This window comes from Momordica charantia (assembly GCF_013281855.1).
Source record: "Momordica charantia cultivar OHB3-1 chromosome 10 unlocalized genomic scaffold, Mcharantia_2.0 BLBB01000010.1, whole genome shotgun sequence".
NCBI lineage: Eukaryota > Viridiplantae > Streptophyta > Magnoliopsida > Cucurbitales > Cucurbitaceae > Momordica > Momordica charantia.
Window position 1 is genome coordinate 17437760 of NW_028275158.1, and position 72089 is coordinate 17509848.

At 34.7% G+C, this 72089-nt stretch overlaps 2 protein-coding genes and 2 pseudogenes across 4 annotated transcripts in view; 3 read left to right on the forward strand and 1 right to left on the reverse strand.

Annotated features, from left to right (window-relative positions):
- Positions 1 to 19479: 19479 nt before the first annotated feature.
- LOC148208707 (uncharacterized) lies at positions 19480 to 19853 on the reverse strand. The gene is given in 3 exon segments (XM_088117036.1): positions 19480 to 19522; positions 19524 to 19546; positions 19548 to 19853. Coding segments are annotated over 3 exon segments (327 nt in total). The 5' UTR covers positions 19809 to 19853.
- Positions 19854 to 27391: 7538 nt separating this feature from the next.
- Positions 27392 to 30500, forward strand: LOC148208708 (cathecol O-methyltransferase 1-like; annotated as a pseudogene). The gene is made up of 4 exons (XR_015788519.1): positions 27392 to 27579; positions 28347 to 28660; positions 29393 to 29457; positions 30153 to 30500. The product of XR_015788519.1 is annotated as a cathecol O-methyltransferase 1-like (transcript).
- A 15375-nt stretch (positions 30501 to 45875) lies between these two features.
- On the forward strand, positions 45876 to 51204 carry LOC148208709 (cathecol O-methyltransferase 1-like; annotated as a pseudogene). The gene is made up of 5 exons (XR_015788520.1): positions 45876 to 45883; positions 47247 to 47647; positions 48493 to 48812; positions 49437 to 49501; positions 50735 to 51204. The product of XR_015788520.1 is annotated as a cathecol O-methyltransferase 1-like (transcript).
- Positions 51205 to 61890: 10686 nt separating this feature from the next.
- LOC111013374 (cathecol O-methyltransferase 1) overlaps positions 61891 to 72089 on the forward strand; it is a 15490-nt gene continuing 5291 nt past the window's right edge. The window contains exons 1-3 of the mRNA XM_088119160.1: positions 61891 to 62306; positions 64003 to 64316; positions 65083 to 65147. Coding sequence (XP_087975286.1) covers positions 61891 to 62306; positions 64003 to 64316; positions 65083 to 65147 — 795 coding nt within the window. The remainder of the gene's footprint in view (positions 62307 to 64002; positions 64317 to 65082; positions 65148 to 72089) is intronic.

A 72089-nucleotide genomic window follows, 5' to 3' on the forward strand; every position in this document is an offset into this window, starting at 1 on the left:
CACTGGATGAACCAGTATAAATCAGAGTTTAATTTTTTCTCCCTAATCTTTATTTATCGTTCTTGTTACTTATAAGTTTTAGATTATTTTATCTAATCCTTTAAATGTTGGCTGCATTTTTTCACAAGAATTCGTATCAGAGCCCAAGGTTGAAGAACGATGACTGGAGAAGATAAATTGGTTATTTTTATAGAACTGATTTTTTGTACTAGAAGGATCAGATAGTAGATTATCTACATTTCAAGGAATTGGAATTGCCATTAGACAAGAAGCCGGATGACATGGAATAAGCCAAATGGAAAAAGTTGGACAAGAAGGTGTGGGTACAATTCGCCTAACATTAACAAAAAATGTGCAGAGCAGTGTAGCTAAGGAAACTACCACAATGGGGCTGATGAATGCACTGTCCACATATATGAGAAGCCCTCGGTAAATAACAAGGTGTATCTCGCAACTAAATTTTTAATTTGAAGATGGATGAAGGTACATTTGTGGCTGCCTAAATGAATTTGATACGTTGGTTAACAAACTAGTTGTTGTCGATTTAACATTTAGGGATGAATAAAATGCTATCTTTTGTTGAGATCCTTACTTGATAGTTGAGAGCCCATGAAGGCAGCTATTTCAAATTCTCCTGGAAATGAGAAATTGAAATTTGCACATGTTAGAGATGCAGCTCTTGGAGAGGAGATTCGCAGAATGAATTCTAGTGTTGCGTCTTTTCTGGTTCAACATTGAATGTGGACAGAGGAAGAAATAATAATAGAAACTACAAAAAACGTGGAAAGTCAAAAAACAACAGAATCAAGTCTAGAAACAGCAGTACTAGAATGTTGAATTGTGGTAAGACAGGACATCTGAGAAGAAACTACAAAGCCCCAAAGAAGTTGAAGGAAAGAAGCTGGTGCAAATCTTGTTGCTAAAAGAAATACATGATGCTCTAGTTCTTGCAGTTGAAGGCTCTCATAACACATGGGTGGTGGATTCAGGTGCGTATTTGCCCACACTACAGGACAACATGATATTCTAGAGAACTATGTTGCATGAAATCATGGAAAGTGATCTTGCTGATGGAGAGCCTTGGACATCATTGGGATTGGTGACGTTAATTAAAAATGGTAAACGGTTTAGTTTAGAAGATTTGCAAGGTACGTCACGTTCAGAATATGATGAAGAACCTGATTTCCGTGGGACAGCTGGATAATGAAGGATGTGAAATATCCTTCGGTCAAGGAAACTGGAAAATCACAAAGGGTTCCATGGTGATCGCTTGAGGAAGAAACTTCTGAACTTTTTATGTCAAGGACAACGACAAAGATATGATAGTTGTTGTAGATCATTCGAGTCAGACCCAATTATGGCACAGTAGGATGAGTGAAAAAGGTATGAAAATTCTTCACTCTACAGGGAAACTAGAAGGATTTAAGGTAGTGGAACACAAGTTATGTGAAGGATGCATATTTGGGAAACAGAGTTGTGTCAGTTTCCCAAAGACAGTTCAACGCCAAAAGACTACAAATTGGAGCTGGTTCACACCGGTGTGTAGGGGCCTTCTGAAGTTTCTTCCATTGGAGGTTCCAGATATTATGTAACTTTCATAGACGACTCAAGCAGGAAGGTATTGACTTATTTTATTAAACATAGGTCTGATGGTTTTCTATTTCAAAACATGGAAGCTTATGGTAGAGAATGAGACAGGTCTGAAAATCAAAAGCTTGAGTCAGATAATGGTGGTGAGTATGTTAGTAGAGAATTCAAATATTGTGTGAAGATAGTGGAATTGTGATGATAAAGACTCTTCTAGGAACACACAACAGAACGGTATGGCGGAGAGAATGAACAGGACGCTGAATGAGCATGCTAGGAGCATGAGAATACATGCATAATTGCCTAAGATGTTCTGGGCAGAGGCAATCAATTGTGCGAGCTATTTGATCAATAGGAGCCCGACCACATCATTAGACTTCAAATTACCTGAAGAAGTCTGGACTGGTAAACAGGTAAAGCTTTCCCATCTAAAGGTTTTTTATTGTGTGTATCTTACCTTCACATTGATGCTGTAGACAAGAGTAAATAAGATGCCAAATCCAATAAATGTTTCTTTATTGGGTATGATGGAGCTGAGATAGGTTACAAATTTGGGATGACCAAAACAAGAAGATTATTAGAAGCAAGAATGTGATCTTCAATGAGAAAGTCTTATACAAAGACAGAAATAAAGTTGATTCAGGAAAAACAGAGTTAGATGGAAGCAGAGAGAAAACTCAGTATATAAGTCCTCTTGAGGTTGAGACTAAAACAACAGAGATTGAAGATCAGAATACATTAGTCCTGAAGAAATAGTTGTAGAATCTGATGAACAGGTTGTGAAATCTGATGAACCAGTTGTGGAAACTGATCAGGTTTAGAGAACACCACCAACAACAGTTAGAAGATCTAGCAAAACAATCAGACCACCACAGAGGTATACCCTACATTGAATTACATTTTACTGACTGATAGAGGTGAACCTGAATGTTATGAAGAGGCGGTTCAGCTGGAAGACTCTTTAGTGGGAGTTAGCCATGAAAGATGAAATTGATTCTCTAATGATTAATCAGACATGACAACTTGCTGAGTTACCAAGAGGTAAGAAACCTTTGCATAATAAATGGGTATATAGAATCAAACAGGAGCCCGACGGTAGCAAAAGGTACAAGGTTACGCTTGTAGTCAAAGGCTTTCAACAAAAGGAAGGTTTTGACTTTAATGAGATTTTCTCTCCCGTAGTTAAACTAACTACCATTACGACTGTTCTATCGATAGTGGCAGAAGAAGATTTGTTCCTGAAACAAATGGATGTAAAAACAACTTTTCTTCATGGTGATTTAGAGGAAGAAATTTACATGGTGCAACCACAGGGATGTACAGGGGCAAGAGAAAATGGTATGCAAACTTCAGAGAAGTCTGTATGGTCTCAAACAGGCACCCAGACAATGGTATAAGAAGTTTGACAGTTTATGTGAAGCAGTGGATTTCAGAGGGTGTCAGGCGGAATTTTTGTTATATAAGAACTCAGGGTAACTCATTCATAATTTTTTGCTATATGTTGATGACATGTTGATAGCAGGACCAAACAAAGAAAAAATTCTGAAGATAAAGGCTGAATTATCTAAAGAATTTGACATGAAAGATTTGGAGCTGTCAAACAATCCTAGGGATGAGGATAGAGAGAAAAGATGGTATTTTGACACTGTCACACAAAGAATATGTTAATAAAGTATTGAACAAGTTAACATGGGAAATGCAAAACCTGTGAGTACTCCTTTAGCTAGTCATTTTAAATTATATAAAGAGCAATCATCGACTACTGAGCAGGAAAAAGATTATATGTAGGGTGTCATATGCTTCAGCAATAGGAAGCTTGATGTATGCCATGGTTTGAACAAGTTTATATATACAAGGCTCGATAGGTAGCAAAAGGTTTTCATCAAGTGGCTGATTTTGATTATTCTAAGATGTTTGAAGCAAATGCGATATCAACATCAATGGTGGTGAGTGGCTCTATATTATCAGCTAGAGGCAGTGAATTGTTTTCTGATCCATCATTGTACAGAAGTATAGTTGGATCTCTGCAATATGCTACGGTTACACGCCCGGAAATTACTTATTTAGTCAACAAAATTTGCCAATTTATGAATACTCCCACACTTCTTCATTGTCAGGCTACTAAACATATTTTAAGATACCTAAAAAGGGACTCTTCTTCATGGTTTATGACTTTCAAAACCATCTGTTCTCACTGTTCATGGATTTGCTGATGCCGATTGGGCATCCAACCCTAATGACAGAAAATAAACCTCAGGTTTCTGCATCTATTTTGGTGGCAATCTGGTTTCGTAGGGATCGAGAAAAACAAAATATTATCTCTTGATCTAGTACAGAGGCCAAGTTTAGATGTTTGGCCAATGCTGCTATAGAGCTTGTTTGGTTGAAATCGCTCCTTATTGAACTTTCTATACCTCTGTCTCAGCCCCCAATCTTGTGGTGTAATAATCTCGGTGCAGTTCATTTGAGCGCCAATCCTATATTACATTCTCGTACAAAACATATGGAACTCGATATATATTGTTCGAGATTTGGTATTACAGAAGAAACTTGTTGTTTTATCATGTTCCTACACATGAGCAGGTGGTTGATATTATTACTAAACCATTGTCTGCAAAGTCCTTCTAGCGTTAAGGTTCAAGCTCAAGTTTTCTCTCCTATTGACATTGGCTTGAGGGGGGATATTAAGATAGCACACTAAAACACTTGAAGTCAAATTTTTAATTTCTGTTATTAGTTACAAATCAGCTTCTATGCTGTTATCAATTGTTGTAATCTCTTCTTTTCAAAGCTCCTCCATATTAAGGGCTCATTGTCACTTTTATCAAGCAATGAAGATTACATTGAATCTTGACCTGTTATGTTTTCTTCATTCTACTAAAATTCATAATGATGTTGAGTGGATTTTGCATCCTTCCTGCGGAAGAGGTGTGTGAAAGCCAGCGGTCGAGGGCTAAGTGGCTTGGTTATGAGGTGGTATTCCTTTGCAAGAGGGTGGTTTGGGTGTGCGTCACTTGGCTTCTTGGAATTTTACCGCTATGATGAAGTTGCTCTGGCTTTTCATTACGCAAGCTGGCTCTCTTTGGGTAGCTTGGGTAGAGGCTTATGTTCTTCGGGGGGATTGTATTTGGACCGTTCGTGCTTCGCCTCGGTTCGAATGAGGTGTGTATTCCTTTGCAAGAGGATGATTTAGGTGTGCGTCACTTGGCTTCTTGGAATTCTACCACTATAATGAAGTTGCTCTAGCTTTTCATTACGCGGGCTGACTCTCTTTGGGTGGCTTAAGTAGAGGCTTCTATTCTTCGGGGGGATGGTATTTGGACCGTTCGTGCTTTGCCTCGGTTCTCTTGGTGTTGGAAGGATATTCTTCTGTTCGAGATGCTTTTTGGCCTCTGGTTCAGGTTGGTATTGGAGATGGTCAGTGTACTTTGTGTGGCATGACACTTGGCTTTCGGGGGGTCTGATTTATCCGAGGTTTGGTGATCAGATTATCAATGATGATGCAAGCTTGTCCGGGCGAAGGTTGCTTATTTTCTATTTCCCGATGGTTGTGGGCGCCTACCTGGGGGTTGGCTGATCTTCGGTAACTAGTCTTTGAGATTTCATCTGTGTAGGTTTTTCTTGGGAGAGTTAATGTGCCCATTTGGATTCCACTATAGTCGGGTCTCTTCTCGGTGTCGAGTGCGTGGGTGTGTTGCAGCTGGCTTGGCCTCCTGTCCTTTTTTCTTTGCTTTGATTGGTGGGAACATTCTGAAGCATTCTTTCATTGCTTGGTTGGCGGTGCGTGATCGGCTTGCTACAAGGGATCGCCTATGTCATTGGGACTCTTTCGTTCCTACTTCTTGTGTGTTTTGTGCTAGCTTGGAGTCCCATAATCATCTATTCTTTAGTGTTCCTTTAGTTGGGAGGTCTGGTCTGGAATGATTGCTTGGTCTGGTTTTTCACTGGGTTTCATATTAGTCTACCGAGCTTGCTTGGGTTTGTCACATTATTGCCGAGAAGTCTGTCGTCGTCGTGTGTGGTGCTTGGCGTAGATTTCGACTGTTTCTTTTATCTAGAGGGAGCATAATGCTAAAGTTCATGCGGGTGGGTGGGTCGGTCGCCTTTGTCTCTTGAGCCGCTTTGAAAGCTGAGATCTTATCGTTGAACTACTTGGCCTAAGAGCTGTTGTTTGAGTTGTGATCCTATGATTATCTCGGCTTGAGATTTGTTTTCTTGATTTAATTTCATTCTTCTTGTCTTGTGTTTGCCCTTTGGTGTTGTGCTTTGATCTCGGGCTGTGACATCCTCCTTGTTTTTTGTTTAATATATTAAACTTTGCAAAAAAATGTCTCCTATATTTTCTTCCTCTCTGGCGTATTACGTCACATCTCCCTTATTTTTTCTGTCTTTTTCAATCTTCACCTTCTTATTTTTTTCTCTTACTAATTTTTTAAATCCAATTTATCTTTTTTTTTTCAAATCTATTGTATATTTTGCTAATCTCTTTCGTATATCATTTCAACATCAAAAAAAACTTGGTATTTTTTTAATGTCTTTTCGTTTATCTTTTTTCTTGTATTTTAAATAAAAAAATATATTAAATTAAAAATAAAAAAGACAAATTAATAAGAGAGGTACTTGTGTATTAAAAGAAAAAGGTACTTGTGATTTTGTAAAATGGAAATAAAAAACTAAAAAAAAACAGAGATAAAAAATGATGAAGTAATGTGAGAGAAAATGGGAGAAATAAGATGTTGTGGGTGAAAGAGAAAAAAAAAGGGAAAGTAACAAGGAAAAAAACTTCACTCCTGAAGATTCTTGAGGGAGCTCCTCCTCGTGGTTTTTTTTTTTTTTTTTGCATAATTCTTACATGGTGCACTTGTCTATATGTTACTGGGTCATGCAGGAATTCAGAAGAAGCTTTCTCGTGAATCTTGAGGAGAAAGTTTTAAAGAATTTATAGTAGGTGTCCATATTTGTCACCTCATTTGAAAAATGACCAAATAGGTTTTTGTTATTAAAAATGTCTATTGTGTATTTTTTCAACTATTTCACAGGTTTGATTTGGGCCGTTTTACCCTTGCTATTTCCTTATTATATTTAAAATAAACTATTACTCTTTCTCCTAAATTAATTTTTTTTTGGCTAGATTCTCTCCCTATTTGTTGCTACAATTTCTCCTAGATTCTAATACCATTCACTTTTAAATATATATTTGGAAATAGATGTACACATATAAACAGAACTCACAGACAAAGGAGATACGATCAAAGTTGATGGAGATGTCATGAAGGAACTATCGAGGGACAAACAAGTGAAATTGGCGAAGGGAAATCGGCATTCTGAAGACAAATGTAGGAGGAGACGAAGACATAGGAGAAGGAGAGAGATTGATGCAAGTAAAACTGGTTCAATTTGCGTACTTTCTTTTAATATATTATTAATCTGGTTCAATTTACCTACTTTCTTTTAATGTATTATTAATTTGGTTTAAAAAAGTCAGTCTTCTATCTTCTATGTTTCCTCTCTCAAAAAAAAATTCATCTTTTAAAATACAGATTTGCTTTCTATTTTTTCAAAATAAATTTCAAACACAAATACAGAGAATAATAATGCCAGAGAAATTTCTGTTGTGGGTGTTACGCTGAAGAGGTATATGCTTTGAATTTCTTCCCTCTAATTGACAATTCAGAGGTACATGCAAAACACATTGTATTTGTTTATTTTGTATCAACACAAAAATACATCGTATTTGTTCATCGTATTTGTTCATAGTATTTCTATTTATAATTATATTTTGTATTATCTATTCTTTCAAATTTTTGCTAGATTTTAATAGATATTTATTGGTTAAATTTTATTTTAGATTTTAAATTAGGGAGAAAATATGGTTGGGATTCTCCTATAGAAAAGGAAATGAAGAAAAATAAAAACAATACGTAATTAGTGGGGGTAATTGGTACTTAAAAAATGAGAAGATATCTTTGTATTTTTTAGTTGGCAAACTTCCTAGTTGTTTGGCCATTTTTTTGAAAATTGCCTATTTAAAATAGTCATATTTGTTGTTACCCAAAGTTTTATCCAAATAGGAATATGAGATATGGAGGTCTATTGAGCCATGTGGGTGTTTTGGAGGACCTCCTCGTGAATCTTCAAGGGCAAAGTTTTTTTCCATAATATTTTATTAGTACATAGATGTCTATTTAGAAATGAATCTTCGACCGCATATCCGCATAGAAATAGACCATCTATGTACTATTCAGCATAGCCACATATCCACATATATGTGATTTGATTAGGATATATCTTATAACTCAACTTGTATATATGCGGATATGCGGCTATGCTGATATATACTATAGTGATTTTGAATGTATATATACGGATATATAAGTGGATATATCTTAAACTCAACTGTAACATGCGGATATACGGATATACATTATAGTGATTTTGAATGTATAGATGCAGATATATAAGTGGATATATACTGTAATTTGAATATGCGGATATATGTTTATTGAGACTTTGTTTATGTGATTTTGAATTGTCCTTGAAGATTGAGCACAAGTACGGGAGTGAATTAAACGAAATCAAACTTTTTGAAGGAGTAAATTAAGGTTTTGAAGGAGTGAATTAAGGGATTTGTGTTGAAAATTAGTATGGGGCTCACAATAATTAAAGGATTACGGTAATAATTTATGGAATTAAATATTTTATATTTAAAAAAAACAAATAACTATAATAAATGTAAATGCAAGGGTAAATTTGGAATTAAAATAAAATCCTACCTGCAACATCTACAAGTGTAAAATTAGAAATTTTAGTGTGTCAATAAGTTTCTAAACATTCCTCTAAATACTATCTCATAATATTTTATGCAAATTTGAGATGTACACAGCCCAAAGTTTAAATGTGGAGGCTCAACTTTATCGAAAAACATGAAAAATTATAAAATCAATATATTCAAAAAAATTATTTTAATTGATAACTAAGCAACTCCGTATTATAGTTAAAATATTGATAAAATATTATAATAATGAGTAAAAAATAATCATCTATTGAAAAAAAATATTTTTTTATATTTTGTTAAGTTTTTAACAATATAAAGAAATGTAGATTCATGAAATTTAAAAATGAAAATAATGCTATCAACATGAAATCCAATATACTTTTGGCCTTAATGTTGATATCTATTTAGTCCACAAACATTGTTGTCGTATGATATAGGGAACAAAAGCACGGGCCAAATGAGCGCTGGAAAATGTTGACCCGAGCCAACCCAGGTTGACCTCAGCCGACTAAGCGCCTCAGCGCCGAGAACTCCTTGGCACCGAGGAGTTTTCGGCACCCGACCAAGAACCGTAACGCCTCACCTGACCGTTTCACGATAACTCCCGTTTCGCAATTACACCCGTAATGGGTTTTAAATCAACGTGGATTCACATGGAACTGCTAAAGATGGACAGGACCCTAGAGGTAAGAGATCCGACTCTTGAGACTGAAATTCTATATCCTTCTACTCTTCTTGCTAACTTAGACGTCGAAGCCCGTGTGACTGGAGTCACACCGGTTTAGGTTTGATGTTTTTTTGCAGGTTCTTTGTCCGCTGCTTATCAGGTCTAGTGCGAACCTTGAAGGGAATTGGAAGAGCATAATTCACGCATCAACAATTGGCATCTGTGTGTGGAACGACACAATCCAAGCAAATTTAACCCAGATCTGCCGAGGCGAAACCCAGATCTACTAAGGTGAAACCCTGATTTGTCGAGCCGAACACCAGATCACCGCCGAGAAGAAAATCAGATCTATCGAGGTGAAACCCAGATCTGCCGAGCCGAGACCTAGATCTGCCGAGACAAACCCCATATCAAAAAAGGGCAGAATGGAGCAGGTCATCGCGAGCCTAGATGAAGGCTGGCAACATTCTGAAAAGAAGATCCAGACCGGAGCTATTGACCACTCGAGAAAAACAAGTTTGAGCCCAAGTCATCGACTTAATCCGACCGACCACTTGGGTGAGGCAAGTCCGAGCCCTAGTCATCGACTCAATCCGACCACCCCAAACAGGGGAGAACTGGCTGAGAAGGTAGAATCTGTTCCTCTGACAGCCGATAATCGACGAGTCAACATTGGAACCAGATTGGGGGATGAGGAAAGGGAAAGTCTTAAGTTCCTTAGAAGCAACACCGACGTGTTCGCATGGTCACATGAGGACATGCCAAGAATTGATCGATGAGTCATGGTTTTTATACCGACTCAATGTCGACGAGAGTTGTAAGCCAGTGAAACAGAAGCAACGTGCGTTCAACCAAGAAAGGAATGAGATTGTAGCTGAACAGGTAGAAGAGCTACTGAAATCAGGTTATTCGTGAAGTACATTATGCCTAGTGGATATCCAACGTAGTGCTAGTAAAAAAGTCAAACGGTAAATGGAGAATGTGCATCGACTTCACAGACCTAAATAAGGCATGTCCAAAAGATTCCTTCCCCTTACTGCGAATAGACCAATTGGTCGATGCCACTGCGAGGATGAAAGATTGAGTTTCATGGACGCCTACTTCGGGGTATAATCAAATCAAGATGCATTTACCGGATCAGGAGAAAACCTCCATTGTCACAAGCTGAGGTTTGTATTGCTACACATGCCGTTTGGATTGAAGAATGTAGGTGCGACCTATCAACGCATGGTAAATCGAATGTTTGCAGCATTAATCGACAAAAATATGGAAGTCGACATGGACGATATACTGGTAAAGAGTTGTAAAAACAAGCGACATGAGGAGGATTGGCAGAAGCAGATTTGACATTTTGAGAAAGTACAAGATGAAGCTGAATCCTACTAAGTGCACATTCGGGTAACCTCTGGCAAGTTCTTAGGATTTTTAGTGCACCAAATGGGAATCGAAGGCAACCCGAATAAGATTAAGGCGTTTTGCAGATGGATCCATCCAGGAATCTAAAGCACTACAGGAACTCAATGGAAGGATAGCGGCACTCAACAGATTTGTTAGCCGCTCAACTGACAAGTGCTTGTCGTTCTTCAAAATCCTAAGGAAGAAAGAGCAATTTGAATGGACAGAAGAGTATGGAGCTGCCTTTAAAGAGCTAAAGCAATATCTGGGGCAGCCCACTTCTCGCAAAGCCGGTCACGGGTGATGAACTCTACCTGTACTTAGCTGTATCCGACATTTCAGTGAGTTCCGCGTTGATAAAAGAAGAAGATTGACGACAATCTCCAATTTACTATACAAGTAAAGCAATGGTAGATGTGGAGCTTAGATACCCACAAATTGAGAAGTTGGAACTAGCCATAGTTACTTCAGCTCGGAGACTACGTCCATATTTCCAAGCCCACAAGATAATTATCCTCACCAATTTTCCCTTACGACAAATTTTGCAAAGGCCAGACACTTCAGGGCGATTGATTAAATGGGCTGTGGAGCTCAGTGAGTACGACATTCACTATAAGCCAAGGACTGCCATTAAAGGATAAGTCGTGGCAGACTTCATAGTAGAATTGACACCAGTGGAACATCAGGTATGCAATATCAACCACAGCTAGTTGAGGAAGAGCAACCTTGGACGCTCTACGTATATGGATCATCAAATTTTCGGGGATGCAGAGCAGGACTTCTATCAGTCTCCCCAGATAAGGAGAGATTCGAATACGTACTGAGATTTAGTTTCCATGCATCCAATAACGAAGCCGAATATGAAGCTCTGCTAGCAGGATTAAAGGTGGCCAAGCCATTGGGGTCAAGAACATACTGATATTCAGTGATTCACAGCTAATTGTGAGTTAGGTAAAAGAGGAATTCTAGGCTAGAGAACCACGGATGACAAAATACCTTTGTTGGGTAAAAGACTAGCTTGGCCATTTCTCAAAATATGAGATTCGACAAATTCCTCGTACCCAGAACGTCAAAGCGGATGTATTAGCTCAACTAGCTGCAGCTTATGAAACCAACCTAGGAAGAACTGTGCCGGTCGAAATTTTGCCCGAGCCGAGCATAGAAGCTCAGGAAGTAATGGATATCGACGAACAAAGGCAACCAGAAGAAAACTTGATGAGACCTTTGATCAAGTATTTGAAAGACGGTAATCCTACCTACTGAGAAGATAGAGGCCCAACGACGAGCGGCCAGATATGTGCTTTAAGACGAAAGTCTGTATAAGAGAGGCTACTTACTACCACTCTTAAAATGTTTAACACCCAACGAAGCTGACTATGTCATGAAAGAAATACATGAGGGCATTTGAGGGAACCATTCCGAAGCACGATCCTTAAGTCACAAAATAGTACGACAAGGGTGCTATTGCCCGACCATGCTAAACGACACGATGCAATTCACCAAAAAATACGGCAAATACCAACGGTTCGCAACGATACCTAGACAACCGCCAGAGCCCTTAACAAACATAATGAGTCCTTGGCCCTTTGCTCAATGGGAATAGACCTTATAGGTCCTCTCCCATTAGGAAAGGGCCAGACCAAATTTGCAGTAGTAGAGCACGTCGACTATTTCACCAAATGGTTGAAGCAAAAGCTCTAGCTACTATTACAGAGAAAAAGGTCACCGACTTTATCTGGAAAAATATCATTTGCTGTTTTGGAATACCCTACACCATTATCAGTGATAACGGGAAGCAGTTCAACAATATTACCTTTCGAGAGTTTTGCAGGAGTTGGGCATTAAACATATATGTTCTTCACCAGAGCACCCACAAGCTAATGGGCAGGTTGAAGCAGTCAACAAAATCATCAAAAGGACTCTAAAAACTAGATTAGAGAAACTCAAAGGATTATGGGCAGAAGAACTTCCCAACGCGTTATGGGCCTACAGAACCACACCTGTACATCGACGGAGAAACGCGTTCTCACTATCATTTGGTCTGAGGCCAGTTTTTCTTCCAGTAGTGCCAGTAGAGATTGGGCTTCCTTCCCAGGGGTTTAGAACAGTTCAGTCTACTAAGCAACAATGAGTCCATACAACTCAACTTCGACCTATTAGAAGAACATCAAGAAATAGCGAGATTACGAACGACTGAATACAAGAATCGAATAGCCTAATATTTACAACTCGAAGGTTAAGAAGCGTGACTTTAAAGAAGGTGATCTAGTATTGAGAAAGATCAGGCCTAATACCAAAGAATGAACTAGCAGAGCATTGGGCCAACGTGGGAGGAGGACCCATAAAAAGTCACTAAGGTAGTTCGAACAGGCACTTATGCCTTGGAAGACCAACAAGGAAAGGCCTTACTGCACCTATGGCATGCCCAGCACCTCAAAAAATACTACCACTAGTTCAACGCATGTATTTTAGGCATTAACCGTCTTCAACATTTGACATAATACTTGAGTTTTTATAATTCCTTCTGAAATAAATTTCTCAAGCAGGGGCATTGACTATTTGTGAGTATCTACGACCAATCAAGAAATTCAAAATTGAGACATACCTAGAAGCAAACCAAAAAAGGCTCAGCATGGTCAAAACTAAAGCAGGCGAATACATGATATTAGAATTCCGAAAATATCAGTGCTAGTTTGCTAAAGATAGATCCTAGAGCTAAAGAGGAACGGTTAAAACCGGGTGAATGTAAAACCAGGCTCAGGAGACTTGATTATGGTCAACTAAAATTGGAAAAAACTTCCAGTTCATGAGATAATATCGACAAGCTCAAGGTACAAAACTAGTAGCAAAAGCCAAGCATCAAAAAATCCAAAACTGGATACAAAGAAGCTTTGTGGAGAAGTCCTATGGGTTAGAAACCTGGTGTAGTAACCACTAGTACGCATGTAAATTATGCTATGAATGATCTTGTGATAACAGCAAGGGACAAATACTCTCAAAACAAAAGTCTTGACACAATCATTCACCTTCTGTTTTGAGAGTGGGGACCATTGTTATAGGGAACAAAAGCAAGATTAGACTGGGGAAGAAGTGCACGGGCCAAGCGGCGCTGGAAAACGTCGACCCGAGCCAACCCAGGTCGACCTCAGCCGACCAAGTACCTCAGCGTCGAGAAGGTTTCGACACCGAGCACTTCTTGACCCCCGGTTGAGAACCGTAACGACTCACCCGACCGTTTCGCGATACCTCTCGTTTCACGAGGATTCACATAGGACTGCTATAAGATGGATGGAACCTTAGAGGTAACAAATTCGACTCTTGAGACTGAAATTCTATATCCTTTTACTCTCGTTGCTAACTTAGGCATCGGAGCCTATGTACTGGAGTCACACTGTTTAGGTTTTATTGGTTTTGCAGGTTCTTTGTCCCCTGCTTATCAGGTCTGGTGCAAACCTCGAAGAGAATCGGAGTAGCAGTAGCATAATCATGCATCAACATCGTGGTCATCTTTATCGTCTTGTTGTAAAATATAAACCTTCGATGCTAAATTGTTGAGCTCTGTTGTTTAATAATAGATTTTGACTCATTTAGACAACAACCTTTGATCTTAGAGAATGATGGGACGCTAAGAAAAGTGAGAACCCTAACTTTCGAGTGACAAAATTGTATAGAGGATTTTGAAGTTTACCATAGGATTTGAAAGAATTTCGTGGGTGGAAAAAAGAAAGCAAGCCACCTAATTTTAAAGTAATATAAAATTTGATACTATTGACTTTGGTTCTTAATCTATGTTAATTAATTAATATTTATACACTTTGTTTTAATTATTTCTGATGTGTTTGTATTATATTATAGATGGACTAAATATTATATCAATATTTTAAAATTTTTTATTATTTCTTCTCCAATTGTGCGCCTACGGTAAGAAGAGAGAGAAAAAAAATGAAAAAAAGAAAAAAAAAATTGGCATTTATTTTTGGGTAAATTGCACCAACCACTCTTGGAATATTTTAATTGTTACAATTACACCCTTAAATTTTCAATGGTAAAAATAAATCCTCAAAATTTCATAAATGAAAAAAATAGACCTCCTAAACTTTTAATATTAAAAGTTAAACCCTTAAACTTTCTCTAAATTTTCAATGGTAAAAATTAACCCTAAACTTTAAAAAAATTAGATCCTATTTGACAATTCTTTCGTTGCCTTGGAAATTCAGTGTACAATTCACCCCCTCACCAGCCTGCAAACCCAAATTCTCCACATTCTTCTTGAACTCCCCCCAACTTCTTTTATCCTGCACCCCAAGCTTAGATAAGGGTTTAATTTTCAATTTTGAAAGTTTAGGCATCTAATTTTTCATTTATGAAAGTTTGTAGGTTTAACTTTTACAATTGAAAGTTTAGGGATGTAATTGTAACGACTAACATACTTTAGAGGTGGTTTGTGCAATTATCATTTACTTTTCACCACGTTTAGTGACTTTTGAGCTTGAAATTTTTATCTATCATAACCAGTAAAATAATTCTTCCAAGCTTGATGAATTTATACTTTTTTTTATTTACATTTAGGAGAATTTTTTATTGTTCTTAGATTTTAAAATCTTGTCGACTTGAACCCGTAAAAATAGTATTGTAACAGTTTGATCTTAAATCGTAGAAAGAAAGGAAATTTGTTCTTATTTTTGAAAAGAATGTTGCAATGGTACTCTAAATCATAGAAAAAGTCAGAATTTCTTAGAACATGAAGAGTGGAGTAGGTCGAGTTTTATCGAACCACTATAAATTACTCAGTATCATTTTCTCAAATTCTATCTTATTTAATTTTTGCAATTAATTTTCGGTATCAATAATACTTAAAATTAGTTGCTATTGTGAGTATTAGATATTACTTTTTAGATTTGTTACTTGAAAACTATTTTAGTTGGTAAAGTTAAATTTCCATGTTTGTTACCGATTATGTATTAACTCGAACCAAACCATTTTCCAAATCTGATCCCAACTTCAATTTCAATTATTTACTATTTTTTCAAGAAACATTTCAAAATTGTATTCAACTTTTTATTTTAAAATACATAGTAAAAATTTAAATAAAAAAGGAATCTTTATTCTATATTCTTGTAAATGAGAAATAATGTGGACTCTAAAAAGGGATAAATTGACCCCAACTCCAATTCCAAATCTAGGGACAAAAATGTTTTTTTTTTTGTCCTTTCATTTTTTTATTTGTAAATATATTTTTCCTTAAAAATATAAATTTCAAAAACATTAAGTTTAAAAAGAAAGAATTAACAAGATTATAAATAATTGATTAATTTAAGTAATACTAATCAATATGCTTTTTATAATTAATTTACATATTATTAATGAAGTTAAATACTATTTTGGTGGCTTTACTTGAGCTTTGGTTTTTATTTGGTTTCCGTAGTTTCAAAATGTTAATTTTGGTCCATATAGTTTCAACTTTATTCATTTTAGCCAAAGTAAGCATAGCTTAGGTAATTGACATAAATCTCCAACCAGTAAGTTATGAGTTCGACCCCATCCCTATATGTTGTACTAAAAAAACCTTTATTATTTAGTCTGTATTTTCAAAATGTTCTTTTGATCCATGTACTTTAAAAAAAATGATCGATACTCCAAAAAAATATAGTGTCCCAAGAGTCCCTAATCCAAACATTGAATTATGGTATAAATTGACAACATTAAATAAAAATTTTAGCACATTATTTACAAAAATCACTTACTTTCAAAATATTTTCCATACACATTTTATTCTTACTTTTCTAACTTCCTTTACTTATGGTAACTGTTTCCTATTACTCTTTTTTTTTTTTTCTTTTTACTCCAGAAACATAATTGTATTCAAATTTTTATTTATAAAATACATAGTAAAAACTAAAAGTTTAAATGAAATTAGTTGCTATTGTGAGTATTGGTTAACTTTTTAGATTTATTGCTTGAAAACTATTTTAGTTGGTAAAGTTAAATTTCCATATTTATTACCAATTATTCTATTAACTCGAACCACGCCATTTTCCAAATCTCATAAACCAAAAACGTTGCTTTTGAAATATTAGGAACCAAATTGATCACAACTCTAATTTCAATTACCTTTTTTTATTTATTCAAGGAACATTTCAAATTGTGTTCAAAATTTTATTTATGAAATACATAGTAAAAATTTAATTTAAAAGGGAATCTTTATGGGTTTTTTTTTAATATTGTTTTAATTAAACTTATTTTTAAAATAATGCAGATTTATTAGAAAAAAATGGATAAAAAAAAAATGCAACTTTGGAAACTTATTCCAAAAATAGTGTTGTTGTTAAAAAAACGGGGGTTGGTCGTCTTGACCATGTTTTCCGACCTAGATGGTCGTCTCTTTCGTCTCTTCAAGAGACGACCCGGAAGTGTGGTGTCTCTCTACTCGGCCATCGGTTGATTGGAAAAAAAAAAATTGGTCAGTTTATATATATATTATTTAGTAGTTTTAATGTCCAAAACCTCTTTTAGTGTAGTTGGAGTACTGCTACTGATATTCCTACTATCCCAAGTTTGAATCTTAGGACACACATTTTTATAAATCATTTTTCTTGTCCAAATCGGGTAGGTATGAAATATAAGTAAAAAGGGAAAAGTGAAGATTAAGTTATGAAATGGAAAAATCGCTACCAATTTGAAAGTACAAGGACTAAATCGTTACAAATTAAAGTTTATGGACTAAATTGTTACTTTAGCGAAAGCAAAGGGACTAAAAGTTTTTAACCTAATAGTAATCAATATTCTTTCTATAATTAATTTACATATTATTAATTAGGTGAAGTACTATTTTGGTCACTTCAATTTTAGCTTTAGTTCATTTTTGGTTTCCATACTTCAAAATATTATCAACTTTTATTCGTTTTAGTCGGTGTATTTTCAAATTTTTTTTGGTCCATGTACTTTTAGAAAGTGATCATTTTAATCTTTGTACTCTAAAAAAATATAGAGTCCCAAAGTCTCCGATCCAAACATTGAATTATGCTAAATTGAGACATTAAAATAAAGGAAATATTGACTCCTCACTAGGAGGAATATTGTCCACGCTACTATTAAATATTTGACAACTCATCATTTTTTAAAAACACTTTTGTTTTGTATTTTTATATTTCTCTCGTCAAATATTTAATGGTGGGTGGACAACACCCCTCCTGTTAGTGAGGAGCCAAATATTTTCCTAAAATAAAAATTTTAGCACATTATTTATAAAATCTTTGTACTCCAAAAAATGTAGAGCCCTAATCCAAACATTGAATTATGCTAAATTGACAACATTAGAATAAAAAATTTAGTAGATTATCTACAAAAATTACTTTCAAAATATTTTTCATTACACATTTTATTCTCTTACTTTTCTACTTCTTTCACTTATGGTAACTGTTTCCTATTACTCTTTTTTTTTTCCTTTTCTTTTATTCAAGAAACATAATTGACAATTATTAATTGTATTCAAATTTTTATTTATAAAATACATAGTAAAAACTACAAATTTAAATAAAAATGGAATCTTTATTCTATATTGGAAATGAGAAATAATGTGCACTTAAAAAGGGATTTATAATAAATGGAAGATCCCATCTCTCATAATCACACAATCAATCGAGGAATTTTTCTTCTTAAATTTTTGCATTCAGAAGAGAGATATTAGGAGCAATTGAAGTTACAACACTGTAACAGCTCAAAAAATTTTCAAATACAGGAAGATGACAGTGCTGAACCCTCTTCTTTTTCCCTTAATTACTCTCTCTTCTTCATCAAATGGCATTAAAACCTTGAATCCTTCTTCCTTTCTCCTTCTCCTTCAAAACCCAACAAAACCCTTTTTTTTTTATTTCCACAAAAAAAAAGCTCAAAAAACCTCCATCGATGAGCTTCCATGGATACTCTGTTGCAGAAATGGTTCTGCTCCAAAATCAGAGATCTTCTCTTTTCTTTCCTCCCCTTCTTCTTATTTTGAAGCTGAACCCTCTTTTCACTTTGTTTACAGAGCTGTGTTCTCAATTCAAGTGTGCAATGTGAAGCTTGCAAGGCTAAAGTCTATGAAATTCTCCAGAATATCTATGGTTTCATCCTCTCTTTCTCTCTTCTTTCTTCGCTCTCTGTTTTTCTTGTCTTTTGTGTGGTTTGTAGGTGTTTATACAATTTCAATGGATGCAGAGGAAGGGACAGTCAAAATCAGTGGAAGAGTGAATCCAGAACTTTCCTAAGAGTGCTTGAAAACTCAGGGAAACATGCAGAGTAAAAAGTATGAGATTTGAGGTGAAGTTGTGGAGAAAAGATATTACCCTTATGGAGAAGCTCCCACTTCTTATGACCATCCATACCCACATCTCTCTTTTGGACTGCCCTGAACATCCTCCCTATTCTGACAGAACTTACAATGTCTTGCCATTTCCGCCACCGCCGCCGCCACTGCCGCCGCCATCGTACCCTTGCAGTTCATGCCGCCACCGCCGCCGCCAGCCCCCCTGGGCAATGCCAATGTGGGCGACCTCCACTGCCGCTGCTGCCGCCGCCTTATGAAGCTTCAAATGAAGATAGCAATCATAAATGTGTAGGGTTATGTGAGAGATATTGCAATAAGATTATGTAGAGAGACTATGGTTAATATTTCACTGCTTTCTTCCTCTGTTTCTTGAAGAACAACAAACAGCAAACACCAAATTCTCCTGGTTCTACCAAAATTTTTGTACAGCGAGAAAGAACGCAGTAAAGATAGAAAGATGAGGAAGGCAAATAAAAGGGTGTTTTAATAAGCCATTATGTAACAAATATTGTACAAGACTCTCTAAATTCCCACCAAAGATCAGCAGATACAGAGCCAGCCAAAAAAAAGCTTGAAAAAGCAAAAGAAAAAAAAAGGACTAAGCTAATATATCCGCATCTTAAACTAGCATCCACATCCATATCACGTAACTATACAAACACCAAGCTTCAAATTTATACGCTCAAAAAGTAGAGCTATATGTTCCTTTTTTCTCTTTGGGGAATTTCATCAAACACTTGGTGGGCGGATTCAGAGTTGGTCTGGCCACAGGAACGTCCCAATAGCAACTGCCTTTCTCCTCAAGAGTTCCATCAAAAACAGAGCCCATATTGTTTCAGAAGCAAATCCAAACAGGGCTCCTCCATTTTCTCATAGTCCCCCTTCGTGTACCTGGGGTAATGGAGGGGCATTCGGAACCCACCTGAGAAATTCAAACCTCCATCATAATAAGAATCCTCCTCCTCCTTCTCCTTCTTCACATTCTTGATTCCTTCTCGCGCCTCCTCCTGATTCTGTTGCTTCTCCGTGAGCCCCAGAACTTGCATAAACGCAGAATTCAGAATCCACTTCAAGCCCATTCCAGGGAAAGCTTGATTCAAGAAGAGGCCGAAGAATCGAGGGGAAAGCTGCCTTTTTTCTGACTGGGGATACAGAAGAGGGGCGGTTCCATTACTATATATATAGAGCCGAATTGGGGCGTTGGGTTTTCATGCGAATTCAGGGATTTTCTTGAGGAGAAGGAAAAAAAAAAGGGAACATTTCTTCACGATCGAGTGGAATTAAATGATTTGTGTTGTGCAACTTCTTTGAGGGGCTGTGGGAGAGGGCCACGTTAGCCATTGTTTTGTTCGAGTTGTTTCGGCCCATTGAATATTCATAGATATTTTCTCATTTTCAACCTTCAATTATGGCTTCCAATGCTTCAGGAATCTTCTGAAAAGTATCAACATTAAATTATAACATCGGTTAGTTCTCCGATTGAGTTCTTGTACTTTTTAAAATACAATGATAAGATCTTTTTCCGCTGAGTATAAAATTTGATTTAGATATAAAGTTTCAATGGTTTGAGTTAGTTTGGTCCTTGTAATTTTAGAATTTTCAATTTAGTTCATATGATTATGTTAAAACTTCACAAATGGTCTCTAAATCATTTTCTATTCACTGAAAATCTTCACAAATAGTCTTTTTGATACAATTAACTAATATACTAACTTAGAAAACATATTACGTGTTTAACATGATAAGATCTTGTTATGATAGGAACATTATGACATTCAAATAAATTATAAAGATCAAATTGAGAACCTAAAAACCATAATGATAAAATTGAAAATAAATGACCAAAGAGATCAAATTAAACCGTATCAAAATCCTAGGAAGCAAATTTGTAATTTAACATTGTTTTTCACATATTCAAAGAGTAAGAGTGAGTGATTATACGTGTAGCTTTTTGTTAAGGCTCATTAAGACTAAGCTTATGTTATTATCAATATAGGTCTTTTGTTCCGGTGCCAATTAAAATTATTCATCAAAAGTGTAAATCGAATGGATAAGATATCTATTACTATTTATAAGATCGATGCTTTGATCCCCATCTTACAATTTTTGAACTAAACAAATATATTCTATAAAAAGAATGCAAAAATCTCACAATAGCATTTAAAAGCTCGGAAGAAAAATAAAACATTGGCCACTCAATTGCCCTACGGGACGGGCAGTCACACTTCCATAGCTCTAGTTTTAACGTCTTAATCAACCATTATATTTTTTGACCCAAGTCAGTATAGAGTAATCCAATCCAAACGTATCTTAGTGGATAAAGTATCTTCCATTCTAAAGTTGATAATTCGATCTCCACTATATGAAGAAAAAAAAATTCGTGTAGGAGTATAAATTTTGGCCAATTAAAAACTGCCACATCATTGTGGCAAAAATATATGCTATTGAATTTGGTGCAATGACAGATTAACACGTCCCTGAGTTTAAAATAGAAAAACAAATAATGACAAATTCCAATCATACACGCGTCTTTTAAGGGCCATTTGATTAGATTAACTTGGTCAAATTCGGTCCTACGACAATATTCTTTGATCAAAATAAATTCTAATATATTTTTGACAAATATACATCTATAACAAAGATTTTTTTCCCTACCACACTGACAAAATAGAGAGCTTATTATAGGAAACATGTCAAAATAATGAAGAATCAAATCAAAACAACTAAATTGAAGTAAAGGTAGATTTTGAAACTAAAGATTAATAGTAAGATAGTTTGTTCTTCGTTTAAAATTCTAAATTTTAATTTAAAATTTAAAACTTCTAATTAAGAACGAGAACAAGGGTGAATGAATTTTTAGTTCACAGTTGCAGGGTATTGTGCCATTCCATTCACAGCTGAATCCAATCCTGGTCCATCGTGTTGCAGTTGCATTTGTTGTTTGCCGGTTCGGCCGTAACCGTTCTGCATCTCCGAGCAATAACCACCGCCGCCCAACCCATTCCTTCCGATTCCGTCCGACCTTCATTCTTAAACCGAGTCGTTCTTCCCGCAGACAAGGATTTCCAACCTGACCTTCATTCTCCCGCGGACAAAGATTTCCAACATTATTTAGATGGTGTGCTGATGGTGGAATGTCTGTAGGTTTATCTACAAACTGAGATTTGTAATCTAGATTTAAATGGGACTACATTTAAAAAAAAAAAAAATTATATTTTTTAATATTCACTCACTCTTTCCTTTTCATTTCTAAAGATGTGTATTTATATTTTATGCATACCACGTGAAATGTAAATGTTTTTATTATTTAACTTTTATATAAAATAGTTTCCAACTGCGTATATTATGTAAATCTATACCAGAATCATTTTTAAGAATTAAAACTGAAGTGATTCACGAATAAAGGTCACTGCTATAACCTCCTCTAAAAAGCCTTCGAAAGAAACACGCTTCGTTACTTCTATTAGAAAATGCCGAATAACTTATGCTTCTTTAAAATTGAATAAACTAGTTTTTAGAACTTGCATTATTATTTTGCTTCGTGGATTTATGCATATTTACCTCTGTTTTTTAGATTTATGAAATTATTCTTGTTAATAGATATTTACGGTTCTGGATGGAGGAAGAAGATTAAGTAAATAGTTTTTGAACCATTCTTCATGGATTTACTTATGATTATTAGCTCTCAGTATTTGATTTGCTTGGTTTTATGCATATTTAGCTAAGTGCAAATATCGTTGAGGTAGTTTACCTCTCGTTTATGGATTTATAAATCCATTTCTATTTACATTTGTTACTTGTAATTATGACAAGATCTGACCTGTTTACTCTGATTGTAAACGTATATTTAACTCCACGAATCAAATTTCTCCAAAAATCTCGTGTGAACAACTTAGTACGTCCGTTAAGACAATCCCTATTTCTCATCTCTTTCTCAAAACCCAAACTTTTCCAGAAAACCAATGACATTTAAAAAAGGCTTCATCAACGACTTTTTCATGAGCAACCTTAAACGAGTTCAATTACCCATGGTTTCTCTAATGAACTTTGTTATGCAATAGAAATCGACAATAGCCAAGCTACAGATCAACGAGTAAGCGTTCAAAGGAGAACCAACTGGGCCGAGAAGGGCTGTCCCGACCCTTGCTAGGCCTCGAGCTGGGCTTGGCCCACGGCCTAGCCCGTGAGTCTCCGCCCGCGATCAATGATTTCCCTCAGGCCCTGCAGCTATGAATTAAGGTTAGCTACGAAAGGTTCTGGAATTATCTTCACAGCTATAAGTAGCGGTCCAACCCTGGAGGTAAGGCGACATCTCGAGTTTACTACTTTCTCCACTTTCCCTTTCTAACTTAGGCATTGGAGCCCGTGTGACAAGAGTCACACCGGTTTAGTTCGATTTTTTGTAGGTATCAGTCCCGAATAATCAAGTTAGGTGTGTGCGAGGAGGAGAACCGGAGAACCGGAGACCGAAATCCACACATCAACAATTGGCGCCCACCAGAAAGGAGTCCATGATGCTCTAATGATAACTGCTCTGCCAAGAGGAGGTTGAACTTGGACGACCCCCAGGTCGGAAGACCCGAGGATGGGACAAACGATCGAACCCGGAATGTCAGGAAGCGTTGCCCGAGGCGCATGGAATAACGATCCCTGAGCTGCTCCCAAAAGTAGTTCGCGGCCTTGGAAGACAAGGTAGAGGGCATGTTACAATGCATGACCCAACTCCTTCAACAATTCGAGCAACAAGAGCCCGATGAGGTACCCCTTGTTAGAGACCCGAGAAAAGGGAAGGGCCTAGCACAACAAAGCGAGACTAAGGAGTCAACAAACAGTGCAGGGAGCAAACTGAAGATAGGTGGAAACACCAGGCGACGAACCCAGATTTCGACTCCCAAAAGAGCAAAAAACAACATAAATCCCTGATACCAAACGGGGGCAAGAACAACTAGGATAACCGAAACTTTGAGCCGATAGACCTCGACAAAGGCAAAACCGACGGATCGGCCAGAGTTGTCGGAGAAGCAACAACAAAACCAAAAGGGGAAGGGATTCGACCTCAAAGAAACTACTGGATCAAGTCGACTCACAATTTACGGAGGAGATCATGAAGGAGAAGGTCCCTCCAAAATTCAAGCTACCCACGGTGTGAAACAGTTCGACGGGACGACCGACCCAGTGGACCATCTAGATGCTTATCGAGAATGAATGGATATCTACGGGGTGTCAGAGGCGATCAGATGTGGGTGTTCTCGACCACATGAACGGGTCGGCCATAATATGGTTCCGACAATTAAAACGAGGGTTAATCTCGAGCTTCAAAAGCCTGGCTAGGGCATTCGTGACCTAGTTGTAGGGGGACGGTGTGTGGAGCCGACCCGTGGCTTGGCTTATCTTTTAACTATTAAGCAAGAGTCTACACGACTGTGTAGCTCGATTCAACGAGGAAAAGCTGTAGGTGGAGGGCCTTACAGACGCTGTGTACTCTACTGGCCTTCATGTCCGGTATCAGGGATGAACATTTATCATTTCGTTCGGCGGGAAGAAGACACCGAGCACTTCTCGGAGGCGTTGAGCCGAGCTCATAAGTACATGAGCGCTGGTGAGTTCTTTTACTAAAAAAAAGGAGCCAGAAGGAAAACGGTCCGACCAGAAAAGGGAGAGGTCGGGAGATAAGCCGTAGGGGTCGAGATGGGAGAAAAGAGATCGGAGTAGTAGGAAAGATCCACCTTGGAAATTCGAAAAGTATACACCGATCACCGTTCCACTCGAGCAAGTACTAATGGAGATCAAAGACCAAAGGTTGCTCAAATGGCCAAGAGGATGAAGGCACCGCCGACTAAACGAAGCAAAGGCCGATATTGCCTTTTCCACAGAGATCATGGCTATGCAACTTAGGATTGTTTTGACCTCAAGGAAGAGGTGGAAAGGCTCATCCGGAGGGGGTACCTCAAAAGAGTATGTAGAGGACCCTAAAGCGACACAAAAAGGCGAGAATGACAAGTCACCTGCTCGAGAGATTCGAACTATAATGGGAGGCCAATAGAGAGAGAGTCCAAGAGAAAAAAGAAAGGCAGATGTACGAGAAGCTAGGGCGAGCCTCGAACAAAGTGAGGTCTACCATGCATATGTTGCGGACTGGTCTACGAAGATCGAGTTTTCAAAGGACGTGGTGACTCACCTCCTCCACCGCATAACGATGCGCTGCTTATCACCTTGAAAATAGCCAACGCGAAAGTACATCGAATTTTGGTGGATGGGGGCAGCTCAGCAGATATGATCTCTTTGACAGCCTACAAAGCCATGGATCTAGGAAAAGAGATGCTTAAGAGCAGCCTGACACCATTAATAGGATTTGGAGGGGAACGGGTCATTCCCAAGGGGATAATAGAGTTGCCTGTAACGTTCGAAAGTGGGCCAAAAAGTATCACCAAAATGGTGGACTTTTTGGTCGTCGACTACACATCCTCCTACAACGCAATATTGGAAAGACAAACAATGTATATGCTCAAAGCGATACCATCCACATACCACCAGTCCATGAAGTTCCCAACCCCTGGTGGAGTAGGAGAAATTAAAGGAGAGCAACGAGTGGCGTGAGTGCTACTATACCTCAATGGGGGGCAATGGCAATGACAAGACTTCTACTACGGGTGGCCATTGATCTTTCCTTTCCTTTTCCCTTCAAGTGTGGTGAATTAAGATTGTTTTCTTCTTCTACTTTAGCAAGATTTCCGATTATTGTTTCTTTATTCAATAAAGTATGCATTAGCCGGATTCCTTATCAACTATGTCTTCTAAATCCAAAATTGGATGCCAAGCAACTTTGATAAAACACCTTGCCTCGTCTACAAACATACTCTCAAGGAATATCGATAATACACTACCTTGAGAGTAGGGGGCAACAGGTCATGACCGACTCGACGACGAACGCAGCTGGTAAAAACAGCCTGAGCCGAGCAGGGCTCGTGTCCTACCCAGTCGGGCACGGCTCGGATCCGACCACTGCTCGACGCAGACAGGTGCAATGAGGCACAAATCTACATTAATCGACAAATTTTGAAAGCAGAAGCATTCCTTTCTTTTGTTACTTAGGGTGCGATGAGCACGAATCTACATTAATAGACAAATTTCGAAGGAACAATTAAAAAATCTCAACACGGCCAAAACCAGAAGCGGGTCGATGACTAGCACGGTTAGTTTAAAACATAAGATGGAGTAAAAAGCCAAACGACAGCGGGTATAAAACCATTGGCTATGGCCAAAGGGTTAGAAACCTATGAAAATGAAGGCAACAAAGTCAACTCCATCAGAGTTAGAGTCGTAAGCCAATAATTGTTGGTAGCAGAGGGTTAATTGATGATTCCAAAAAGAAAGAAAATAAAAGCGAAGATAGTAACAAAGCAAATAACCGAGCGCTAAACACAGGTAAAGAAACTCGCTACCCTCTCAAGCTACCCTATTACTCCTCGTTGTCGTTTTCATCCATGTCGTCAGGAGAATCATGCTCGGCTCTAAAACGCTCCAGGAGGAGGAAGAGAAGTCAATATCAGGGTGCTGGTTAGAAACTTGGCGAAGAGACCAGGAAACGCCGCACTCCATGGCAGAATTTTGCAAGTCGACGTACTCTTGAGTTTTTTGAATTCCTCAGCCAAGAATTCAGAGTTAGAGAGCCGAGCGTTGGCCTCGTCAAGTCTCCTCTGCAGGTTGGCCAACTCATCTCGAGATTTCTCTTCTCCGTTTCCAACTCGTGTTGGGTACTCTCCAGAAGACTGTTGGTTTGGTTCAAGGAAGAAAGGGCCTGATCCAGCTCTTCCCGAGAGGCATAGTGGCAGCGCAGGTGGTTAATTTCATCGACAACCCGACCCGAGAATACCACTAGACGATTGAAAACCTGCTAAGGACAAAATGTACATTAGGAGAAGATGCTATGACAAATACTTGAAGCTGCAAAGTGCTCACCTGGTAGAGATCGGTAAGGCACATACTGATGCTGTGTTGAGGATTTAACAGGCCAAAATCTGACCCGCTCGATGAGTCGCCGAGGTCCTGCCAAAGGCTAAATGCTCTTTCCACCCCTCGTCGCCTTGGTAGGCCTTCACCTCAGCCCTGTCGGGCGTTGTAGCTATCAAATGATGCCAGGAGAGTCCGAATTGGTCGGACCCTCAAGCGTCGATCCTCCACCTGATTGTACTGCTGAAGTGGCTACGTACCTGCGCTCCCAGGGCACTGCCTATCTCCGCCCGTTGTGGCCTTCGAGAGGGTACCCCAGTTCGGGCCTCCCTACGAGGTCGAAACTGATATTCCGTTCTTTGGGTTGGATGCACCGGCCCTTTTCCTCGAATGGGATCCCTGGAGACAGAGGAGTCGGACATCTCGTTGCCTCTTTCGACCGCTTTGAGCCTCGCCTTGACTTCCGTAAGCTCAGCGATCACGTCAGCTACCATGACAGGGTCCACACCCGCGTCAGCACTCACTCCGGAGCGCGCACCTGTGTTCCCCCAGCCCCGGAGACGCGGTGCGAGAGGCGGCAACCCGTTCCTCTGAAGATGTAGGGGCGGAAACTGATCTGAGGTGAGATGGAAGTCCCGGACTGCTACGGGATCGGATGTGGCCGGCCGACCTCCATTTTCCTTGACCACCCCCTGCCTGGGGTCATCATTCGATGACAGGAGTTTCGGCCACCTGGGAGTACGTGAGTCGAGGATGGGCACGGGAAGTGGCAGATCCCTCCTCGGGGAGGAATGGTGAAAGTGGGATCGTGACTGCTAGGAGCGGGTTTGGACCATTGGTTCAGATTGCAAAAGGTGAGACTGACTTCTGGATGTGTCTTCCCCACAGACGGCGCCAGATGTTGGAGCTCGAAATCGCTGAGCTCAGATAAGTCTTAGATCAGACTATTCAGAATGAACTACGGCCAACGGTCCAACACCTTCCTCGAACCCTCTTGAGACCTGTAAAATAAAGTTAGCACTTCAACGAGCAAGTCAATTCTAGTCTGAGCTAACTTGCCAAGTCTATCTAGGATTGTGTACCTTACATTTAAGGCTAAGGTTTCTATTTATAGAAACTAGGCCCGACAGGAACTCTGACACACCCTAAAAATACGGCGTGTTGTTGGGTTCGGAAGAAACACGTTTACGGACTCCGTTGAAGGTCGGCTCGTCCTTTCAGCTCGGTCCATGACCGCCGACCTAAATTCGCCTCCAACAGACCCAATCGAGAATTTCCTAAAAAATCAGGGTCATTTGATTTATTTAACCTAATATTAATATAAATTTTGAAACCGAATCCTAATCTCTAAGGCACCGTTTGACAGCCATTTTATTTTGTGATTTCTGTTTTAAAAAATTATAATTGATTTCTAACCTTTTTTTTGTCTGTTTTTCTCCTTCTTCAGGAGCATACACTTGAATTCTAGCCCAATTTCAAAAACAAAAAATAGATTTTTAAAAATTACTTTTATTAGTTTTAAAATTTGGCTGAAATTTTACTAACTAGGATAACAAAAGAAGAGACACACAGATGAAAGTAGTATTTTTAAACTTAATTTTGAAAAATATAAAATTAAAAACAAAATTATTTAACGAAAAATATGAAATCACAATCAAAATTTGCAGGAGGGAGTTGAAGAATGCAGTTATCGAAGGAGGAGTCGCTTTCAATAGGGCTCATGGTGGAGTACATGCCTTTGAGTACCCTGACTTAGATACAAGATTTAACAAAGTTTTCAACACTGCAATGCTCAATGAAACCACAATGGGTATTAAGAAGATTGTTGAGTCCTACAAAGGCTTTGCAAATCTCAAACAACTAGTTGATGTTGGTGGTGGCCTAGGGGTCACTCTCCAAATCATCACTTCTAAATACCCTTCGATAGAAGGCATCAACTTCGACTTACCTCACGTCATCCGCGATGCCCCGGCCTATCCTGGTACATAGTTTTCAAAAGTTTTAGTTTTAATTTGATCCTTACAGGTTTTTGAAAAGTTTTGTTATTGTTTTTTTCTATGTTGATATTAATAGTTATAAGATGTTTGTTGTCAGTAGCAGGGTGTAAGTAATTGAGGTGAACTGAATCGAGTCAAGTTTGTTTGATTCACTTGATTTTTACAGGTGTGATTCGGTTGTCTATTTTAACCTAATCGGATTAGAAGATAGGCTGACGAAAAATCGAACTGGTTCGGTTCGGTATTAGTTTATTTCTCTACAAAACTGAACTGATTAAATCTTGTCCTTTTTCCCTCCAAACTCAAACCAATTTACACTCTTAGGCATTAGTGAGGAGTAATAGATATCTCACATGGTAACTTATTTGTAGATGCGACTAATGAAATTCATGATATATCGAGTTAGGTTAGTTGGAAGAACATGAATTTGGTAGGGGTTCATATTTTGATGGAAAATTAGAAAGGGGTGTTGGGTAAATTAGAAACCTGGTAACTTATTTGTAGACGCGACTAATGAAATTCATGATATATCGAGTTTAGGTTAGTTGGAAGAACATGAATTTTGGTAGGGGCTCAATATTTTGATGGAAAATTAGAAAGGGGGTTGGGTAAATCATGTTTTGGATTGGTAAATTTGAAAGTTTAAAATTGTTATAAATCTGAAGGTAAATTGAATAAAGCAATAATTTGAGAGAGAGATCTGATAATGTTTGTAGGCGTAGAACATGTAGGAGGAAACATGTTTGAGAGCGTTCCAAGGGGAGAGGCTATTTTCTTGAAGGTTAGATTTATCGGTCTTAATTAATTTTGTCTTTTAGAAACATAATTATATGATAAATATTTACCATCCATCAAAAATGTTCTTGATATTGTATAGAATTAAGGAAAAAAATATTTCTTGTTTGGTTAAATAAATTATTATAATCCTAAATAACTACTAAGCTTATTTGTTCTTATTTTAGAACAAGTAAAAAGTAAAGTTAGTAGGAGATTTGAACTTACAACCTTATGATTGGAGATAGGTGCCAATATGGTCGAGTTAAGCTCATGTTGGCACAAATTTTATGTTTTAAAAAAATTTGTATTCTCAACTCAAATAAAATTAATTCTAATTTTAAATTCAAAGTGTGTTTGAGAATGATGGTAGAAGGGGTGATTTTGAAAAATGATATTTAAGAATAATTGATTTTCCAAAATCACCACGAAAGTGATACTTTAGAAATCATTTTAAATAATTTTATATTTTTCTAAAATCAATTTTTTAATTTATCAAACATAATAAATAGAACTAGTAACTAAATCGAAGTAGTCTTGTAATCAGACTAATATGTATTTTCGTGAATGGGCTTAAGTGTTTATGTAACTTTATTGGTTGGAATTTGTGTGATTTATTGATTAATATGTAATGTTTTCAATCTATTTTGGAAGAAAACTTTACCATATCATAAATTTTTTGTTTCCATAAAATTGTTACAGTGGATCCTCCATGATTGGAGTGATGAGCACTGCATGAAGTTGATGAAGAATTGTCATGCTGCGATTCCAGGTGATGGAAAGATAATTGTTGTAGAGGCAGTATTGCCAATGATGGTTGAGACCACGAGTGCAGTGAAGTCCATCACCGAGAGTCGTGATGCTTATGATGACTCAAAATCAGGAGGAAAGAGCGAACTCGAGATGAATTCAAAGCCCTTGCAACTGCAGTTGGGTTTAAATACATCAAGTTTGAATGTTTTGTATGTAATCTTTGGCTCATGGAGTTCTTAAAATGAAACTTTAGTTTAATCTTATTTTGGTACGAGAATCTTTCATGTCTATTCTATTTTATTCTCAAACTTAAAAAAAATCGAATTCTTAAACTTTGCAAAAAGAAAAAAAAAAGTGATTGATTTAGGTAAGTTGTGCATATGACAAAGTCCTACTAGCGAGAGAAGGTAGAATCTTACCTTTCCTCTCACCTGCTTCTCTAAGTTTTGTAAATGCTTCCATGCACCCATTGTAAAACTCAAATGTTTCAAGCAACTTGCACAAAAGTTTCGATATTTTAGCAATGTCTTTGCTATATAAATAAAAAACTAGCCTGCTCCAAACACTTCTAACTCCCTTTACAAAGAAGGTGGTGGAAGCCTAGCAATTAGTTCAATTTTGACCTTATATACTTATGTGCCTTTACTTGACATGCGGTAGCTGAAACAATTCCTTTCTATACTTAATGATACTTCTCCCAATTAAGATTAAGTTAGTCTTTTCACAGTGGTCTAACACTTTCATCCATAAAGACCTCCAGGTCTACTTCACCATGTTTGAAAAAATCGCCATCATACATCTTTGAAAAGGTGGTAGGCGCATTAGAGTAACTGAATTATATCCTTCTAATAGAAAAACTCTATAGGGGCATGTTGTTACGTCCACACAACCGTGTTGGATACACATGCAAGTATATACGATATCTGTCGATTGTAGTACAAAACGAGGTCGAATCCACAGGGACTTAAGAAAATATTGTAAACTGTGCTTGAAGATACCAAAGTACAAAAATAATAAAATATAAATGATTGTGTTGACAACAAAAGAAAAATATTATAAACAAATCGATAAACGATCTCAACAATGAACACACTTTAAACTGTTGACAACAAAAAGAAGTTACAGCACAGAATAGCGAAATGCGGGTTAAACAGATATGGAAAAGCGGGGGAGACATAACATGCTTTCACGCACCCGCAACCTACACTCTAGCACGAAATCAGTTGTTAATGCTAAACTTGACATGGTTCCCTTTCGAGACACCCAAACATGAATACCCACAACTCTTGTTGCTAAATATTCCATCAATAAATGCAAGTTCTAAGCATGATTAGGAGACCTCATTCCTGAGCATCCACGACCCTACTAGAAAAAAGTAGCTAATCACAAATAGAGCAAATCAGCAACCCATAAGCCCTCCTGGGTCATACAGACGCTAGCATACAAAACAGAGATGCCAACAATGTTTAGTAAGGATTAAGAAGAATACGCACAGCTCTATTTATTAACGACATAAATCAACTAGAGTTTATTTGTTACCAGTTACAGCATGTAAATCTCCCCCAAAATGGGGTTTAGCTTATGGAGAAAGAACAAAATACAATGGGTAAAGGAAGATGACAACCAATTTCAAGAAAATAGAAGAAAATAGAGAATGGAGATGACAGCTCGAAGCAGTAACCAAATATCCTCCTCTGTCATCAGCTCTCTCCCCGAAAATGGTGAGATTCTTCCTCCTTGTTGTTTCCAACACTCTAAGATGTGTCTCTATTGGGATCTGTGAGTGTTGGCTAGGTTAAAATGTCCCTTTTATATTGGGTCACAATTTAGGGCACCCGATTGGAGGTTGTATAGGCATGGTAACTTATCCTGCTTCTGGGATAGTTACTGCGCTGTAAATTCGTGCTCCCGCTATTTTTCGCTCTAGCTCTTATCTGCTCTGCTTTGAACATGCTTCGTCTACTCCTTCCGGAGCTCAGCGCTTTCTTCATGCTTTTCGCCTCTATCTAGAACTGTGCAATTAAGCCCAAAATAAGATAATTTAGTGCAATTTTTAGCCAAAGCATTCAAGACAAGGGACTTTAGCTCGAAGTTGGATTGCTAAATTTTTTGTGGCGTATAAGAGCTAAAACGACACACGTTGACATTTATTTGTATAAATCACCCAAATAATTACTAGAATAACTCTCTTTTGGAGAGTTATCACATGTGAACATAGTTTTCTTTTGGTCTTCTAGGGCAATCGTAATCTGGTTATAGCCAAATCTGTCTAGAGAAAACAATATATTCCTTCCTTATAAAACAGTTAAGCGTTTGATCAATAAATGGAAGAGGGAAATGATTTTTTATTGAGTTTGTGGTAGTTAATGCATACTCTCCATCAGTTATTGTTCTACTAGGGATCAATTCATGCAGCTTCATCATTCTTTATTACCATCATGCCACTTTTTTTAGAATGCATCGTACTGGGTTCAACCAACTACTATCACGAAATAGGGTCAGTAAATTACCCCGCATCTAGCCATTTTAGTATCTCCAGCTTATTCACTACATTTTTCATCTTTGGATTAAACCTCTTATGACGTTCCACCAAATTGTTGGTTCCATCATCTAGAATAATCATGAGAATGCAAAATGAGGGATTGGGTTCCCTTATGTTTGCAACCGTCTATCCTATTGCCCCCTTGTATCTTGATGGGAACTTGCAAAAGGGAGAGTTCGTTTTCATTAGTTAGATTTACAACAATAATAACATGTAAGATTTTTATTATTTTCTAAACAAGCATATTTAGATGAGAATGTAAGAGTTTTTTCTCCAATTAAATGGAAGGTTCAACTATTTAGGAATGGACTCCTTTTAAGTTTTTCCTCCTTCACACTAAGAGGCTCAAATTTTTCCATCCGCAGCACAAAGATGGTTGTTACGGTTGGGAATGACAATATAAAAAGCCATCTTTTGTTCCACATGGAAAGTTTAGCCCTTGGGATGTTGGTTATAAGTAGTTGTTTGGTAGTGGGCTTATAAATGTGGCTTGGGGGTGGCCCACACACGTGTCGTTGCTGTAAAGCACTAATTAGTAAAATTAAGTAGTCTTGTGATTAGACTAATGTATTTTCATGATTGGGCTTAAGTATTTATGTAACTTGATTTGCTGGAATTTGTGTCATTTATTGATTAATATATTATAATTTTTTTGTTCCCATAAAATTGTTACCGTGGATCCTCCATGATTGGAGTGATGAGCACTATGTGAAATTGTTGAAGAATTGTCATGCTGATGGAAAGATAATTGTTGTAGAGGTCGTACTTCCAATGGTGGTTGAGACCACGAGTGCAGTGAAATCCGTCGCTCAAGATGATGTACTTATGATGACTCAAAATCGAGATGAATTCAAAGCCCTTGCTAACTGCAGCTGGGTTTAAATACATCAAATTTGAATGTTTTTGAATGTAATCTTTGGATTATGGAGTTCTTCAAATGAAACCATAGATCCTGTTTGGTAACGTTCTTGTTTCTTTGTTTTTGTTTCTTCATATTTAATGAAGAAAAACGAATTTCATGGCTCTAAAACTCACAAATTCAAGTATCATAAGACAATCTTTTTAATTAATGTTTTGGAACAAATTTGAAATGGGAATAAGGAAGAAGAAACTTGTTTTTGGTTGTTTCTAAATTTATATACAATTGTGAGAATGTTTCCCAAAAAAAGAGAAACAAGAAACAAAGTTAATTGCAAAATGCTTAGATTTGCTTAAGAAAATTGGAAACGAAAAACAAGAAACGGAAACGTTACCAAACAGGCTTATAGTTCTTCCTTTTTTTTCCCTCAAACCCTAGAATGAAACTATAATTTAATCTTATTTTGGTACGATAACCTTTCATGTCTATTAACCTATTTTTATCCCTAAACTTTAAAAACATTTTTTGAGTTCTTGAACTTTGCAAGAAAAAAAAAGGAAGTGACTGATTTAGATAAACTATTTATTTGACAGTCTTACTAGCATAGTAAACAGAAGGTAGAATCTTACCTTTCCTCTCAGTGAGAGGCTCTCACCATACTTCCCTAAGTTTGTTAAAATGCTTTCCTGCACTCATTGTCAAATTGAAATGTTTCAAGCAACCTGCACGAAGGTTTCGAGATTTTAGCAATGTCTTTACTAAACGGGGATGAAAACTAGCCTATCCTTAAAAAACTTCTAACTCTCTTTATTAAAGAAGGTGGTGGAAGCTTAGCAATTAGTTCAATCTTGACCTTATCTAATTTTGGTTCATTTACTTGAGATTTGGTGGCCCAAACAATTCCCTTTTTATACCATAAAATGATACTTCTCCCAATTTAAACTAAGTCTTTTCACACTGTTCTAGTACTTTCATCCATAAAGATCTCTAAGGTCTACTTCATCATGTTTGAAAAAATCGTCATCATGCATCTTTGAAAGGTGGTAGGTGCATTATGAGAGACCAAATGACATCCTCTTGAAAGCAAAAGCTTCGTAGGGGCATGTGAACGTAGTTTTCTTCTGGTTTTCTAGGGCAATAGTAATTTGGTTATAGCTAAAGTATGTGTCTAGAAAACAGTATATTTTTTCCCTACAAGACGATCAAGCATTTGATCAATAAATGGAGGAGGGAAATGATTTCTTTAAGTTTACTTTGTTGAGTTTGTGGTAGTCCATGACACTCCACCAATTACTATTCTAGTAGGGATAAATTCATGCATCTTCATCCTTTTTTATTATTAACATGTCACTTCTTTTAGAACGCATTGTCGGTCAATTAGCTACATCTAACCATTTAGGATCTCCTTCTTCACCACTTCTTTCATCTTTAGATTAGGCCTCCAATAGCGTTCCACCAAATTTATGGTTTCATCGTCTAGAATAATCGTAAGAATGCAAAATTAGGGATTGATTTCCCTTATATGTCAGCAATCATCTATCTTATTGCCCTTTTGTATCTTGACGGAAACTAGCGAAAGGGAAAATTCGTTTTCATTGGTTAGATTTGCAGTAATAATAACATGTAAGGTTTTATTATTTTCTCGACAAGCATATTTAAAATGAGAAGGTAAGGGTTTCTACTCCAATTACGTGGAAGGTTTAACTATTTAGGAATGCTTTCTTAAGTTCTTCCTCATTCACACTAAGAGGGCTCAAAATTTCTATAAGCAACAAAAAGGTGGTTGTTGCCGTGACTTTTTTTCTCCTCATATGATTCTTCTATATTTTATTCCATTCATGTAATCAATAAGTCATCAAACTCATACAAAGTAGATGCGTCAATGATACTAATCAATGCATATTCATTCATGTTTCAACATGAAAATATTGTCTTTTAGTTACATTAAAGTCATAGGAATGTGGAGCATCTTTTTTCTCCCACCTCTGAATTTATTTAAAATATATTTTATTTATTTTTCAGCACGAGCTAATGTTTCATTAATTTATTCTCTTACTGTCTAAACAAATGTAATAGTTTGATAAAATGTCAACTTCACAAACAATGTGATAGATAACATTCTAGCTCCCTTTAAATCCATTATACACTGTGCAATATTTATTATCAACCATCGTGTTGGGATAACAGACCGAAAATAGGACGTATCCTACAAGGAGAATGATTTTCAATACTACTGTGAATTCAAGATATTGCTTCTTATAAGGATTAAGATATTACTTCCTATAAATATAGTTTTTGTTAAGTTATTTTCTTTTTTTTATAAAATCTAAAAGATAATTAAGTGGTTGTGAGTGGTGCGTAAATACATAAATCTGTCTTGTGGGTTTAGAGAGTGTTTTCAATTGTGTAATCATAGGTAGCCACTGTTAGAGTACTTAGAAGCATGATAGTCACTATAGGTGATATATTGAGTGAAATTTCATTGTAATATTCTTAAACGTAGTCGAATTTACTTTTACACAAGACTAGATGTAGTTCATATATTTGGGCGAACCAGTATACTTTCTGTGGTATTAAGCTTTTCTATCCCTATATCTTATTCCTTTATTATTGTTACTTATATCTACTTTTAACGTGTGGAAGGAGAAAATCAAATAGTTTTTATTTGAAGAACTTGTAGGAGGATTGATTGATCTATATTTTCTTCCCAACACCATCCCAGCGAAACCCTTTCTTATGTGATATTGCGTTCATTTTTCTACATTTTCTACATTTAGTAACTAATGTTAGTAAGGTAGATAAAAATGTGGACCAATACAAGAACCAGCACTTTCCTTTTCAACCACAACAAAAGAAGTGGAAAAAATATGTCCATTTGAGTCTGACTAGAAGTAATTTTTCTTTATACATGTCATACAAGTGTGTACCATCTATTTGAATCAATGGTCTATAATATTTGAAGTTTTAAATTGCAGGACCAAACCATAAAAAAAAACCTCGACAAAAATAAGATTACTAGTTTATTTGTTGGAATCTAATCTCATACACTGTAACGTGTACAACATCACTCAACTAATAAGAAGTTCTTCATCTGATGTTTCCCACCCACAAAAACTTTAACTAATGTTTTTCTCTTAGATTTCCACATATGTCTATATGTAGTTCAATAAATATCCAAAATATTATTTTTTGATATTTTCTTGCAATTAAGCTACGTATCTGAATCAAGTCACATAATATTTTGAATTTAATGATTCATTAAATCTAAAATCTAAAATCTAGTTGCTAGTGATCTTGGGTAAGTTTTGAGTATAAGCATAAATAAGCCTCCTCAAGTGTGATGATAATTTCAAACATTTAATGGATTTTATATCGACTACCACATAAAGCCTCTACTTGCATCCATTGTTTCCATTTTACGTACCAAATATCTTGGTTTGATTATACCATAATTTATTTTGTCGGGCAACGGTGTGCTTTTTCTGATGAAAATTAATTTCGTTTGGAACGTTTATCTTGACGAAAATTATTTTCATCGGGCTATTGCTCATTCCAACGAAATTTAATTTCGTCGGCATAAGTCCCCACGAATTTTACTTCGGTCGCCATCAGTACCTTTTTCCCGACTCGTCGGGAAAAATATGATTTTCTTGTAGTGACAATATTTTCTTACTGTATGTTGACAAAGACTACATTTTATGTAAAGTCTATGAACTACAACACAAAAATATTTGAAAGTTTAAGAGATTAATATAATATTTGAGTTTTCAATGAAAAATTAATAAAAAAATCAAACATAATTCTACTTTATCTGCGAAATCCAGTTAAAAAAGAGCAAACATTTAAAAGTTTAAAATAAAAGGGATAACAATGAATATAACCATTTAAAATATATCATTTCAAAGAATGGACAAACAACTTTTAATTTTCAAAAATGATAAATGTAAAAATAACAGGATCTCTACTAATTTTTTAGGGAATAAATTCATCTTTCCTAAAATGATTTTAAAAGGAATGTATTATTTTTCTTTTTTACAGGAGAATCATATCTATATTTTTCTCAACAAAATAATTCAAATATTTTCCCTTTAGAGGAGAATCTTACCATATTTTTCAATTGAAATAATTTCTTAACAAAATTTCAAAAGAATTATACTAAAAACTGCAAAAAAAAAAAAAAATTCATTTAATTCAAATCTATAATAAAATTTAAATTAGAAAATCATTATTGAAAGCTATAATAAAAAGACAAAATCTAAACAATAAAATCATTATTGAAAATGATACTATAAAGTCTTAAAAAAATATATAATAAACAAATATAATTAGAAATAAAAATACTAAGAACCTGCAACTGGAACAATGAATAGATATGATGAACAAATGAACAAATAGGATGAGTAGATAAACAAATATGGTGAACAGATGATCAAATACAATGAGTAGATGAACAAATACATTGAGCATATGAACAAATACGGTGAACAATAATGTAGACAAATAAGGTGTATTTTTGTGACACAATTAATACAAAAAAATATTGTTGGCATCTATATCCTTTACCCTCTACCACCTCCCACCCCACATGCAACTAACTTTGTTACTCATTGTGTTGCTCAACCGTTGTCTCCCTCACTCAATTCTCTATCCATTCACAATTGTCTCCCTAGCTCGTCGCCGAATCCCAAATTTCTTGTAGTGTTATGTCTCCGTCAATTCAATCTCCCTAGAGACAGTGAGTTTTGTCTCCTTAAATTCGTGATATTCGATTTCAGTCTCCTCTTTACTTTGTGTCTCTCGCTGTCCCCTCTATGAGTTATACGTGTGTGTATATATATATATATTGAAATGGTTATTAGAATTTAGGAGAAAAAATGTAGCACTAAAAGAGAGATAATGTAACAACAACAAAAAAAAATGTATATATATATATATATAGTAAAATGGTTATTAGAATTTAGGAGAAAAAAATGTAGCACTAAAAAGAGAGATACTGTAACCAAAAAAAAAATTGAGAATCTACCGGGAGAGAAACATTTTGATTTTGAAAATATAACGAAATAGAAAGGGTAATGTGGTAAAATAAACGAACCTTTGAAACAATTGAAAAATACATATGGACACATTTTATATTAACAAAAACTATTTGGCCATTTTTCAAAACGGAGTGATAAATAGGGCCACCTACTGATATGCTTCAAGCAACGCACGTCATGCCATGAGAGCCAACCGATGAAGAAGAGGATCTCCACTTCAACATTTGGGTTATCAAGCTTCATGAGGAAGGAGAAAATGTGGAGAAAGAAGTTTCAAGGGAACATGAAAACAAAACATGAGATCTCTAACTTTTAGGGGTTATTTAGGATTTGATCATTAAAGTAGTGTTTCATGTAATTAGTCATGTAACTTTCTTTTGAACTTCATGCGTAATTTATTTAATAGGTCTTATACCCAAGAACGAGGTTTTATGCATTTTAGAGGCGCATTTAGAGAAACTGCTCAATTTGTGTAACTTAGACCAATAATTAATTTAGGTTTTAGTTTAAGGTTTACTTTTAAAGTTTAATCAGGGGTTTTTTTCCAATTGCCTATCTATAGACCTATTCTTGTACATTTGGAGGGGATTATTGATGAATGAAAATAGTCTTAAGCTTTCCTCTTTGCTCCCAAATCGTGAGCATTGGTGCATCTTAATCTAGGTGTACAAAACCCCTTTAAAACATGTAAGTTTAGGTTGGTTATCAAACTTGTGGAGTGTTTCACTTTGGATCTAGAACAAGTTTTCTCTGTCCAAAGCATTGACCTTAAGTTCTTCTTCTTCCCCTTGGGTGATTCTTTATGTGCGTACTAGGTGTTGTCGTGTGTGTTTAGGAGGTGCATGTTCTTATGAGGATTTCCTCAGCCACTCGTGGTAGGCTGAGTACATCACCTACTACTATATAAATTCTCAAAATAAAAGGTATGAACAAAATATATAAAATTATCTATGTTCGTTCTAGAAAATTCTTAATTTTGTTCTTATTCTTTACAAATTTTAAACTTTACCCTACATATATTAATTTTATTGATTCTTTTAATTAAGTATGTATTTCCTTAAAAAATGTTTAAATTTGTTAAAAAAAAATTGTACATAATTAAAGGCCAATTTTTGAAAAAAAAAAACTATTTTATTTTTCATTTTTTTATTTTTCAAATTATGCTTGTTTTCTAAATAAATAAAAAAATTCTAAAAAACTAATCCGTTGGATAATCATTTTGTTTTTAATTTTATGTTTTTGAAAATTGAGATAACTTTCTCCAAATCATGTTGCATACTTTCAAAAGCATCATATAATTCATCATATGCAGGAGGTTTATGATTTAACTTGTCTCATTGCTTTCGAGATTGGCCCCGTCGTTCGAGTGAACCATCAAACACATGGATGACCCGTCACATTTTTCTTTTCCACTTCATGGATTATGGATTACCCATCACATTTTATTATTTATTAGATCAAACATTTTTGAGTATATCAAGAATATTTTTGGTGTTAATCTTTATTGCTTCTTTATTTATGGATTCTTTATTTATGGATTAGTGGATTAATGTTTTTCAAAATATTGGGATGGAATTTTTTAGGTTCATCCATAATCCTTAGTGATTATTATTTTTTAATGTTGAGATTATCCAAAATTGTTTAATTAATTTTTGGATGGTTTATATTTTATCTTGACAAATATTGTTCTTGATAGTTCAAATATATTGTCTATTTCTCTTGAGAAGAAATGTGTTTTGTTTTGCTTCTTCGATGAATCTAATTAAAGTGTGTAGATGGTTTTTGGGTATGAAGCATGTGATAAATTCATTTGAGTATATTGTTTGTCCTATGATGAAATAATATGCTTTGTAATGTTTTTTTGAAGGGTTATTAAATTCTTTTTCATAGGGGAGTATCTATGAAAGTTTTTATACTCAAGAATTTCGTTAGCATGTTACTCAAAAGTGTTTAATTGATTTTTTTCTTTGTCTATATTTGATTAAACTCTGTTGTGGTGACATAAGTTGGGTAGATCTATGATCAGAAACAATTGGTATAAGTTTTTGTTCGGTTAATCACTTTATGATGTCATTTTGCCTATATTTAATTTGTAATATTTTTTAAGTGGCATAAATGATGATATCGTTGTTTTATTATGAATTAGTATCTTTAAATGTTGTTGTTAATTATTTTGTTAGATAAGTTGATAAATTCAATCGAGAGTATCTTTTATAAATGAATATTTTGTGCTTAATCATGAGAATTAAATTGCTCTCTTAGAATTATACTTGTCTTATATCATATCTTATTGAATGAAAATTTTGTGGAATATGTTGATAATATTTTTGAAATAGATTGATTTACCATGATTTTTTTAATATATCTATCTTGTGCAAAGTTGTTGAAATAATTTTGCTTGTGTTACTTTATCTTATTGGTACCTATTGATTTTTATGCTTTAAAAAGAGATTGCATGTTTTTAGGGGGAGTCGTTATTGTTGGGAAATTAACGGTCTGTATAATTTCTCCTTCCACAGAAATATCCAAACACAACAAAAGATATGCAAATAGGAAGAAAACTGTAAAAGCACAAGAATAACGACACAACAAATTATATTGGTTCACTACTAAATGCTACGTCCAGTCTTCCACTCAGATGTGGATAATTCACTAATAATTGTTTAATGGTTGGAATACAAAAAAAAATCCCCAAAAATATCGGTCACAACAAAAGCCCTTAGCTTCTAAGTATTTAACACAATTAATACTTAGGAACAAGAATGAAAACTCACAAAAATCAAGATACAATTATCCCGAATATGTTGATCTTGATCAATCCCAAAGCCTCTGCCATTGCTCGAGCCTCTCCCTTGAAACTGCCACACCCTCTGAAAATCGGCTGAAACGGCTCTAATTTTGGCTTGGGAACCCTAAAAGTCCAGAAACTTCAAATATATAGACTCGAAACAACGCCATGGCATTGTCCTCGATGCCATGGCACTACTAACGGAAAGCAATTCGCCACGTCCATCAGGACAGCGCCATGGTGTTGTCTCCTAGCGTCGGGCGCGGCACTGCTTCCTCGCCCTTGTTGGCCTGCAGCTTCCGCTTTCCCCTGTTTTCATCCCCGCTTCGACCCTGATATGTCTCGAGTTAATCCTGACACATCCCTAGCTTGTTCTGAGTCGTTTTGGCTCCAAAAATCCTAACACTTATATCATTTATATGTGAACCTTTTGTCCTAAAGATATTGATTTATCATATCACTTTTTATTATATATCCCTTCTTATGTGAAGAATTTCTAAGTATATGCCTAATGAGTTTGAAATTAGTATTGGGTAACTTGCTCAAAATGTTCAAGTTCAGCAAATCTAAAATTGCAAGAACTCTCATGAGTACCTCTATTAGCTTGACAAAGATAAAAAAAAGGTAAATGTGTTTATTTTAAAGCTTTTGAGTATGATAGAACTTTACCCTTCTTACGCCTATCTTTTATCTCTTTAGAGGGAGTAGTTATTTATGAAGTAAAATTTATTTTAGAATTGTTTATAATATTAGCCTCTTGATTTTTTCTTGCTAATTTTTAGAAGGCATCTTGATAGGGGGAGTTTTTTAAAACTTGTGCTAAATGTCTTTTGCCCCTTATTAAGGAAAGTTTAAATTGGTTCAAAAGGGGAGCTTTCATGTTGTTATTTATTCCTTTTTTATTGGTTTGAAAAGGGAGATAATAAAAAAACTTAAGTAATATGTGATAAATTAATTTGAATGAATCAATTTCAAGTATGAAATTTATGGTAATATATTGGACTTAACTTATTATTACTTAATGTTAATGCTTTTTTCATTAGTAGTTGTCATCATTAGAAAACATGATATTGTTGCCTTTTTGGCCCTTAATCTAAGATTAATTAATTAATATTTCGATGATAACAAACCTAATTTTTTATTGATAATTTTAGTGTTTTGAAGTGTCCTCGGTGTAGAGCTCGATACAACGATCCCAATGAATTTTAAATCAATTAAATCGGAGCTCTAACCAAAAGTTATGACCCAAATAAATTCAAGAAAATATATCCATAAAGTAGATGATGTGACAGTTGAGTAATCTTAGTAAACTAACTAGAAAGTGACACGTGGTAAATGTGCTACCATAAAAAAAGGAGGAATGAAAAATAAATAAAATGACAAAAACAATGATGGAAAAATACACAACATATCATTTAATGAGGGCTGACAATGACATGACTATTTAAAAAAAATGATTAAATGAGTACACTAGACGTTGGAGAAATAAATGATGGGAAAAAAAAAACTAAATGATAAATACACTAGACGTTGGAGAGAAGTATTATGTATATATTTATTATTTATTTATTATCTTTAAAAACTAAATCTCCACCTTTTGCCAAATTGAGCATATAGCCAGCGATAATTAACAAATATCGTCAACTAAAAGGTTGTGAATTTGATCCCACCACATGTTGTATTTAAAATATATATATATATATATATATATATATATATATCCACACAATATGACACGACCCGTCCCAAGACACCTACTAGTCCTAGAATGAGTCGCGCCAACCACAAACCCAGACTAGCTACGAAGTCCATGGTCAACTTCTTTCTTAACTTTGACCTGATATTTGACTAATAAACTGTGAATGGATGCACAATCAAATAAAAATCTTTACAAAACAATCATTCTTACATCCATTCTAAATATTATTTTATATTGAAGGGTTCAGATAAAAACTTTATACAAACAACCACATCTATACATAATATCATGTAACTCTTGAACCACTTTGGGTGGTAGAAGCTGATCTACTTTCTCCTTAAAATTCAGAATCTCAAGTACTGCCTGGGGAAAAACAAATGATAAAGAGTGAGTTGGAAAGCTAAGTGAGTGGAAGGTTAATAGGAAAATAATTTCGTCAAATTTCTTTCATAAACAACTGAAAATTCAGTAAACTTTCTCAAGATCAAACTTGTAACAACAATTTCTTTTTAGGCAAACTAAAAAGACAACGCTCCCAAGTCCAGGATTTGGACCAGGATTTAGAATCCGGATTTGGCCTAATCACCTAGGCATTCCCCTGCGTCCCCTGCGGTCTAGTTACGCCAACTTCTCAACGTGCTCTAAAACATATTCTAAAACATATAAAATATTCTTCTTTCATGTATCCATATTCTATTCTGGTCCACTGGCATAGAGTAATCTCAATACACACAGCAGAATAATTTTGGTCTACTAGCATAAAGCAATCTCAATACGCATAGCAAAATAATTCTCTCAACGCTCGGAGTCATATGGTCCCAAAGGCCTTCTATTTCTAGGTATACTATAAAAACACATTCATATAGTATACGGGTAATAACCTGGATACAATAACATGGTGGTTTGAAAAGTATTTTCAATCTCATAAACTATTCTACATTCTTCTTTTCTTCTTTCTAAGAACTTTTCTAACTTTCTCACATCATTTCTAAACTCTTTCATTCTAAAACATTTCATAAAACTCTAAAATCATTTATAAAATCTCTTTCTAAATAACATTTCATAACTTTCTCGAACAATTCTTGGAAATCATAAAACATTTCTAAATTCTATGAAACATTTCTAATTTCTCAAACAAACATATTTTCTTTCATTCTCATCAGAAAATGCTAAATCATACATATATATATATAATTTATCAGAAACTCTATTATAAATATCCAAAAAAAATGTTTAGTAAAATAACCACCCACAAATTCCAATAATAATATCCAAAACATTTAGTAAAGTAACAACTCACAAATCCTTTAAACTAAGTCGTCCTTTGGGCAACTTCTGTCTGACTTGAAATATCGATCCATTGTCAAATCAATTCATGCTTTCATTCCAATATAATTTCAACATATTTTTATTTCCAATATAAATCACATTATGTTTCAAATTAATCTACATATCCAATTTTATATGTCATTTTCTCTCTTCATTAATAACTCACATATTCAATTCATAATTCATTCTCTTTCTTCCTAAAAACACTTCTTTCTCTCTCATAACACTTACAAGTGGGACCCCACCATTTACCATTCAATTTCTCTTCTCTCGAACCACCACGTCCAACACACCTTTTTTTATTTTTTTTACCCAATTTCTTTTATTTTTCTTATTTAATTTTAAACCACTAGTACTTCTTTCTCTCTCTCTCTTTTTTAATTTCCTTATTATCTTTTTTTTTTACTAAAAAAACAAACCGTCCTTACACAACATTTTTTCCCAACAACAATTTTCTCCCCATAGTTAATCAATTTTCAAACCTTCATTTTTGTTCTAATTTCTTCATGAAGATTTCATTTTGAGAAATATTGTGCTTCTACTTTTATTTTTTTATATTCATTTGAAGACTTTATTTAGTAAGATTTTTTCATACAAAATTTGTGAGTTAAATTTGTATATCTACTCTTTGGGAGTTTGTAAACTTGTTCTTTAAATTCAAAGTCTTGGAAGGGTTGTTCTTGAGCTCGAAAAAGAGTGTTAAGACGATTTGATCCTGAACCATAGAAATAATCAGGTTTGTACTTTTATTTTAGTGTTTTGAACCATAGAAACACAGAGTAACCGCGGTGGAGATTACGGCCGAGCTCAATACAATAATTCCAATGTCTTTTGAAGCAATTAAAGCGAAACTCTAATGAAAAAGTTATGACGAAACAAGTTCAAAAGAAATATATCCATAAAGTAGATGCCGCCTCCAATGTCTTTTGAAGCAATTAAAGCGAAACTCTAATGAAAAAGTTATGACGAAACAAGTTCAAAAGAAATATATCCATAAAGTAGATGCCGTGGCGGCGGGAAGTAATCTCAGTTAACCAACTAGAAAGCGACACATGGTGAATGTGCGACTAGAAAAAAAGAGGAAAGAAAACATAACAAAATGAAAAATACATGATAGGAACAAAAACTTACGTTATCATTTAATGAGGGTAGACAATGGCATGACTATTTAAAAAAAAATTAATGATTAAATGAGTACACTGGATGAAAGGGAAAAATACATTTTTGGTCCCTGAGGTTTGGAGTATGTGTCAATTTGGTCCTTGAGGTTTCAAAATGAATATTTTTGATCCCTAAGATTTGGGGTATGTATCAATTTGGTCCTTAAGTTTCAAAATGAACACTTTTGGTCCCTAAGTTTGAAATTTGGTCTAAATGGTCCTTAACCGTTATTTGATCGTTAGTTGACATAACGAAAAAATGACGTGGTAATTAATGAGTTACTGGACTTTTTTAATTTGTTTTTCAATTTGGTCCTAACTAGTCATTTGTTAATTGCTAGGTCTTTTTCTGTTAAGTCAACTAATGGTCAAACAACACTTAGGGGTCATTTAGAACAAATTTTCAAACTTTAGGGATCAAAAGTGTTCATTTTGAAAGTTAAAGGACCAAATTGACACCTAACCTAAACATCAAGGACCAAGAGTGTTCATTTTGAAACTTCATGGACAAATTGACACCTACCCCAAACCTCAGAAATCAAAAATATATTTTTCCCAAAAAAAAAAATCTCCACACAACATTTTTTCTCCTCCTGAAAAAGAACATTGTACTGGTTGACTCTAAGCCGTGGAAAGAGTCGGGTTCTTGAATCGAATACCCAAAAGGCGCTTGGGGATTGGAGTAGACAGTTTTTGCGGAACCATTATAAATTTTCGGTATCATTTTTTCTAACATTTTCCTATTTAATTTTTGCGATTAATTTTTTCTTATCATAAATTGCATAAAATTAATTGCTAAAATTTATTTTTTATGTTTAGTGTCCATCTTTATATTAGAATTAGTTATGGGGCTTGAAATGCATTCCTAATTTATTAATTAATTTTTTAAAAAAATTATTTATTTGTAAAAAGTGTATTTATTTGTTTAAATTGGACTTACTAGATTAAGAAGTTTATTCATTAAATTTTATTCCCTCTTCTAGGATTGTCCTACCGATCCAACACAAAGTATGCTACATAATTGTATTTTGCTACGCTTCACATAAAATTCAATTTCTAACTTAAAATCGGAGTGTGTGTGGCTAGCACCACACCGGTGTGTATTCTTTTTATTCTGCAGGTTTGTCGAATCTCTTTTATTTTAGAAGATTAATGCAAATTTATTAATTCTAATATGGTCAAATTTCTACATCAACACCAACATATTTCTTCATTTTTTATCTAGTTTTTTTATAAGATTTTAAAAATCTAATTTACAAAAAAATAGTTTTCAAAAACTTGACTTAAATTTCAAACGTGTTTGGAATGATGCTTCCCTCACATGTAGTTTGTCCTTTGCGCACCAAGGGAAAATAAAAAAGCCGAATGAGGAATATATGTATATATGTATATTTATATATTTATATTATTTATGACTGAAAAGTAATATAATTTTACCTAACATGCTTTTCTTAACTTTAGTCTTTTGGGTGGAAACAAGCCCCACGTTGATTGGACAGACAACCAACCAAGGTAAAAGGAATTACATATAAAATAACAACTGACGAAAATGATTCCATTCCCAAACCTCATCTCTTCCTCTCTTCCTCCAACCCAACCACAAAAAAAAGTTCACAAATGGAACAAAAAGCCATCATTCCTCCTCCGCCGACGACCAAGAACAGCAACACTTTGCTTACGCTGCTCATTTGGTTACCTTATCAGTTTTTTTCCCTTCACTCTCCAAGCCGCCTTCGAGCTCGGCGTCTTCGATCCTGACCAAGGCCGGCCCCGGGGCCGAGCTCTCCGCGGCAGAGATAAGCAGCAAGATAACGGCGACGAACCCGAATGCGGCGTCGATGGTCGATCGGATACTGAGGCTTCTGGCCACGCACTCGGTGGTTGGATGCTCCACGGCGAGGATGAAGGTGGGAATGTGAAGAGACTCTATAGCCTCACGCCGGTTTCTAAGTATTTCGTTCGTAACGAAGATGGTGTGTCGTTGGGCCCTGTCATGGAGTTGATTCAAGATAAAGTCTTTCTTGATAGCTGGTTTGCATCTTCCAAATGTTTCTATTTACTTGAAATTATTAACTGATTTGGATTTATTATTAGTACAACTATGTCCATGTTGGTTAGATCTATTGACGGGAAAGTTGAAATTTGTTAATGTATCTGTAAAAGATTAAATTTTGATATCCATTAGTTTAATTTTGGTTGAATGTCTTGGTCTTAGAGCGGGAGGGGTGAAGATATCTATAAAAAGTTAAATTTACCATAATTCATTAACATAGTTAAGTTTTTGGGTAGATTTAAGGGCCAGAGCTATTTTGTTTTATGTTTTTGGTTTTTGGGTCGATCGTGAATTCATGTATCAAATATTTTAAGTGTTATATCCAAAGTTTCAAAATTATTAATAAACAATAATGTTACATCGATTTTTTTTTAATAAATTATTTTCAAAAAGAAAAACAAATTAACAAATTTTTTAAACGTTATTTTTGTATGGAAGTGCTAAATTGAGAATTTCTATACACGAAAGATAAAATTAAGAATCATAAAACATTAAGGACAAAATTGGGAACATTAATATACTCAACCTAATATTAATGATCAAACTTTCAAACGAAATCATAAATCCTAATCTATAATGTGGTGTTTATAACGGTTCATTATGTTTTTATAAATTATACCTGATTTGTCGTAATTTCTTTGTATGTTGTTTCCATTTCTTAAAAGTATACATGGTCAATTTTTTGCTAAATTTCAGAAATAAAAACAAAATAAATAGACCCATGGATAGAAGTTGCCTTTCTAGACTTAATTATTCTTTAAAAGAAAATAAAAAACAAAATGATAATTAAAATTTAATAACAAAAAAAAATCAAAATGTGTAGGAGAGAGCTGAAGAATGCAGTCATTGAAGGAGGAGTTGCTTTCAATAGGGCTCATGGGAGTACATGCCTTTGATACCCTGGCCTGGATCCAAGATTTAACAAGGTTTTCAACACTGCAATGATCACTCACACTACCATGGGCATCAAGAAGATTGTTGAGTCCTACAAAGGCTTTGGAAATCTCAACCAACTTGTGGATGTTGGTGGAGGCCTAGGGGTCACTCTTCAAGTCATCACTTCTAAATACCCTTCAATCAAGGGCATCAACTTCGACTTACCTCACGTCATTCGTGATGCCCCGTCCTATCCCCCGGTACATAGTTCTAGAAAATTTTTAGTTTTAATTTGGTCTCGACAGACTTTTAAGAAGTTTTGTTATTATTCTCATATGTTGACATATATTAGTGTTTTACGATTTCCTTGTTATTAGTAGAAGCATGAGAAATCAAGTCGAACAGTTGGTTCCAGTTAGTTCGATTTTTGGTGTAATTTGGTGGTCTGTTTTAAAGTAACCGAATTGACTCTTCATACCAAAACTTATATTTAAGACTGGTAACCAAACCATTAACTTAATTGAAAGACATGTTAACAAAAAACCGAACTAGTTAGGTTCAGTTTGGTTTCATTCTCTAGAAAACTAAACTAGTTCAAACTCAAACTAATTTGCAATCTTCTCCCCTAGTCATTGATGAAGAGCAATAGAATCCAAACCCGCAAGTTATGTTGTAGATGTGGTAAATGAGATTTTGATCCATACGTCTTTTCTTCTTCTTTTTTTTTTTTTATATTTTTAGTAGGATTTAATGTTTATGATGGAAAGAAGAAAGGGTATGTTTGGTAAGTCATGTTTTAAATGGGTGAATTTCAAAGTTGAATTCTGTTAAATCTAAGGGTGAGTTGTAAAGCAAGAATTTTAAGAGAGATTTTTGACAATTATGTTGCAGGTGTAGAACATATAGGAGGTGACATGTTTGGAGCGTTTCCAAAGGGAGATGCTATTTTCATGAAGGTTGTTTTTTCTTTATATTTCTTTGTTATCATTTAGTTTTTTTTTATGTCTTAATTTTAGTTTTTCATACATATTTGTCTGAAATTTTTAATTTATCATGTAATGTTTGAGATGTTCTTAAAATTGTAAAGAATTAATTGAGGAAAAAAGACATTTATTGTTTTTTGGAATTTGATTCAATCAGAAAGAATGAATCTAATATTTTACAAAATTCGAGTTACTTCTATGTTGTTAAATAATTGTATTAAAGGGGAAAAATGTATAAAAGAAGAGATCAAAATAACTACGACGGGGCCGTTTGGTAACGTTACTGTTACTTCTTATTTCTTATTTTTGGAAAATAGATATGTTTGTTAACCCATCCCGTTTCTCGTTTCTAAATTTTGAAAAAATGTTTTAAGAAAAGTTAAATCTAAAGGTTAAATGTTATATATTATGATGTGAACTTTGGTTTGGTATCACCTGCGTAATCTATGTTCTATTAGTATTATCTCTTCGCTTCCAAGGTTCAACCTCCATTGTACACAAATTTTTTTAGTATTTTTATTTTTAGATTTTATTTTTTTTAGTACATGTGGGTTGAAGTTTTCTTTAATGAATTATATTATTTTATTTTAATTATAAATAAAAATGAGTAAACATGAATTAAGAATATATACGAGGATATGAGTTCCAATCTCATCTCAACAAGAAATAGGAAATAGTTATCAAACATATATTTTCTTTTATTTCTTTTTTTTCGAGAAAACAAGAAATAATATATTTTATTTTCTAATTCTAAACAATTGAGAAACAACACCTAGAAGTCAATAAACGGAAAATAGAAAATAGTAAACGATTCTCATTTTAAACTAAATAAACAAACAAGGGAAGTTTTTTTTTTTTTTTTAATTCCTATTCTCAACTCACAAACTCTAAACCGGTAAAAGTTAATACTATCATTTAATTAATTTCTTTTAAATTTTTGTGGTCTGCTTTAAGCATTATTGTAGTTAAACTAATAATGTATTTTCCTGATTGGATTTAAGTATTTACGTTACTAGATACGGGTCTTTGCAATATTTGTCTGATCACAAATCGTTTGCCTGTAACTATTCAATATCCTTACAAAAAAATTAATCACATCGGAGCATTTATGCATTCGAATCCATTTTGAATTTGATAAATCCATTGCTTGTATGCGTTGATTCACCCATGTTAATATTACTTTTTTTTTCCATGAAATTGTTATAGTGGATACTTCATGATTGGATGAACACTGCGTGAAGTTGTTGAAGAATTGTTATGCTGCAATTCCAAATGATGGGAAGGTAATTGCAGTGGATGCAGTGGTTCCATTGGTGATCGAGACTACGATTACAATGAAATCCATTACCCAAGGCGATGTGCTTATGATGACTCAAAATCCAGGGGGAAAAGAGCGAACTCGAGATGAATTCAAAGCACTCGCAACCAAAACTGGGTTTAAACGTATCAACTTTGAATGTTTTGTATATAATCTCTGGGTTATAGAGTTCATCAAATGAAACTATAGTTTTTTTTTCCCTCCTTTTTCAAAAGAAAAAATGAAACTATGCTTTAATTAATTTTATTTTGGTACAAGAACCTCTCATATCTCTATTATATTTTTATTCCACACCTTTCAAACCTTTATTGTAGTTTTTGAACATTGCATAAAAGAAAAGAAGTTATTCTACTCCTTATTGTTAGTTTTCTGATAAATGTTTAATAGAACCATCGTTTGTTTATTTGTTTGTTGAGTAAATATTTGAATTGTACAAGTACTTAAAGATCATAGTGTAGTAGGTAAAGTATCAAGTTTCAAAATATAATTTTTTTTTTATTTAAAGATTAATGAAAAAAAACGAGAAAAAACTAAGATTAGTAACTTTTTGTTGCAGTACTTGGAGACTAAAACATAATATTTGACAAAGTTATTGACTAAAATGCACTAATTAAACGTGTATAGATCAAAACAAAAATACGTGTTTGAAAATTACTTTTATTAGTTATTAAAAGTTGGCTGAGATTTTACCAACTATTTCAAAAAACTAGATAACAAAAAGAGACATAGATGAAAGTAGTATTTTTAAGCTTAATTTTAAAAAATCTAAAACTAAAACAAAATGATTTGACAAAAGAATATGAAATCAAAATCAAAATTTTAGGAGTGAGTTGAAGAATGCAGTTATTGAAGGAGGAGTTGCTTTCAATAGGGCTCATGGTGGAGTACATGCCTTTGAGTACCCTGGCTTAGATACAAGATTTAACAAAGTTTTCAACACTACAATGCTCAATGAAACCACAATGGGCATTAAGAAGATTGTTGAGTCCTACAAAGACTTTGCAAATCTCAATTAGCAACTAGTCGATGTTGGTGGTGGTCTAGGGGTCACTCTCCAAATCATCGCTTCTAAATACCCTTCGATAGAAGGCATCAACTTCGACTTACCTCACGTCATTCGTGATGTCTCGGCCTATCCCGGTACATAGTTTTCAAAAGTTTTAGTTTTAATTTGATCCCTACAAGTTTTTGAAAAGTTTTGTTATTGTTCTTCCTATGTTGATATTAATACTTATAAGATGTGTTTGTGAGCAGTAGGGGTGTAAGTAATCAAACTAAACTGAACCGAACCGAACCAAGTTTGTTTAATCAGCTTAATTTTTACCGGTGTGGTTCGATTGTCTATTTTAAGTTAACTAGAAGACAAGCTAACGAAAATCGAACCGATTCGGTTCGATATATCAGTTTCTTTCTCTACAAAACTAAACTGGTTAAATCTTGCATTTTTTTCTCTCCAAACTCGAATCGATTTACACTCTTAGTCATTAGTGAGGAGTAATAGATATCTAACCGGGTAACTTATTTGTAGATGTGGCAAATGACATTCATGATAGGTCGAGTAAGGTTAGTTAGAAAAACATGAATTTTGGTAGGGGTTCAATATTTTGATGGAAACGTAGAAAGGGGTGTTGGGTAAATCATGTCTTGAATTGGTGAATTTGAAGGTTTAAAATTGTTATAAATTTGTGTAGCAAAAAATACTTACCGCAAGTGTACGGTCAAGTTTTAATAAAAATGGTAAGTAATTACCGATATCATCCACTGGATTGGTTTTCTAGTCACTCAAATACTACAGATATTAATGTCTAATTTTTATCCAGAGAAACAATAAGGGATTTATTTTGAAACACAAAAATCAAATAACAAAGCGATTAAAAGACTCTAAGGAAAACTTTTATGGAGAACGGGTCCTAAGGAAGTGATTTCACCAAAGATCTAGAAAAGCAAACAAATTAAACATGCCAGATTGAATATGCAATTAATCTATAAGTCAAGAAATTATGAATCATAAATATCTCTCCCGAGCAAAATTAATTCTCCCACTCATTAAGAAACCAATATCCCTATTTAGTTTGATTAACAAGCAAGCCTTAAGTCTTATTATTTTAACAACCTCTAGAGTAATTCTAAATCTCCCAATCTTAGAACTATCCCAGTCATGCATTCAAGTTCCAACCTAAACCACCTCTCCGGAACGTAAGATTCAGATTTAGCATCAATTAACTTGTGATCAAGAGATTAAAGACATTAAGCAAATAAATGCACAAATAGATTAAGTACAAATCAATCAAGACAGCTATTAATAAATCCGACTCATAATTCAGCGGCTACATCAATCCCTAGGATGAGAAATTTAGGTGCTCATGTTCATGAAAATACAACAAATCCCACTAAGAATTTCATAATAAATCTAGGAAAGATAAAGGGAAATGAGGGAAACTAAAGTCGTTGTGTCGAATGACCGTCCCTGACTCAATCTCCACGATTACAAGCCTTCAAAATAGTCTCCTCACCCTCCTTGCGTGAACTCTCAAACAAATTCTCTCAAAACTTCAATTTCTCAATGTAAGGCTGTCCAAAGGTCCCTAAAACGACGTACTAATCTTTTATTTATGAAGGACATCACTACAGCGCCATGGCGCCATTAGTGAGCGCCATGACGCTGTCCCAGAATTGTGACGAACACAGTTTGTAGCGCCATGGCGCTACAAGACAGCGTTGCGGTGCTCGTCATCGAAAAAGGCTCAAGCTTCGTCTACAGGCGCTGCTTCTTCGGAATTTTGCTCCAAAATTCTGACCTGCAGGCGCGATGGCATTGTATGATGGCACTGCGACGCTGATGTGCTGAAGTAAGCTCTCCGTTTTACTCTAGTTTTCCTCTCAATTGATCGTTTATGCTCCAATTCTTTCTAATGCCTCGATTCGGTAAAAACATTAGCTATGTACGTAAATAAGCCATAAATAATCGAAAATTACCAAATAATTCCCACCTAAATGTCATGAAATGTGGTTTATAAAGTACACTATCAAATACCCCCAAAACTTAGCTTTTTGCTTGTCCTCAGCAAACAAACTAGTTAATAACCAAAGAATCCAAGCATAAAACTGATATCTAAATCGCGCTGAACATCTCATAACTCAACATATTGACTCCCCTTGCTATACCCTTTCAACTTTTCAATGTCCAAAAATACTGGTAAGTCAATCACGCATCATACGAGATCATTCTAGATGACAATCAAGAGATTAAACAGTGAAACATATAATATTTGGACATATATAAATTGGTAACATAATTCGAACCAACAGTTGTATCATTTATATGTGAACCTTTTATCCTAAAGATATTAATTTCTCATATTACTTTTTTATTATGTATCCCTTCTTATGTGAAGAATTTCTGAGTATTTTCTAAGTGCCTAATGAATTTGAAATTAGTACTGGAGAACTAAAATGTTCAAGTTCAACAAATCTAAAACTGCAAAAAAACTCCCATAACTACCACCATTAAGCTTGACAAAGATGAAAAGGATAATGTGTTTATTTTAAAGCTTTTGAGATATGATATAACCTTACTCATCTTATGCATATAGTTTATCTCTTTAAAGGGAGTAGTTATTTATGAAGTAGTTTTATATAGAATTGCTTATAATACTTGCCTATTGATTTTTTCTTGCTAATTTTTTTTAGAAAACATCATGATAGAGGGAGCTTTTTAAAACTTGTGCTAAATGTCTTTTTATCCTTTATTAAGGAGGTGTTAAATTGCTTAAAAAACGGAGCTTTCATGTTTCTTATTTATTTTTCTTACTTATTCCTTTTTATTGATCCCAACAGGGGAGCTAATAAGAAATATGAATGAATATGTGATAAATTAAAATTTGAATGAATTTCAAGTATGAACTTTGTGGTAATATGTTGGACTTACACTGCAAGAATCTCAAGATTTGGCGACGAAGAAATTTGTCGCTAAAGGTTAGAAAATCGTTGTCAAAAGGTTTTGACGACGACAAAAAGTCGTCGCCGTTGCCCCGCCGTTGCGATAGATCTTTGGTGACAAATTCATTTTCGTCGCCTAAAGTCTATGGCAACGAAAATGATTTCGTCGCCAAAAGCGCCTATGGCGACGAAAAAAATTTCGTCTCCATAGACTTTGGTGACGAAATTTGAAATTCGTCGCCATAGATAAACATATTTAACAATTTTCTCTGCGTCAATTTTTTTTTAATTCTTATTTTCTCCTCTTTTTTCTTCTTAAACTTTGTCACTAAATATTTCTTTAAAAACTTTAAATTAAACTTCATAAACATGCATTCAAAAATATCATATAAACTTTGATTTATATTAAACACAAATAATTTTTATAATCGGTATAGTATAGAAATCAAATACATAATAAAAGCTAAATTTCGACTAAAAGTAAATCTAAACCTAATATAAAAATCATCATCTTCTTGGCTTCATGAAATCTCCTCTAATTTCCAAAGTTTACGAGAAGAAAAATCAAAACAACCTGAAAAACAGAATTAAAGACATGAAAATTTAATACAAGAATCCATTAACCAATTATTTTATCTTCACAAAGTAAGAAAATAAGTTAGAGACATCAAACAAAGAGAATTAAAGACATGAAAACTTAAAAAATGTACAAGAAACGACATTAATTTGAAAACAACATTTTATTAAATTACAAAATGAATGACTAGTTAAAAATAACATTAATTTGAATTTGAGTGTGTAACAACATAGAGAAAGAGAGGGAACAAGTTTTAGAATTTTACCGACGAAGAACAACGGACAGACACGACAAGTGAAACAGTGACGATAGTATAGCGGTGGCATCCTATGATTTCAAGATATATACTGAAATTACTTGAAAAAAAAAACAAAAAACAGTATGGATTAATACCTCATAATAAGTAAAAGAAGAGTGGTGGTGAGGGATGAGAACAAAAGAGAGAGAGGATACATCCACGACCGACGGAGGGAGGGAGAGACAGTGCTGACAGTGGAAAGAGGGAACGGTGACGGTAGAGGCAGTGGAGAGAGGGAGAGGGAGTGGTAAAGGCAGAAGTATGGAATGGTGACGACTGAGGCGGTGGTCGTGAGGGAGGTAGAAGAAGTATTATGGAGAGGGAGGAAGAAAACAAGTAAAAATGAAAGAGAAATGAAAAGGTTACGTTAAATCGTGATCTATGGTGATGAAAAAAAAATTCATTGTGCAAAACCCTTAATTTCGTCGCCTTAAGTTTCCCCAAAAAATTGGACAGTAAAAATCCCTCCATTTCTCAAAACTTTTGGCGATGAAACCTTGAATTTGTTGTCAAAAGTATCTTATGGCGACGAATTCACGGTTTCGTCGCCAAAAGTTATGAATAAAAAATCTTAATTTAATCGAAACTTTTGGCGATGAACCCAAATTTTGTTGCCAAAAGTTCCCAAAAAAACACGGGCAGTAAAATTTCCGCCATTTCTCAAAACTTTTTGCGACGAAACCTTGAATCGTTGCCAAAAGTATCTTATGGAGACGAATTCAGGGTTTCGTCGCCAAAAGTTATGAATAAAAAATCTTAATTTAATCAGAACTTTTGGCGACGAACTCAATTTTTGTCACCAAAAGTTCCCCAAGAAAAAAATTGGCGGTAAAATTTCGGCCATTTCTCAAAACTTTTGGCGACGAAACCTTGAATTCATCACCATAGGGTACTTTTGGCGACGACTTTTGAATTTATCGCCAAAAGTTTGTCTAATTTAAAACTTTTTGGCGACGAATTTCAATTTCGTCACCATAGGGTACTTTTGGCGACGAAATTAATTTCGTCGCCAAAAGTACCCTATGGTGACGAAGCTGTAACTCATTGTCAAAAGTTTTGACTACGAATTTTGAAATTAGACACAACTTTTGGTGACGAATTAAAATGTTGTCACCATAGGGTACTTTTGGCGACGAAATTTAATTTTGGTCGTCAAAAGTGCCTCGCCAAAAAGAAAATTTCTTGTAATGTTAATGTTATTATTACTTAATGTCTATACATTTTTCATTAGTAGTTTGTCAAAAAGCGAGAGATTGTTGGATTTTTAACCCTTAATTTTAGATTAATTAATTTTTTTTATGATAACAACCTAATTTTTTTTCTATTGACAATTTAATTTTAGTGTTTTGAGGTGTCCATAGTGTAATATTCGATATAACCATTCCAACCTCTCTTGAATCAATTATCAGAGATCTAACAAATAAGTTATGATCGAAACAAGTTCAAAAGAAATATATTCGTAGCAGATGAGGTGACGATTAATAATCTCAATGGATCAATTAGAAAACCACAAGTGATTAATGTGCTATTAGGAAAAAAAAGAGAAAATAAAAGAAATGAAATGAAAAATAAATGGTGAACAAAAAGTCAAATCATTTAATGAGGGGTGACATGACGATTTAAAAAAATAATAAATAAATAAAAACAAAAATGATAAAATGAGTACACTACACATTGGAGAGAAGTATTATGTATATATTTTATTATTTATTGATTTCTTTTAAAAATTAAATCTCCACCTTAATTTTCTTTTACAAAATACAATGACCTAAATTATTTTTTATTTCAAATTTTTTTCCTTCCAATTTAATAACTATTCCCCCAAAATCAAACAACTTTTTTTCTCAACAATAATTTCCTCTTCATTTTCTCTTCAATCTCTTCCATAGTTAATCTCTATCCAAATTTCAATTTTTGTTATAATTTGGTGAGGGAGTTCTATTTGAAGATACTGTGTGCTTCCAATTTTATTTTTTCTAGTCATTTGAAGACTTTATTTTGTAAGAGTTTGTAAGCTTGTTGTTTCAATTCCAAATCTTATAAAAGTTGTTCTTGAGCTCGAAAAAGAGCGTTGTAACCGTTTAATCTTGAACCGTGGAAGGATCAAGTTTATTCTTGCTCCTGGAAAAATAACATTGTTCCAGTTGACTCTAAACCATGGAAAGAATCAGGTTCTTGAATCCAATATCCAAGAGGCGCTTGAGGGGTGGAGTAGGCGATTTTTGCTGAACCATTATAAATTTTTTGTGTCATTTTTTCTTAAACCCTTTTCTATTTAATTTTTGAAATTAATTTTTCCTTATCATAAATTGCATAAAATTTGTTCTTGGCAATATTTACATTAGAATTAATTAGGGTGCTTGACATGTATTTCTACTTTATTAATTAATTTGTATTAAAATTATTATTGGTAAAAAGTATACTTATTTATTTAAATTAGGTCTACTGGAATGTGTGTGATGATGCCTTCACTCACATGTAGTTTGTCCTTAAAAAAAAAAAAAAAAAGTTCCTCGTGGGAGGAGCAATTATGGGAAGACAGTGAACTGTGCAGTGTTATTCTTTTTCTCTCTCTTTTTCCTAATTTACAAAAACGCACAATAAAAGCGAGTGAATATGTTTATTTATATATATATTTATATTATTTACGACTGAAAAGTAAGATATATATTTTATTTGTTTTATGGTGAGTGGTCAAGTTTACAGGCTCACAACTCCATTTGTTAAATTTAATACCAAGTTTTAGAAAATGACCGAGATATTGTAATAATGACTAAATGACTTTTTTTTCTTTTAATACTAAAAAATGTTAAGACAATATACTTTTGTAATCAATTAAGTATATATGCATAATTTTAGGGATTTAAGATTTTTACAAATAGCAAAAACAATCGACGTAATAATAGGGATTCAGCTTTATTTAATAAAAAGTAAATGAAATTAGAAAATTATCATCAATCTTAGAATTTGACAATAGATTTAAAAAAAATTGATAAGACTGTAATGAAGGTATATTTTGAAATTTATTCCTTTAAACTAGAAGATTTACAAATAGAAAATAAATGAAATTAAAATAATTATCTTAAATCTAATTTAAAATTGCTAATTAGAATGTGATAGTAGATTTTTGAAAAATGATAAGACTATAGGTATATTTTGAAATTTACCCCTTAAAATAGAAGATTTATAAATAAGAAGTAAATATAAATAAGGAAAATTAACATTACCTTTATTGGTTTTTTTTAAATAGAAAAAAAAACAAGGTTTTGGACAGTACCCTGCCTCCAACAATCCAACCCCTAGAACTTCCACCACTGCCCAACTTTGCCTCCATCTTCATTTGCAGAACCTCCGTCGTCCAACAATCCAACATTCACCGACACCCCAACCCTCAGCCACCCTCCATCCACGTCGGATGCTGTCAAACGATGTCACCCCCCTCAACATCGAACGCTGAATGTCGGCCCTTACTACTACTACTTCACATCGCTGCTCTCCCTCTTGTCGCCACGTCGTCTGCCCCTCGTTCCTTCACGTCGAACGCAATCGCCCCCGCATCGCCCATCCCACCGCCACTTCACCCAACCTGCAGCCGCACCGCCGCTGCACCGCCCGCCCCTCGTTCCTTCACGCTGATCGCAGTCGCCCAGAATGCAACGTTTACTTGATCTGTCCAAACCAGATTCGACCCTCTCACCACAGACTAAAAACCGTCATCGTTGCCCATTACTCCGACTGTTTGAGGGAGGTAAAATCTTTGTTCTGATTTGTCTATAAAACTTAATTTAAAAAGATTTTTTATCTTCCTAAATTTCAGGTGTATTTTTAAAAATATATAAATGTGGGACCTACCATTAGTGTTGTTAATAAACCAAATTGTATTTATCTCTAACAAATATTTATATTTAAGTAAATTAAAAACCAAATAAAATCTATAGATAGTTAAAATTAGAGGAGGAATAACTCGATTAAAAGGCTGGAATTACAAGGTGTCAAAGAGAAACGAGCACAATCATTTAGACAGTGAAGAAGAGGTATAGATGCAACAATTTATATATGACTTGTTTGTTTTTTAAAAAATCATCTCATAGATGTTTATCTTTATATGTACAGATTGAATCATCAAAGACTCAGGGAGAGACTCCAATGTGAAGGAGACCAGCAAAAAGAGGGGTGAGGGAGACTTAATCGAAGGTAAAACAAAACAGACTAAACTTGACCCTAAAAGAATTTGGGTTGTAAGGAATCTACAAACTCAATGTATGTTTTGTGTTGAATAGTAATATTTAAAAATTATATTTACTAAGCTAATTCTACTTTTATGTTTCAGGGAAAATAAAAGGTTTCAAAATAGTTGAGGAAGAGCTAGGTAATTATTGAGATATACATGTACTAGCAGTAGTCAGTATAGATCTATTGACTTTCATATTTTGTTCATGAATTGATATATATATCTGTTGACTTTCATGTTTTATTAAAATTATTAGTACATACATATATATAGACGTTTTAATTATTAGGATATACATGTACTAGTTTTATATTTATGATATTTTAGTTGTACGACAGTAAATAGATGTATTCAGTTATTACTTTTTGGTTGTTTCTTGAATTGATATATACATCTATTAATTTTCATGTTTTCGTTAATGGTTGAATAATTAGTATATACATATATAGACGTTTTAATTTGGATGATTGAGCTGCATGGTGATATGTATGTGAATTGTATTCTAATTTTGGTTTTCATCAACTGGTATATACATTTACTGACCTTATGATTTTGACAATAAGTATGATACAAAATCTGATAAAATAATCAAATGGTGAGATGGGAATCGTGGAACATTGGTAATCGTTTAAATTAACTGAATTCTATAAAATAATTAAAATAATTAGGATAAACCTAGAAAACGTTCTCTTTCAGACCTGGAAAAACTCGAGCATTCTTGAAATTGCTTCGGATATGAAAAATGAGTATTTAGAGATGCTTTCGTTATTCCCAATAATATGGCTAATCGCTTCTAAAGCATTAACAATCCATTAGTTTCCTGGGAAAATTAGATATCTTCTGAAACCAATTAGTTGACAAGAATTTATACTATTATGGATCTCCTGGGATGAGATTTTGGTAGGGAACAAAATTTGAATTGAACGAAGTTTGTTGAATTGTTAAATACTTGTAAATTCTAAAAAACATAGTGAGGGCATTGTGGGGAAAAACTAAAAATGTAACATTCCAAATATATCTTTTAAACTATTTTTTAAAATTATAAACAAATAGACATTTTCTTTAACTGTGTGTCCAAATTTAGTCACTTACTTAAATTTTCCAAAAAAGAACGGTGACTTCGAATTCGCATATTCATATATGGTACTAAAAAAGAAAAGTTTACATGACCATCATTCTTATCTGTTCAAATTTATTAATCTAACTAATAACTTAATAGTAACTCATTTTTCCCAGTAACAAGTTATTTTACGGAATCACTTGATTAAACAATAAATAAATAAAATTGTAATTGAGAATTCTCTAAAAAATACATTGATTGGGACCACTTGGTTAAGGATATGCGTAGTAGGAAAGTCACAAGAGAATAAAGAACTATAATTTACTATTTTTTCTCACTAAAGCTTTTTTTTTCTTTCTTTTTTTTTTGTTTTTGTTTTTAGATTTCTTCTCTCCCTAGAGTTAAGATAAGCATGTTGTTGGAATTGATTGAGAAATTAGATAGAAAACAATTGTTGCATCGTTGTTGAACCACTGCCTTGAAGCAATTTCGACACGACCACAGTGCTAAATCGTACGTTGGTTGCTCTCCAAAGTTAACACAACTCCGAACTCAAGCGTGCCCGATCGAAATCGGATGAAATCGAAGAACACGCTAAAAAATTTCATCAAAAATTCATAATCTTCACCATGCATTGAAAAACTTGATTTAGTTTTAAAAAAGAAAAAGAAGAAATGTTTTACTTTATTAATTAAAATTAATTAATTAATTAAAACGTTAATAATTAATTCAATAATGTTCAAATAATTAATAATAAAAAAGAAAAGGTAAAATGGTTATTTTTGGGTGGAAACAAACCCCACCTTGATTGGATAGGCAACCAACCAAGGTAAAAGAACACCATCTTAAACAACAACTCACAAAAAAAGATTCCATTCCCAAATCTCATCTCTTCCTCAACTTTAACCACACAAAAAAAAAAAAAAAAATGTTGCACAAATGGAACCAAAAGCCATCACTTCCTCCCCCGCCGACCAAGAAGACCAACACTTTGCTTACGCAGCCCATTTGGTTACCCTATCAGTTTTTCCCCTTCTCTCTCTCCAAGCGGCTTTTGAGCTCGGCGTCTTCGAGATCCTGGCCAAGGCCGGCCCCGGGGCCGAGCTCGCTGCGGCGGAGATAGCGGCGAAGATAACGGCGACGAACCCGAATGCCGCGTCGATGGTGGATCGGATACTGAGGCTTCTGGCCACGCACTCGGTGGTCGTATGCTCCACGGCGGAGGATGAAGGTGGGAATGTGAAGAGACTCTATAGCCTTACGCCGGTTTCTAAGTACTTCGTTGGTAATGAAGATGGTGTGTCGTTGGGCCCTGCTATGGAGTTGATTCAAGATAAAGTGCTTCTTGATAGCTGGTTTGCTCATCTTCCCATTCTTTCTACTGACTTGAATTCTTAGACTGATTTGGATGTTTTTTTGGACAACTATGTCCTTTTGGTTAGATTTGTCCACAGAAAAGTTGGAATTTCTGTAACCTACCGGTAAAAGATTAAATTTTCAGTCTTAAGATATGTATAAAAAGTTAAATTTATTATAATCTATTAGCTTAATTAAATTTTTGGGTAAATAGAACGGTTGATAACAATTTTTTTTTTTTATCTTTAGTTTTTGGATTGATTAGTGATTTAATAGAATTTATGTATCAAATAGTATTTCGAGTGCTATATCAATGTATCCAAATATATTAATAAACAATAACGGATGCATCCATTTTTTAACAAATTTATTTAACATTATATTTTGTATAGAAGTGCTAAATTGAGAATTTTTATACATGAAAGATAAAATTGAGAATCCTAAAAACATTAAGGAAAAATTGAGAATTTCTGAAAGGTTAGGGAACATTGACATAGTTAATCTAATATTAATGATCAAATTTGATAATCATTTTGATTTCAAAATTAATGTTATAGAAGTGAAATTAAAATTTTAGAGAGGACTAGGAGAATAAATTTTTTTAGGGAGAAAATTATTTTACGAGGAAAGAAATTATTTTGAAAAATTAAATCTATTTCTAACCACTATTTATTTTATTATTTTTTTAGTATTTGAGTGTGATAAAGAATTTAAATAGTTTTTTAAAAACAGACCACAAAAATGTTTATCCAACAATTATTTTTTTAAATTAAAAATTAAAAAATAAAAACGAAATGCGCTTAATTTTTTCAATCAAATTATTAATAGAAGTTTCTCTTGATTTGGAAAGGAAAATCAATTATCACTATGTCTAATGTATTGCTAGGATTTTAATAAATTCATCGGTTTTTCCAAACTCCATATTTAGGAGAAATATTTCACTCCATCATTTCTTTGAATGAATTTAATTGATTTCCATTTAGGGCAAAGAAATAAAACTAAAGAAAATTCCAATAACTTATATAGCCAACATGAACATTTTTTTATTTTTTATTTTTTATTTATAGATAAGCATGAATGTAATTAAGGGTACGTTTCATATATCTTTTAATTTCTACAAATTTCTTTATGAGTAATTAATTACTAGGTAAACTATACTAGCATGAGCAACAAATCAACACTTAACACATGTTTCTCCTTAAAAGGTTCGAGGTTCAAAATTACTAGTAGTTAACCTACCACCACTTAATAACTATAACAAATTCACAATAAATTAGTAATTATTTCAAAGGTGTTTGTAAATTTTTTTTTAATTATAACAAACAAACTCTAAATTAGTAATTTTACAAAATGCATTTTTTTTTTCAAAAGTCATTAAATAGTTAGACATTAGTCTCTTCATAGATTTCAATCAACACTATCATATTTGTGACATTATAAAAAAAAAAAATCTAACGTCGTGTCTAATGTTTTTACCATTTCTTAATAATAAATGAATTCTTACCTAAATTTAAAAATTAAAACAAGTTTTTAAAAATTATCTTTACTAGGGTTCAAAATTTGGCTTAGATTTTACAAAATATTCGAAAATGTACCTAACAAAATAAATAGACCCATGAATAGAAGTAGTGTTTTTAATAGAAAATAAAAAACAAAATGATAATTAAAGTTTAAAATAAAAATCAAAACGTGCAGGAGACAGCTGAAGAATGCAGTTATTGAAGGAGGAGTTCCTTTCAATAGGGCTCATGGTGGAGCACATGCCTTTGAATACCCTTGCCTGGATCCAAGATTTAGCAAAGTTTTCAATACTGCAATGATCAATCACACCACCATGGGCATCAACAAGATTGTTGAGTTCTACAAAGGCTTTGAAAATCTCAAGCAATTAGTTGATGTTGGTGGAGGCCTAGGGGTCACCCTTCAAGTCATCACTTCTAAATACCGTTCAATCAAAGGCATCAACTTCGACTTACCTCGCGTCATTCGTGATGCCCCGACCTATCCCGGTACATAGTTTTTAGAATTGTTAGTTCTAATTTGGTCTTCACAGCCTTTTCAAAAGTTTCGTTATTGTTCTCATGTGTTGATATATATTAATGGTTATAAGATGTCTTTGTTATGAGTAGAAGTGTCAAAAATCAAATCAAGCAGTTGGTTCGGTTAGTTCGATTTTCACTGCATGTCAGTTGTCTGTTTTAACCTAACCGAACTAACTCTTCATCCCAAAACTCATATTTGGGACTAAAACCCGAAACCATTAACTAAATTGAAAGACAGGTTAACCAAAAATTGAACTAGTTTGGTTCAGTTTGGTTTCCTTCTCTGGAAAACTGAACTGATTCAATCTTCTCATTTTTCCTCCAAATCTAAATCGATTTAGTCTTTTTTATTTTTATTATTATTTTTTAGTACAAACATGTGAGGGTAGGGATTAAAACTCACTATCTTTTGGTCAAATATATATACCTTAACTCGTTGCTATATTCAAGTTGGCTGATTTACACCCCTAGTCATTAACGAAGAGTAATAGAAATCCAAACCCGCAAGTTATGTTGTAGATGTGGTAAATGAGATTTATCATACGTCATTTTCTTCTTCTTTTTTTTAGCCATATATTTAGTAAGGATTTAATGTTTATGATGGAAAAGAAGAAAGGGTATGTTGGGTAAGTCATGTTTTAAATGGGTGAATTTCAAAGTTGAATTCTGTTAAATCTAAGGGTGAGTTGTAAAGCAAGAATTTTAAGAGAGATTTTTGACAATTATGTTGCAGGTGTAGAACATATAGGAGGTGACATGTTTGAGAGCGTTCCAAAGGGAGATGCTATTTTCATGAAGGTTGGTTTTTCTTTATATTTCTTTGTTATCATTTATGTTTTTTTTTTATGTCTTAATTTTAGTTTTTCATAAACATATTTGTCTGAAAATTTTAATTATCATGTAATGTTTGAGATGTTCTTAAAATTGTAAAGAATTATTTGAGAAAAAGATATTTATTGTTTTTGGAATTTGATTCAATCAGAAAGAATGAATCTAATATCTTATAAAATTCGAGTTACTTCTATGTTGTTAAATAATTGTATTAAAGGGAAAAGAAAAAACTTTATAAAAGAAAGAGATCTAGTTCCTCTGGTAACGTTATTGTAATTTACTATTTCTCATTTTTTTTGAAAAATAGACAGGTTTGTTAATCCATCTCATTTCTCGTTTCTAAATTTAGAAACAGTAGTTTTTCGTTCTTCCCCTTTGTCTTTTGTTTTTAATTTGTGTCTAGGGATGATTAAAGGTTAAATATTATATATTGTGACGTGAACTTTGGTTTGGTGGCACATGCATGACTTATTAGTTGAGTTCACTTCCTAGGTTGAAACCCGATTATACACGAAACATTTTTTTAATATTTTTTATTTTTTAAATTTAAAATATTTTTAATTTTTATTCTTTAAACCAAGCTATTATATTTTTTTAAACAATAATTTTTTTAAAATTAAAAATATTTTGAAATTTTATTATGTATTTAAAGCTAATAATTTATACTTTTATATAAAAAAAATTATATCTTAAATTATATTTTATATAATGAATTATTATTTTATTTTAACTAAAAATAAAATAAGTCAACCTGAATCCACAATATATCACGAGATCATGGGTTCAAATCCCCATCCCAACAAGAAATAGGAAATAGTACAAAATAGTTACAAAAATAGGAATATATCACGAGTCTAGTAATCAAACATATATTTTTTTCTATTTCTTTTTCTCAGTAACAAGAAACAAAAATGGTTACCAAAATTATTCCTTTTTCTAATTCTAAAAAAATTAGAAACAAAAAACAAGAAATAGTAAACGAGAATAGAAAACAGTAGACAAGGACGTTACCAGACGAACTCTACAAAGATTATTTCGTTCTCATTTTAACTAAAAATAAATAAATGAGGAAAGTTTTTTTTTTTTTTTTAAATTCCTATTCTCAAACTCACACACTCCAAACCGGTAAAAGTTATTTATTTATTTTATTATTATTAATTATTAATTATTTTTAGAGGAATCAAATTTATTGAGAACTAGCTAGAAAGAATCATGATGGTTACAGAGGTCCCTCTTGGACTCCACAACAATCCAAATCTGAACAAGCTTTACAGATTGGTTCACCAAGCGGAATCAATTACATTAGCAAGGTTCAAAATCAAAAGTGGATGTCTAAGATTATTTTCAAAATCAGAGACTTCCAGCTGGAAACATTCGCTCTTATCGACTCTGGAGCCGATCAGAATGTCATCCAAGAAGGATTAGTTCCTTCTAAATATTTCGAAAAAACAAAAGAAGTTCTTAGCGGAGCCGGTGGAAATCCGTTGAACATCAAATATAAATTATCAAAGGTCCATATCTGCAAAGACGACGTGTGCCTTATCAACACCTTCATCCTGGTAAAAAACCTCAATGAAGGAGTCATATTAGGTACCCCCTTCTTAACTCAATTATATCCTTTTTCAGTCACTGATAAAGGAATAGTATCTAAGAAGTTCAACAAAGAGATTATCTTCGAATTCAGTCAGCCGGTAATTCCAAGATACATTTCATCAATTGAAGAAGATATCAGTTTTTATGTCAATAGTATCGCAAAGAAGGAAAAGCAGATTGAATTCCTTCAAGACGATATAAAGATCTGCAAAGTGGCGATACAAATTGACACGCCATCTGTTCAGCAAAGAATTCAGAACTTCCAAAGAAAGCTTGAAAGGAAGTTTGTTCAAATATCCCAAATGCCTTCTGGGATAGGAAGAAGCATATGGTTAATCTACCGTATGTTGATGGATTCAAAGAGGCCGAAATCCCTACCAAAGCTCGGCCCATTCAAATGAGCAAAGATCTGGTCAAGACATGTACTGACGAGATAACAGATCTTCTCAAGAAGGGACTAATCAGTTCTTCCAAAAGCCCTTGGTCTTGTTCGGCTTTCTACGTAAACAATCAGGCCGAGAAAGAACGAGGAATTCTTAGGCTCGTAATAAATTACAAGGCCCTCAACAAAGTCCTCAAATAGATTAGGTATCCTATACCTAATCGTCAGGATTTACTAAAAAGGATCACTTCTGCAAAAGTGTTCTCAAAGTTCGATTTAAAATCTGGGTTTTGGCAAATCCAGATTCATCCAAGTGACCGTTACAAGACGGCCTTCAATGTTCCATTCGGACAATATCAATGGAACGTCATGCCATTCGGATTGAAGAATGCTCCTTCCGAATTTCAGAAGATTATGAACGACATCTTCAGCAAATACCAAGAATTCACAGTAGTCTACATTGATGATATTCTGGTATTCTCAAATACTGTAGATCAGCATTTCAAGCATCTTCAGTTATTTCTCAACATTATCAGGACAAATGGTCTTGTGGTTTCTCAGCCGAAGATCAAGCTGTTCCAAACAAAGGTGAGATTCCTTGGTTATGATATTAATCAAGGAATTATCAAGCCAATCCAAAGGTCTCTGGAATTTGTGGATAAATTTCCAGATATCATACAAGACAAACAAACAAAACTACAGCGATTTTTGGGTTGTGTAAATTACATTGGAGACTTTATTAAAGATCTCCGTACAATCTGTCGACCACTATATGACAGATTAAAGAAGAATCTAAAGCCTTGGACTGTAGAGCATACACGCGCAGTCCAATCCATCAAATCACTGGCGAAAAGAATCTCATGCTTATCCCTAGTAGATGAACAGTCTCGACTAATATTAGACACCGATGCGTCAGAGATTGGTTACGGCGGTGTTCTCAAACAGGAAATTAACGGAAAAATCACAATAATCTGTTATCATTCAGGCATCTGGAATAGCGCACAGAAAAACTATTCCATGGTGAAGAAAGAAATATTGGCAATACTGCTTTGCATTCAAAAGTTCCAAAGAGATCTTATCAACAAAGATTTCACCATACGAACGGATTAAAAAGCAAGTAAATACATCTTTGAAAAAGATGTAAAGAATCTTGTCTCAAAGCTAATCTTTGCAAGATGGCAGGCCATACTGTCTTGCTTTGATTTCCAAATCGTGCCTATAAAAGGAAGCGAGAATTGCCTTGCTGATTACCTTTCAAGAGAACATCTCTTGAAAACCCCCAAATCAGCTCTGACCTCTCTTCCTCCAGATGGAACCTCCTCTCGGCCGGAGACGGCCAGCACCCAGTGGCCTCCGCCGCAAAACAATCAGCACATCCGTCGCCGAGAAATGAATCAACCATTTCTCCTCAAACAGTAGCATCCTCCTCGAGAGCTGCTATCTCAAAGGGCAAAAGGCCCATTACTCAATCATCTGTACCATCTCCGATGAGTGCAGAAAATTATGCCATGGATATCCAGTTTGAAACTGTATCCAGACGCCAGCAAGGTTCCGCACAAAGAGCCTTGACTATCCAAACAGGCCCTCCTAGCCTTCCCACTCCGTCAAGCATGTTGTCACGCCCTTTTGGTAATACAACGAGAAACAGGCGCTCTGCTATGGCAGCCGCCACTTCAAAACCAACGGTTCCGAGGAATCCTTCCTCGTTTTCTCAAATCGTCAGGCCAAAGATTTTCCAGCCAAGGCCTCCAATCACTGGTTATTTCACCAAAACTACCCTAGTGGACTCAACCATTGAACCAGAGTTCGACGGACCCTCAATCCAAGAAGTCTGTAAACAAATATTTTCCTCATGGCTTTAACTTCCTACCAGAGGATCTTCTAAAAACTCGCACCTATTATGAGTTTATTCTGGTAGATTCAAAGTCTGCAGAAATTACTCATATTTCAGATAGAAATGATCCTTCCAGGACTATTTATTCAAAACTCAGGATCTTCCGCATCCTTACCCCTTCCTCCTGGAAACAGGGTATGTTTGTAGGGAAGAAACTGACGGCGACCTTTCAGCCTCAAACATACAACTATCGCGACTACATGAAAGCGTGGTATGTTGTCTTCTGGTTGCAAGGTTACAACCATTCTTGGTTCGTGACTTTTTGTAAGCAAGATTACAAATCGCACTTTCCGATTTGGTTTCAAAGTTGGTGGACATACTTTGGACTCTCCGAGGAAATTTTTCCGGTAGTAGTTCAGAGATCGTACCATCTGTTCCAACAAAGTATCTATTCGTCCCCCCTCTCTAAGACGTTTAGATTTGCTTTGTATTTTCAAATACCATGGATCTTTTGCTAGAATTTCCAGCTAGGACCCAGTGGCAACTTCAAAGCATTGAGCAAGGCTTTACGCATCAAATGGTGGGAAAAATTGGACTATTCCTACCTAGAATCTGATAAGATGAAGAACTGGTTGAAAACCAACGTTCATCTCCAAGACATGACAAGGCAAGAAGACGAGAGTTTCCTTCTAGCCAAGAATGCTGTCATGAGCTCGCTAGCTGGAGCCGGATCTGAAGCCGACTTCAACTCAGTTCTCAATACGGTCGCAGTTCAGATCTCTGACCTAGACGACGCCCAGACGGATGTTGACTCTTCCGCTTCTGTCAACAATGATGTCGAAAACGACGAAGAGGACTTTGATCCCTTTGAAGGATACGACATCAACGACCCATATCTAGACTCACAGCCCAGCTGAAGCTGGATATCTCAAGCGTTTAATTTTTAATTTATTATGTAAATTAATTTGTTTGAATTTCGTTTTAAATTTTTGGATAAGATCATTGTATTCCGATCTTATCATCACTATCCCAGTCTGTTTTTGTGAAGGACTTGCAGAAGGAATTAAGATGCAGTAGATGGCAAGCTTCTGATGTGGAATAACCAACCACGAGGCAGCGCAGGTAGCGTATAGGATTGACTCAGTTGAGAGGATTCCATATCTCATAAGGCAACCCTGGTAGAAGATCGTTGGTGTTCCTTGGGCAGTATAGGCGGGAAGCCGAGAGTAAGACCCTGGATGGAACGTCCTAATTGAAAACCAGAGAAGCCTTTACGATTGATATACAGAATCCGCAATCCTCGCTAAATCAGAAGAAGCCGGGTGACTTCATCAAAATTCCGAAGCAAGCATCCAGTCCAAAAACAGTCATATCAGCTTTTATTTTCTGACTTTTCTTTATTTTGTCAGTTTGTAATTTTTTTCCGCTTTACTTTATTGCTTTTCCTACTTTTTCAAAGATAAGATGCCTTCTGTCGGCTACGCTTATCTTTACTTTTACAAAGTAGATTCCAAAGAGATAAGATGCCAGTCAAGGACTTGTCTTGTCGGCGATACCTTATCTCTTTAGTTGTATCAAATCATGTTGAGACAAGTGTCAAGACAATAGTGTTTACCGACCTTGCATCTGAAGATATGCTTGGACGGCTGCTCATAATTGCAACTGGCTGCAATTATTGGTTTCTTACTATTGTCTTGACACTTGTCTCAACATGATTTGATACAACTAAGAGATAAGATATGGCCGACAAGACAAGTCTTGACTGGCATCTTATCTCTTTGGCATCTACTTTATAAAAGTAAAGATAAGCGTGGCCCACAGGAGGCATCTTATCTTTGAAAAAGTAGGAAAAGAAATAAAGTAACGCGGAAAATAATTACAAACTGACAAAAAAAAAAAAAAAAGTCAGAAAATAAAAGCTGATATGACTGTTTTTGGACTGGATGCTTGCTAAGGAATTTTGATGAAGTCACCCGGCTTCTTCTGATTTAGCGAGGATTGCGGATTTTGTATATCAATCGTAAAGGCTTCTCTGGTTTTCAATTAGGACGTTCCATCCAGGGTCTTACTCTCGGCTTCCCGCCTATACTGCCCAAGGAACACCAACGATCTTCTACCAGGGTTGCCTTATGAGATATGGAATCCTCTCAACTGAGTCAATCCTATACGCTACCTGCGCTGCCTCGTGGTTGGTTATTCCACATCAGAAGCTTGCCATCTATTGCATCTTAATTCCTTCTGCAAGTCCTTCACAAAAACAGACTGGGATAGTGATGATAAGATCGGAATACAATGATCTTATCCAGAAATTTAAAACGAAATTCAAACAAATAATTTATATAATAAATTAAAAATTAAACGCTTGAGATATCCAGCTTCAGCTAGGCTGTGAGTCTAGATATGGGTCGTTGATGTCGTATCCTTCAAAGGGATCAAAGTCCTCTCGTCGTTTTTCGACATCATTGTTGACAGAGGCGGAAGAGTCAACATCCGTCTGGCGTCGTCTAGGTCAGAGATCTGAATTGCGACCGTATTGAGAACTGAGTTGAAGTCGGCTTCAGATCCGGCTCCAACTAGCGAGCTCATGACAGCATTCTTGGCTAAAGGAAACTCTCGTCTTCTTGCCTTGTCATGTTTGGAGATGAACGTTGGTTTTTGTGATGAAAGTTTTTATCTTCATCTAGATTCTAGGTAGGAATAGTCAAAATTTTCCCACCACTTGATGCGTAAAGCCTTGTTCAACGCTTTGAAGTTGCCACTGGGTCCTAACTGGAAATTCCAGCAAAAATCCATGGTATTTGAAATACAAAGCAAATCTAAACGTCTTAGAGAGGGGGGACGAATAGATACTTTGTTTGGAACAGATGGTACGATCTCTGAACTTCTACCGGAAAAATTTCCTCGGAGAGTCCAAAGTATGTCTACCAACTTTGAAACCAAATCGGAAAGTGCGATTTGTAGGCTTGCTTACAAAAAGTAACGAACCAAGAATGGTTGTAACCTTGCAACCAGAAGACAACATACCACGCTTTCATGTAGTCGCGGTAGTTGTATGTTTGAGGCTGAAGGTCGCCGTCAGTTTCTTCCTAAAAAACATACC